The 72,089-nt window shown below is 41.1% G+C and overlaps 1 protein-coding gene across 1 annotated transcript; it reads left to right on the top strand.

Moving 5' to 3' along the window:
- Nucleotides 1–15,228: 15,228 nt before the first annotated feature.
- Nucleotides 15,229–49,287, top strand: LOC145398774 (glutamate receptor ionotropic, kainate 5-like). Its single transcript, XM_080271584.1, has 5 exons — nucleotides 15,229–15,306; nucleotides 20,015–20,315; nucleotides 20,426–20,649; nucleotides 25,109–25,289; nucleotides 49,184–49,287. The coding sequence occupies exons 1-5, from the start codon at nucleotides 15,229–15,231 to the stop codon at nucleotides 49,285–49,287; spliced, it is 888 nt and encodes a 295-aa protein (XP_080127710.1).
- Nucleotides 49,288–72,089: the final 22,802 nt, after the last annotated feature.

Raw genomic sequence — 72,089 nt, 5'->3', positions numbered from 1 at the left:
AACGTATATAATCCGACAATTCGCGTCAGAATAAGCTTGGTTCCGGCCTTGGTGTGGTGGCATCCAAACACCCAATGACTAGTACTCTTAAACAAGGCTTGCTACTTTCATAGGAACTTCATGGAATTATTTAATTTTCTCTTCCCCAATATTACGAAACATCTCGCCTAGACGTACTATATACAGAAAATTAAAAAGAGATCTTCCGTTAACAACAAAATAACTTCAGGTACTCCTACGTGAGGCCAGATGACAGAGAGTGGGGCTCGCGGTCGAAGGATGGCTCCTGGTCTGGTATGTCAGGCCAAATATTCAGAGAGGTTAGTGTGTCAACATATTGGTTTAAGCACAAACGAGAAAATAATCTTTTGGTATTATTTCCTTCAAGTGTTCCGCTCCTCCCCCTTCTGTTCAGTAACTCATTAATTCTTGAATGGTTTAAGTGAAATTGCATAAAGTCACCGCAGTTTGTCTGGTTTGCTCAACAGTTTGTTTTAATCAACAGTTAATTTTAATTACCCTAACTAATACAGTGTTATAAGTTACAGAAAGGCAGGAAGGGGAATGGAACTTTTGGAGGTAACAGCTTAGTAGTCTATGAGGCATGATGGGGTGAAAATGATTTCTTGTTCACATTCAAGTAGAATCCCTATGAGATGAAGAGCAGTATATCTAGTGTCACGTGAGATGTTAAAAATCTTGACTACAGTGACCTAGCCTCAGGACCCTTCACCTCTCAAAGTACCTGATGTATGGAACTGATTATTACTGTTTCACACCAAATATTGACATTCGCAGTCACCATAAAAATTCCTCCAAATTTAGTAATGTTCACCTCAGTAATAGTTAATCCATTGAAGAGTTACTGCGTTTTCACCTTGTCATGTAATTTTTCCTGATCTATAAATACCATACATAAGTTATTCAATAAACACCCATTTCCTTATTTACCAGTTAAGTGCGCTTTGTGAAAGTGTGACGAGCAAGCGAGCGCCGTGTTTTCACAATTTTCCTCTGATATATCATTTCTTCATTATGGTAGCTGAACAACGAAAATTATACTGGAACGAAAGACATTCAGATACACCCACACAGATGCAGGAACACACACACACACACACACACACACACACACACAGGAGCCACCAAGGAGAGCAGACGTGGGCCGACAGCACTCCATACCGAGCCAGCACGGCCAGTGTCATTACCTAAAGTAGTATCTTTATATGAGTCAAGCTGTGTACCAGGTTAGACTAAATGTTTTTTTATTAAAGAAATAAAATAAAATAATAAGAAGTTTAAACAAGACTTGATCAAACAGAAAAGAGAACTGAGTAGCGAAAGAAAGTGCTCAATCAGCTGATTGTTTGTTTAGACTACAACTGCCCCAGGGAATGTAAGTACTCTGTGCTTTTAGTATTGCAAAATGGCCACATACTTTAGTAAAGCAAATTTGGAAAAGAAAAGGGATAAAAGTAGAAAGCAAGATGATTTCTACCAAGAACTGGTTGAAATGGAGACTCACAATACAGTAAACTGGTAGAGCATGTACACAGACTGGAGATGGCTTTTCAAGATGAAATTGATGAAATAAAGAAGCAGATGCACTTGCAAAAGGAAGAAAAAGAAAAACTAGGAAGGGAGGTCAACAAGAAAGACACAACCATATGTGAACTAACAGTGGAAATGAGTACACTTAGGAGGAAAATGAGTGAAATGGCAAGTAAAAAGAATAATCCAAAACAATCCAAAATTAGTCAGAGATTCAGTAGATATCAACAAATCTATAGTAATCACTGGTATAGAAGAGGAAGAAGTAAAAAACAAGATCTCAAGAGACAAAACGTAGATGGCAGTAGTCAACCACAAGAGTATTATGGAAGAGTTCAAAAATGATACAGACACAGTTAGGCAAGTAAGTAGTCTGACAGACCAGAGCAGTGATACTGAGGAGATAACACAGGTGAATGAGGCTGTGCAAAGCTACAAAAATGATGTGGAAACCACGTATGCTGAAATGGTGAAAGTAAAGAAAGACTTAGAAACAAGGGTGAAAGAAAAAAACATAAAAAAAAAAATAATCCAAAACAATCCAAAGTTAGTCAGAGATTCAGTAGATATCAACAAATCTATACTAATCACTGGTATAGAAGAGGAAGAAGTAAAAAACAAGATCTCAAGAGACAAAAAGGAAATGGCAAATGTAATGAGCTTATTGAAAGAAGTATCAGAGGAAATCTGTAGTAAAGATATAGAGGAACACAAAAGGTTAGGGAAATACGAGAAAAGCAAATCAAGACTCTCTAAAGGTAACTTTCCAGAGTGTAAACACCGTGGAGGAGATACTAAAAAATGCAAAGAATCTTATGGAAAAAGAGTTCAAAAATGTATGAATAAAAAGATGCCTAACACAAGAGGAACTGGAATTACTGGAAGAGAAGAGGGAGGAAGCAAAAACAGAAAATGAGGGTAGATCAGAGGAGGAGAAGAACACATTTTTTTTTTACAAAGTAATAAGATTGCGGGTACGAAAGTGGTACTTAAACAGGATGGAATAAAAAGGAGGAAGGTAGTAGAACCAAGTCATGACAAGTATATAAACAAGATGATGTCAGGTGGGGTTGGTGGAGGATTAGTGCCCCTCCCTGTAAAACAATTAACTTTAAGCCCTTGGCCACCCCTGTTGGGCTACATGGCGTCTGGCAATGAATGAATGAAAAATAAAGTTGATGTATTCAAATGTGGATAGAATGGTATCTAAATTATTAGAGATGAATGATTGTCAGAGAAAATGAACCACATATATTATGCCTAACTGAAACAAAATTAACACCATGGATATCAAATGACATACTAAACTTTGAGGAATATAATATATGGAGTAGAGATAGAAACTTTAAAAAAGGAGGAGGAATTATAATATTAACTAAGAAAAATCTAAAAGTCAATGAAATAAAACTAGATATACCCTCACAAGTAGAACTGATTGCAGTAGAGATCAACACATCTGAAGGGAAAGTAATTGTAGCCAATTTGTACATGCCACACAGATCAAACACATTGGAAAGAGACGAATATGAGGAACTGGCAGGGAGTACAATTCAGAGTTTAAGAGCATTACTACATGAAATGGAAGAGAAATCGTAAAGAATTATAATTGAAGAGTTTAATACAAATATAAATCGGAATACTCTAGATATAATAAGCCAAGAAAGCTGTTGGGACCAAAAGCTCCTGGATCTCGTGCAAGAGTTTTTCCTAATGCAACATGTGAAGGAAACCACCAGAAAAAGAGGACTCGATGTACCTTCAATGCTAGATCTCATATTTAATAGGCAAGAAAATGATATTGACAGTTTAATATATCACCCCTCACTCGGCAAAAGCGACCACGCAGTACTAAACTGCAACTTCAGGATAGCATATGAAATAGATAACAGCAATGAATGTTACAAAAAGAGCCTAAACTATAAAAAGGGAAATTATCGTGACCTAAAGAAGTATTTCTTAGAAGTTGATTGGGAAAATGAGCTTAGATGACAAGAATTAAATGCTGGATATAAAAAATTCTGTGAATTTTATGAAATAGGAGTCCAGAAGTACATCCCACAGCACAAAGAAGCAGATAAGAAATTACAGAAATGGTTCAATACAGAATGTAAAAAATAAAAAGAAAGAAGAGATTTGTTGTGGAATAGATACAGAAGACACAATAGTGAAAGGGCATATAATAATTTCAAACAGGCAAGAAACGATTATACAAGAAGAGGGAGGGAAGCCCAAAAACAGTTTGAGAAGGATATCATAAATATAAGTAGTGATCAATCGAAGCTATTTTACAGCTACATCAGAAGCAAAACCAAAGTAAAAGATATAATACAATCCATTACGGACGAGGGAATCACATATACACAAGAGAAAGATATTTGTGAAGCGCTAAATGAGAATTTCCAATCTGTTTTTACAGAAGAAAAAATTTTGAGAGAGACTATGTGGAACGTGCATGCCCACACATACTCTACTACCCGATATACAAATATCAGAAAAAGTAATACAGGAGGAGTTAAGTAAAGTAGACAGAGAAAAAGCAAATGGTCCTGATGAAATTTCATGTTGGGTGCAACGAGAATGTGCAAAGGAGTTAAGTAAACTATTATTATAATTTTCAAGAAATCCTTGAGTCAAGATAAACTACCTGATATTTGGAAGAAAGCAAATATTGTCCCCTTATTCAAGAAAGGGAATAGACAAAATCCACTCAACTACTGACCAGTATTCTGACCAGTGTTGTAAGCAAGGTATTAGAAAAGCTTATAAGAAAAGCTTGAGTAAATCATCTTGAAGAACACAATATGATAACAGAAAGACAGTTTGGTTTCAGGAAAGGAAAATCATGTGTTACTAATCTTTTAAGCTACTATGACAGAGTAACAGACACAATACAGGAAAAAGAAGGATGGGTGGACAGTATCTATTTAGATTTCAAGAAAGCATTTGATACAGTACCACACCAAAGACTTTTATGGAAACTGTACCATCAAGGAGGAATTCGAGGCAAACTGTTTTGTTGGATGCAAAATTTTCTCATAAAAAGAGAAATGAGAACAGTACTAAGAGGAAAGTACTCATCATGGAAAGAAGTGACTGGTGGAGTACCACAGGGTTCAGTGCTGGCACCAATCATGTTTTTAGTGTATATAAATGATATAGACAGTAACACTGGAAATGAAAGCTATCTAAATATGTTTGCAGATGATGCAAAAATACAAAGGAGAATTACTAACACACTCTTGTAAAGAGCTACAAGAAGAATGAAATAAACTTCATGAATGGAGTAATACATGGCAAATGGAATTTAATGTGGACAAGTGTCATGTAATCAAGTTTGGTAAAAGTGGAAAAAGACCTGATTGGGATTATACATTAGGAAATAAAACCCTACACACATCAGAAAGAGAGAAGGACCTAGGTGTGATTATCAATAACAGACTATCTCCCGCTGACCACATCAGAGAAGATACGGAACATGTATACACTGCTTGCAAATATGAGAATAGCATTCACATACATAAATGAAGACATGCTAAGAAGGATAATAATATCATTCATCAGACCAACCCTGGAGTATGCATCAGTAGTCTGGAGTCCTCATCTCAAAAAACACATAGACAAGATTGAAAAAGTTCAAAGGGCCGCTACAAGATGGATACCAAGCTTAAGGGCTCTATGCTACGAAGAAAGACTAAATAAACTGAATCTACCAACACTACAGGAGAGAAGGAAAAGAGGTGACATGATAATGCTATATAAATGCATATCAGGGAAGGAGAAAATAGACATAAATGATTACTTAACATATGGGGAAGCATCAGCAAGAGGACACTGGAAAAAGCTGCATAAGAAGCGAGGTAATAAAGACGTGAGGAAATTCAGTTTCCCAAACAGAGCTATTGATCAGTGGAATGCACCACCGAATGAAATAGTGTGTGCCAAAACAATTCACAAATTTAAGGATATGTACGATAAATATGGTTTAAGACACGGGACGGTACGGGCTTGACTCATTCCTGTAAAGATACAATTAGGTAAGAAGGTAAGGTAAGAACACACACACACACAGACGTGCGCCGACAGCACTCCATACCGAGCCAGCACGGCCAGTGGCATTACCTAAATTAGTATCTTTATATGAGTCAAGCTCTGTACCAGGTTAGACTAAATGATTTTTTATTATTAAAAAAAAAAAAAAAAAGAAGTTTAAACAAGACTTGTTCAAACAGAAAAGAGAACCGAGTGGCGAAAGAATGCGCTCAGTCAGCGGAGGTTTGTTTAGACTACAACTGCACCAGGGAATGTAAGTAATCTGTGCTTTTAGTATTCCAAAATGGACACATACTTTAGTAAAGCAAATTTGGAAAAGAAAAGGGATAAAGGTAGAAAGAAAGATGATGATTTCTACCAAGAACTGGTTGAAATGGAGACACAATTGACTGCTTGAACGTGCACACAAACTGGAGATGGTTTTCAAGAATGAAATTGATGAAATAAAGAAGCAGATGCACTTGCAAAAGGAAGAAATAGAAAAGCTAGGAAGGGATGTCAACAAGAAAGACACAATCATCAGTGAACTAACAGTGGAAATGAGTACACTTAGGAAGAAAATGAGTGAAATGGCAAGTACAGTAGTCAATCACGAGAGTATTATGGAAGAGTTCAAAAATTATACAATTAGGTAAGTAAGTAGTCTGACAGACCAGGGCAGTGATATTGAGAAGATAACACAGGTAAATGAAGCTGCGCAAAGCTACAAAAATGATGTGGAAATCACGTATGCTGAAATGGTGAAAGTAAAGAAGGACTTAGAAACAAGGGTAGAGGAAAAAAGCATTAAAAAGGAAGTGAAAAGAATAATCCAAAACAACACAAAGTTAGTCAGAGATTCAGTAGATATCAACAAATGTATAGTAATCACTGGTATAGAAGAGGAAGAAGTAAAAAACAAGATCACAAGAGACAAAAAGGAGATGGCAAATGTAATTAGCTTACTGAAAGAAGTGTCAGAGGAAATCTGTAGTAAAGATATAGAGGAACACAAAAGGTTAGGTAAATACGAGAAAGGCAAGACAAGACCTCTAAAGGTAATTTTTCAAAGTGTAAACACTGTGGAGGAGATACTAAAAAATGCAAAGAATTTTATGGAAAAAGAGGAGTTCAAAAATGTATGGATAAAAAGATGCCTAACACAAGAGGAACTGGAATTACTGAAAGAGAACAGGGAGGAAGCAAAAACAAAAAATGAGGGAAGATCAGAAGAGGAGAACACATTTTTTTTTTTTACAAAGTGGTACGAAAGTGGTACACAAACAGGAGGGAATAAAAAGGAGGAAGGTAGTAGAACCATGTCATGAGAAGTATATAAACAAGATGATAAAGTTGATGTACTCAAATGTGGATGGAATGGTATCTAAATTACTAGAGATGAATGATTATATCAGAGAAAATGAACCACATATAATATGCCTAACTGAAACAAAATTAACACCAAGGATATCCAATGACATACTAGCCTTAGAGGAATACAATATATGGAGAAGAGACAGAAACTTAAAAAAAGGAGGAGGAATTATAATATTAACTAAGAAAAATCTAAAAGTCAAGGAAATAAAACTAGATATACCATCACAAGTAGAATTGATTGCAGTAGAGATCAACACATCTGAAGGGAAAGTAATTGTAGCCAATTTGTACATGCCACCCAGATCAAACACATGGGAAAGAGACGAATATGAGGACCTGGCAGATAGTACAATTCAGAGTTTAAGATCATTACTACATAAAATGGAAGAGAAATCGGAAAGAATTATACTAACTGGAGATTTTAATACAAATATAAATTGGAATACTCTAGATATAATTAGCCAAGAAAGCTGTTGGGACCAAAAGCTCCTGGATCTTGTGCAAGAGTTTTTCCTAACGCAACATGTGAGGGAAAACCACCAGAAAAAGAGGACTCGATGTACCTTCAATGCTAGATCTAATATTTACTAGGCAAAAAAATGATATTGACAGTTTAATATATCACCCTCCACTCGGCAAAAGCGATCATGGAGTACTAAATTACAACTTAAGGATAGCATATGACATAGTTAACAGCAATGAATGTTACAAAAAGAGCCTAAACTATAAAAAGGGAAATTATCAAGACCTAAAGAAGTATTTCTTAGAAGCTGATTGGGAAAATGAGCTTAGAGGACAAGATTTAAATGCTGTATATAAAAAATTCTGTGAATTTTATGAAATAGGAGTCCAGAAGTACATCCCACAGCACAAAGAAGCAGATAAGAAAATACAGAAATGGTTCAATACAGAAAGTAAAAAATCAAAAGAAAGAAAAGATTTGATGTGGAATAGATACAGAAGACACAATAGTGAAAGGACATATAATAATTACAAACAGGCAAGAAACGATTATACAAGAATAAGGAGGGAAGGCCAAAAACAGTTTGAGAAGAATATAATAAATAAAAGTAGTGATCAACCAATGCTATTTTACAGCTACATTAGAAGCAAAACCAAAGTAAAAGATATAACACAATCCATTACGGACGAGGGAATCACGTATACACAAGAGAAAGATATTTGTGAAGCGCTAAATAAGAATTTCCAATTAGTTTTTACAGAAGAAAAAAATTTTGAGAGGGACTATGTGGAACATGCATGTCCACACATACTACCAGATATACAAATACCAGAAAAAGTAATACGGGAAGAGTTAAGTAAATTAGACAGAGGAAAAGCAAGTGGTCCTGATGAAATGTCATGTTGAGTACTACGAGAATGTGCAAAGGAGTTAAGTAAACCATTATTTTTAATTTTCAAGAAATCCTTGAGTCAAGGTAAACTACCTGATATTTGGAAGAAAGCAAATATTGTCCCCTTATTCAAGAAAGGGAATAGACAAAATCCACTCAACTACCGACGAGTATCACTGACCAGTGTTGTAAGCAAGGTATTAGAAAAGCTTATAAGAAAAGCTTGGGTAAAACATCTAGAAGAACACAGTATGATAACAGAAAGACAGTTTGGTTTCAGAAAAGGAAAATCATGTGTTACTAATCTTTTAAGCTACTGAGTCTGGAATGTGGTGAAGATGATACCAGCACATCATCAGCAACTGGCATTGCAAATCCAAGGGGAGTACACCAGCATCCACCAACAAACTTGAAATCGGCGATAATCTGAATGCCCCAGTTACCAGACATACACCAGCGTGATGCACAGAATTTAACAACCGGAGACAGGTATCTGTTGCAGAGGAGTAGATCTCACACCCATATTTAAGTTTAGGAAGAATAAGAGACCTATGGAAGAGGAGCAGGGTCAGTCAGTACCCCAAGAGGTATGAGCCAAAACCCTCAAATGACTCAAAGCTTCTAGACAAGCCGCCTTAACCCGCCGCGTGCCAGTGCCATTTTAAAACGGTCTGACAAAAAGCTGCGGTCAGTGCCAGTGCCATTTTAAAATGGTTTGAAATTAACAAGTTCACTGTTACCGCATTTTTAAAGATTCGCGGGTAAAAATTGATAGGCATGTATGTTAACTGTTCCTCTACCATGTCCCAGGCTGTCAAGGCCATACACCCCCCTCTCCCCCCCTCACGCTCTCTCTGCCTAACTCTGCCTGTGTGCCTCACCCAGTGCTGTACGTAGTGAAGGCATGTTGTAAATACTTTCATGTAAGTGTATGTTGTAAATATTTTCTTGTAAGTGTAAGGACTAAATAGTGAAGTCAAGTTGTAAATACCTTCTTTTAAGTGCCAGGACTGTACATAATGAGGTCAGGTTGTACCTATCTTCAAGTAAGTGTAAGACAATGCATTCACAGTGAGAAAGCCACACAAATTGTGACATATGTTGAAGTAATAACTAATCAGAAAAGTGTACTGAGCATTGCTGTACCTTCCTAGCATAAGTACCTGAGTATACCTTACATACGGCTTTCTCTCACGTATGTGGTGAGCGAGAGAGAACGGGAATACCTGTATATGAGTATGCAGGATTCAATAAAACCCATTTCCGAGCATCGGTGAGCATTTTAATGGCGAAATTCGTTGTTTTCACATCAAAATCTATCATTTTAGCCTAAAAAAGGGCGAAAATTGGCCGGCACTGGGGTGACCCATAGGGCTAAAAATAGCTGGCACGTGGCAGGTTAGCAGAACGATTATGAGGAACCCAGGTTACTCGTCTATCAAACAGAAGAACCAAAAACCGTGTCTCTTCCACACAGGATAGTCTTCAACCATAGAGATACAAGTCAGGATCTGGGTGAAACCCTCAAAGATCACCAAAATGCATAGGCACTGTCATTGTTAATGAAAAATGGTAATAGCGAGACTCTGCCAAGTTAGAAACTCTGTTAAGAGCGAGCTGCGACTTCCTCTCTATCAGAGGCATTCTAGATGCGGTAAAGTAAATGGAGAGGTCATTGACATTTAGTAACCCTCGTACACCATCAGGAAGTACACTGATTATGCTGTTAATGGCTACAGCAAATAGAGTAACACTAAGGATACTCCCCTGTGGTACTCCATCTTCTAGTGCACAGGCATTAGAAAGCACTCCTCCCACTCCGGCCCTCAAAAAAAGATTAGATAAATATTGCTGGATAAAAATAGGCAAGCCCCACACAAAAACCAAACTCATGAAGAGAAGTAAAATACCATGATGCCATGCAGTCATATGCCTTCTCCAGATCGAAGAAGACTGTGACCTGGTGTTGATTCCAGGAGAACGCCTCATAGACAGAAGATTCCAAGGACAGTAGTGCATCAGAGATACTTCGCATTTTTCGAAAAAAAATACTAGGCAGAGGATAAGAAGTCACCTCTCTCCAAAAACCACACGAGTCTAACATTAACCATCTTTTCCAAAATGTTACACATACAAGATGTCAGGGAAATAGGCCGATAATTCATCGTCTGTAGGTGGTCCTTACCTGGTTTGGGGATGGGGATAACTACAGCAACACCCCAACAAGCTGGAAACTCACCAGAAGACCATATCTTATTAAACAGTGAAAGCAAAAACAAAAGGGACCCATCAGACAGGTGACATAAAAAGGCATAAGTATTATCATCATAACCAGGAGAAGAATCATGGCACTGCGACAGAGCTGCCTGAAGTTCAGAAAATGCAAAAGGAACATATAAGACTTTCCCCCAGAAGAGGCAAAACTGAGACCATGAGACTCTAGGCATCAACATTGACAAGTGAAAGTCGAATCTGCATTGTTCTGTGACATGCTCGCAAAATGATCAACAAAGAACTTTGCAAGAGCAAAAGGATCACCCACAGATCCACCTGCTGCATATAGAACAGGAGGGGAGGAAACAGAAAATTTTCTTGAAATTTTCCTTACCCAGTTTCACACCTGAGTGAGGGAAGCCCTCGAACTGATGGAGGAAGCATAACCTTTCCAGGATGAATGCCTAGCCTCCTTTAACCGGCCTCGTCCCGACTGATTTTCCACCACTGACTCCCCCCAGTCGCAAACAATTTTGGGAAAAAAAATTTTTGGATCAAACCTCCACTTTTGGTGAGAAAATTCATAGAGAAATCGCTCACCTGAGGTTTAAAACACTCGATACAGGTAGCAGTACCCCTTAGCTTACAGGGTTTTCTATCAGGCTGGCTCCAAAGAAAACGAGTTTTATGGGAGGGTAACTATTCCACACTACCCATAAATGGTATTTATTTATTTGGTATGAATTTATATGTAGTACGAGAGTATATTGGTTTTTGCACAGTAATATAGACAATATAAGGATTGTTTCACTCACCAAACACATCAACATACCTGACCTTTTTTAGCGACATTACCTGATCATCATTTCGGACTGTCTCTTCCTCTAATGCTGTGTAAACTTTGTCTTCCACATTGTCATCGATTGGGGAATCACTCTGGCCCTGAATTTCATACTGTGGCACGACATGTCTTTACTGGCCAGGTCACTTGTAACAGGTGAACTGCCGAGAAAATGGCATGCGGGGGGGGGGGAGGTCATGCGGGGTAAGGCATTGTCCCTGCCTGGCATCTTGTAGAGGAAGGTGTCCCATGTATACATACCAAAAATCACACACGAAAATTGAAAATTGTGCAAATGAGGGACCTTGCAATTGATGCGCATTTATATACGTCAGCGGGACTGACAGTGACAAAACGTGTGGACGTATGTATACATCAATGGGATGTGGTGGGTTAAACCCTGCCTCATATGAGCTCATGTCCTCTGATGCACCGCCAAATACTGAGGATCCCCACGGTGATCATGAAGTCGAGAATGCAACTCATTTGACTTTCACCACAGAATTGCAATCAGGCTTCCAGCAAGGAACCAAACATTTAGGAAACTGACCCTTTGTTCTTGGAGTAGATAATAGGACTGCAGAGTGCAACACGTCAGTGAAAAATTACACCGCCTCAGTAAGGCAGCCAAACTCATCTACATTAAGGGAAATATAACTTAATTCCCTGCAATGTGGCCAGTCAGCCTTAACCAGATGCCAGCGAGGAAGACGTGGCTGAGGCTGACCTGTACTAGCTGTTAAGAGTAACAGAAAACAGTTCCTGCCATACAGGTCTGGCAACATGTTCCAGGTAAAATCTACAACGGCATCAGCTGAACATAAGGACAGATCAGTGGCAGTAAAAGTTCCAGTCTGGTTATGGAAATAAGTCATCTTATTGGAGTTTAACCTGCCGCATCCAGTTGACATGAATGAACGTCCACATGTTTTGTCACTGCCAATCCCGTTGACGCACATAAATGCAAATCAGTTGCAAGGTCCCTAATTTGCACAATTTTCAATTTTCGTGAGTGATTTTTGGTACGTTTACATGGTGGACACCTACCTCTACAAGATGCCAGGCAGGGACAATGCCTTACCCAGCATAACCTCCCTCCCCCCCCCCTGCACGCCATTGTTTCGGCAATTCACCTGTTACCAGTGACCTGGCCAGTAAAGACATGTCATACCACGGTATGAAATTCAGGGCCAGAGTGATTCCCCAATCGGTGACAATGTGGAGGACAAACTTTACATAGCATTAGAGATGAAACAGTCAGATATGATGATCAGGTAAGGTCGCCAAAAAAGGTCAGGTATGTTGATGTGTTTTGTGAGTGAAACAATGCTTATATTGCCTATATTACTGTTTGAAAACCAATATACTCTCGTACTACATGTAAATTCGTACCAAATAAATAAATAAATACCGTTTATGAGTGGTGTGGAATGGTTACACTCCCATAGAACTCGTTTTCTTTGGAACCAACCTGATAGAAAACACAATAAGGTGAGGAGGTACTGCTACCTGTATCAAGTAAATAAACCTCAGGTGAGTGATTACTCTATGATTTTTCGATGTTTCTCACCAAAAGCGGAGGTTTGAGCCAAAAAAAAAAAAAAAATCCAAAAATGGTCGGGATCTGGGGGGAGTCAGTTGTGGAAAAGTGGTCAGGATAGGGCGGGTTAAGATGCCCAACTCCACATCCTACACTAAAGAGGCCATCATAATACCCTGAGGGTTATTTCACTGTTACCCCATGGTGGATGGTGACCATTCATATCTCCTAGTACCAGACAGGGAAATGAAGGCAATGAACAAGGCTTTCCAGATCCTCCTGTTAAACAGTAGCACTAGGAGTAAGATAAAGACTGCAAACTCTTTACTGCCTACATAAAAACATCAGGAGAGCTACAGCCTGCAGGGGATTGTAGATGTCCAGACGACTGTATGGAATATCCTGGCTAAGGAAGATAGCAGCACCTTCATGATAACGTTGGCCCAGGACAGGATCAGAATAAAATGCATGGTAACCAGGTGAACTGGAAGGAAGAGCATCACTAACCATGGTCTCCTGGATGCACATGCAAAGACGAGTGAACTGAGAAATAAGATGACAGAGTTCCTCATAGTTAACATGTAAACCCTGACAATTCCACTGGATAACAGAACCCATAGTGGAGGGATGATGTTGATTTAGTGCACAGGTGTACACCTGACAAGTGAGCGAGTTTGGACTGATGCTTATGAAAGCCCTTTGGAGGAGCCTGCCCAGCTCCAGAAACCCGAATCCTCTGTTGAACATCCGAAAGCAAACGTGAGGACAAAGAATTGGAAAGTCTTACAAAACTCTTCCTCTGAGGTGGAACAGCACTTGGCTTGGAGCTGTAATTTTGCACAGTGTGCAGCCCAGCTGAAGATAACCTGAACGAAGAAGAAGAGGGCTGGACAATGATCTGTGGTGGGGCAAGAAATAGCTTGGCAAGGGGACCGCAATCTCCCCTAGCTGGAGTAGGGCAGGCAGTGCCACCATGAGATGGAGCACGATCAGTAGCACACCCCACAGTATTGGAACCCTGAGAGGGCAAGGCATCATGCAGCTGAGCAGTTGCATCAACGACTTGGGTACCACCACTGTCTGTTTGGTGGCTGGGCCATGAGCGAAACGCCATCCTCAGCCTGCACTCGCTTTGACCCCTGAGCATCCTGAGTAGGAGGAGTAGTGGGCTGTACAGCAGAGATCTTTGGTAGCAATGCCTCTATTCTGAGCACTCTGAGAGCCACAGTGACGCTTACCATACATAGGAGGGACGTTGGGAGTTTTGGATGTATGAAGGTAGGGTGTAGTATCAACACGGATATTTGCCACAGGAGGAACCGGGATGGGGGAGGAACTTCCAGTTCCAGGAAGCACCACCTATGAGGAGACACTCTTTGAAACAGGATGAGCCTTCCTAGAGGAAGCACAGCCGCTTACAGGCTCCACCCCATCAATAGACTCCCCCCGGCTGAGAAGGCCGGAAGTAGAACCACGAGAGGTTAATGGGGTATTGTGTGATGGCAGGGGGACCTGCTGGGCAGCTTTAGGGTGAGACAAGACAGCAGCAAAGGTAACCCCAGTGAATGAACTTCTCCCTTACCCTGGCCTTTGACTCAGAAAAGGAAATTTTCTCCTTCATTCGGAAAGAAACAATCTCACACTCAAACTTGTACACACCGCAGTCCCTTGAGGAGGCCTCATGCGCTCCTCCACAGTTCAAACATTTAGAGGGTGCAGAACAATCAACCATACCATGGGAAACATCACCACAGTTTCCACAGACCTCAGAAAGGCCAGACGCTTCCCGCCGGCAGGAACGGTGAACATGACCAAACCTTTGACAATAATAGCACCTTCTAGGTCGGGGAACATGAGGTTTAACCCTAAGCTTCCACCATGCTGCAGTGACAACCTCTGGCAAAGTAAGGCAATCAAATGTCAAGATGAGAGTGGGCATGGGTGTTAAAACCCCATCAACTTTCTTCATAATTCTCTGTACTACTACAACTCCCTGAGGAGCCAGCCCATCCAGGAGGGAAGAATCAGAATAAGAGATCAAGTCTCGAGTATACACAGCCCCACGGGACAGATTTAAGGCCAAGTGACGAAAGGCATACATTGGATAATTGGCGACCATAGAAAGGGACTGGACGTGTGAACTCTCCTCTTCATTCCTGGCCTCTAGCAACAGAGAACCATTGCCCTGCAAGGAGACCTTAGGGGTAAATCCACATGCAGTAATTAAACCACTGTGAATCTGAAAACAGTTCAGTTTCCAGAAGGAAGCACCACCAGCCATTTTGAGTACTATGTATTTTGTATAAGAGTGTTTCACAAAGATGCCAGGTAACAGCTCAATGGAAGGGACATCTGGATTCGCAGTTTTGGCAGATGACCAGGAGGGTAAAGGGTCACTGGTCAGAGAGTGACCAGGTGATGGCGACTCGTGTGGCTGGTCACTGACCACATGAGTGGTTAAAGGAGTGTTTAATGTATCCATATGTACATTTGTGACAGGTAAAATGGCACCAGGAGCCAACAGATACTGCCCACCAGGGAGTGAGGGGACTGAGCGTGGTCTGATGGGAGCGGGGTACCTCGTCCCTCGAGGATGACCCAGAGGACACCCTGTGATGCGAAAGTTCGTTCCCACCAGTGCCCCCCCCAGCCCAGACACCTAACCAACCAGCTTAGGACAGCACTAAGGTGACTCCTCTGGAGGACGGCACCAATGATCCATGAGGGTAACCTACATTTCGGGTAGCGCCTAGTCAGTCCCCTCACCCACAACCCTACCCGAATGGGAGACCCTGCCAGGTGTCGTTACATCCGCGGTCAGGCTTGGGGGATGACAGGGGCATGCAAGCCCCTCCCACCACAACAAGGTGCCCACGGGGAGGAATTGGAACAAAAGGAAGTTCATTTCCATTATGGAGAAGGACTGCCTTCAGTGAATTCTTCCAACAGTCTATGAACAACTGCCATTCTCCTGTTTGATATGGATGGTACTTAGAAGTACCGATATGACATCATAACAGTGTCAAAGCATCAATCTTGAAGTACATTAAGAGCTCTCCATCTCTATGATGGAAGGTGGTGGTATAAACTCCATCTTGTAGCAGGCTTCATTGCTTGAGTCAAGATCTAAAGAGTTCAGTTTCTCTTTGTGCAGGTTAAGGTCTCTTAAAAGGTCATGCAGCTCCATCTGACTGAGAAAGTGCGGCTTCTTGCTCTCTAAATCTTCTTGAAAGTCGGCACCCATGCAACTATGCTCCTCCCTGTGCTCTGATTCACTTGTGTACTTAATGGAGGGTTTGGAAATGGAAGCTCAGGGTCAGGGAGAATTGGCCTAAGAAAAGAAGGTACGTTAGGATACTTGATCTTGGACCTGGTTTTCACTAAATACCCTTTGGTGTTAGTGAGACAAAAGTAACAGCCAGTACAGCGATCCTTGGTTCATGCCAAACCATTGGTGCGGCAAAAGACATACCTGATGGCACCCATTCATTCATGTGGTTTACACAGGGGCATGCTATATACGGTGCCCACTTCTTGTCTTGATCATGAAGAGGACATTTGAAGCAGTGTTTGTAAGCGGGTTTAACATTCTTTGTAATTGATTTCTTCAGGCTTTCAGGTGTAAAGAGCCAACAGATATAGCAGGAAGTGTCTGATGCACTCATACAGTTATGGCATTCAATTGCATACCAACACAGATCAAGGCACTTTGTTGCTGTAAAGAAAATCTGAAATGGAATAATAGCAAATATATGAATACCTATGCATGAATTGGCATCACCCCCCCCCCCCCCCCGAAAAAAAAGATCTGTTTGATCATGGGAAAATTTTACCCGACTCTGGCTGTGACTGATTCATTTACAGTTACTAAATATTTTGCGATTCAGGTACTTAACTGAAAATGATACAGCCACCACAAGATCTAGCTGAAGTGCGCCTTCATAAAGTATATCTATCTCTGTAATAGGAGTCGGGTCGGATTTTCCCACGTAAGGGCAGATTTTCCTATGGTATATTGGTTTTCGAAAACTGGTCGTGCTGGCAAAAACTGGATATCATATTCGAAATTTACAGGTTCATGTTGCTTAGAATCATCTCAGAATATACTAGAACCATAACACTTTTTAAATTTTGTCGACCAGTGATATTTACAAAGCTGAGAATAAACATTGCTCGCTTGCTCGTAACAACTGTTATGGTAAGCGACATCCTGACATACTCCTCCAGTCATAATTATCCTAAACACGTTACTAACTACAGTCCCAATACTTACTTTTCAATGAGTTTTTCACACTTTTCTACAGTTTTACAGAACGGTATGCAAGGTAATGGTCACAGCCTGGTTTCCCTTCCAGTAGAGCAAGTCCTCATACCTGGGTCAACTGGCAAAAATTTTCTCTTTTCGATGCTTTCCCTTCTTACTATTTTATTTATATTATAAATAGGCCAGTGCACCTTCATTAGAATATGTTATCATTTGTAAATATTTCTCTTCAACCCCTAAGAAATTCTCACTGTTCTTCTTACAGTATTTTTATTGTTCACCCGTGATTAAACTGGATGGTCACGCATCTTAAGGGGGCTTCACGGCACCAGGACAAAGTTGTTGTTATGACAGATAACACTACTGTACTTTGACCTTTACTTCATTATCGAATCTTGAATGAGAACTTCTAACTTTACTTGACTGAATGATTGATTGCTTATATAACCTTATATAAGTGGCGGGGTAACTGCCAGGGTCATATGTTGTCGACACCAAGTCAGAACACAACAGTGAGGAGGGAATAAAATCAAACAATAAAATATAGATTAATTAAAATAAGTAGAAATAAAAGGGCTAACTGCATTGCAATTATCAGAGATAGTCCTGAGTTAAAAAAAACAAAGTCTTCCATGCCCAAGTGACACCTGAGTTGCCTGGTCTCAGCTACAGCCAGGAATCCAGTATTGTTAAGTTTCGTGGGGACCCTTTTAGTAAAGTTAACCCTTCCCTGGTTGAGATTTAAGTTCGTTTTCCTCGATCAGCCCTCAGATGTCAAAGCTCAAGGTCGTCGGCAAGGTCAAAGTCTGGCCCGTGTGTGAGTTTGTTAGTAAAATAACTCAGACTCATCTGACATGAATTTAATCAGATTTACTGGAAGGGTTGATGGTTAGACAAGAGTCAACCCATTGCTTTTTTAGAACAATGAGTCAAAAGCCGAGGTCACAGGACAAGGCCAAATTAAACAGTTTTCTTCTGATTTCAATCACATATTGTAATGGGATTGACAATAAGACAAATATAAAAGGATTAGATTTTGATAAAGTTCAAGGTCACTGGAAAAGGTCAAATGCTAAGGTGACAGGACAAGGTCAGCTCAGACGTTATTGATATGATTTAACCAAATTTGGTGGAATGGTTAATGATAAGGCAAGAACGAAGGGTTTCAGTAACGATTATAATTAGTCAAGGGTTAGTCCCGCATGCAGAGTCAAAGTTCGATTCGTGTGTGTGTGTGTGTGTGTGTGTGTGTGTGTGTGTGTGTGTGTGTGAACAAAATAACCAAAGCAATTTTGATCTGTTTTGAATCAAAATTTGTAGATGGGTTCACAATCGCCCGAGACTTTTTTTTTTTTTTTTAGATCACTAGTTTTAAGGTCAGGATCACATGGCAAATTCAACTTACAGTTTTCATCTGATGTGCGCAAAACTTTGTGGAAGGGATGAGGTCACTGGGCAATATCAGCTCAAACAATCTTGCTCTGATTTGAACCAAAGTTATTGGAAGGGTTAAGGCTTTGGCAAGCATGAAGTTATTTGATTCTGAGAGTAATTTGTCGGAGGTTAAGATCACAGGGTGAAGTAATATTAGCGGCCCATAGACCAGCTGTTGGCCGTGTGTACTGCATTCTCTTAGTGTTCTTTCTTGTTTGATCGGTGTGTCTGGCAGGTTGTTCAAAGACTGACATGTACCTAAGAGAGTCCGTGTAACTCTCCCAACAACTATGTGTGGACAATGGGTATACTGAGGTCACACTTAGCTAAATGTTTCCTTGATGTACTTACAACAGAGTACCATCAACTAAAGACGTGTCATCTCTCCTGCTGTTCTGCCTATGGTCTTTGAAAATTAGTCTCCTGAATTTGAAGCAAATGACACAGATGACACTGATCTATGGCCAAATAAAGTAATCAGTGTCAGTTGCTGTAGAATCACCAGACTGAATTTTAAAGCCCATGGGGAGGGAAGTAGGAGAGGCGATAGGACTTTTGTTGTCAAGTGTACAGTGCAAAAAAAAAAAAAAAAAAAAAATCAGAACAGATTTGTGGTAAACAAACTGAAAAAACTAACAATGTGATCTGCAACACGACTGAGGCCTTGTGACACATGTTGGTAGCCCTGAAGATCCCAGTTGCCATGTGACATATCTTTGCTATCTGTTATCATAGGCAGTTCCTACAGTTGTGATGCTTCATTGTTGTATTTAATACTTGTGTATATTTATTACAGAGGTGAACGTATGATTTCACAGCTATTATCCTCCAAGTGAGGATACATTTTTAAGGCATTGCACATAATGAAAGAGGCTTTGTTTCCACTATCACTTTAACCCAATACTCAATTTTCTTTAGTTCAAAGGTAGATTTACTAAATTAACAAGAGTTTCTATATCAGTCAGTAGAACACACAAAAATATCAAGGTTTACACAGTACACTATACACAATATAATACTATGTGTTTTTTTTTGTTTCAGTTCCTGATAAACAGAGTAATTACTAATGATCATACTTTGACCTCTATGTTTGTTCACACCCGGGCGTTTTATTAAAGGAAATCAATGTTTCAATAAAAATAAAGGGGACCCTTAAATTGCGCTTCACGAACCTCACATGGCATTATTTACATGTTGCGAGAACGACTCAATCGACTAGTGTGCGTGTGGTTGTGGAAGTAGGAGTAGGAATTTAATAATTTATGCAGGGTAGATACTGAAAACGCTCACTAGGCCATCCCCATAACACACGAGATATCACCCCGCTGAGTGGAAGTGGAGTGTTATATATTGACGAGCCTGTAGGTTCAGCTAACTGCACTTTCTTCAATAACTCTCCTCTATTTCAGGAGGCTGATATCAGTGGTGGGCCACATGCCATCACAGACGACAGGAAAAAGTATTTGCACTGCAGTCCTGGTGTGTCTATGTCGCAGCATAAAATTTTCGCTGCCCGTGGGCGCCCTGAGGTGGACCCGTGGGGCTTCCTGCTGCCTCTGTCACCGGTAGTGTGGGTGGCTGTGGGGGTGGCACTGCTGGCTGTGATCACTGCTATGCTACTCCTTCCTTCTTGCCTTCCCCCACACACTAACCACCCACCCAGACAAGAGACCAACATATTCAACTGTATTCGCATCCTCCTCCAAGAAGGTAGCGTGAATGTCTCAGTTGAAACTTGCCTTTTTTTTTTTTTTTTTTTTTTTTTTTTTTAATATGCCTCCTTTAGACCTCATTAAATTAATCGCTTTTGTTTTAAACAGATGTGTCTAAGCCGCCTGGGTGGTGGTGGTGGTGGGAGCGTGTGGTGCAAGGAGTGTGGATGCTGATGATATTGGTGTTAACACAAAGCTACGTTGGTAACCTCATGTCCCTCCTGGCTGTCAGACACATCAGTCATCCCTACCAGACCCTCAGAGATGTCATTGACGATCCTAATATCAAAATACTTCTCATTGCTTACGTCCCAGAAATGCCATTTTTTACAGTAAGGACCACACCATTTTATTTACAGTCAACAGTTAAACTATAGATATTGACACTGCAATACTCCTTTTACCTTACCTTAGTTCATACAGTCCTCCTTTCTTCAGCTTATATCACACAGTTTAGTAGCAGAGAGAAGCAGGTCTAGTACATTCTGTCCCTTGCACTTCTTCGTTACCAGCATCATAATACAGCTTTAATATATTGTTACAATGAGGCACTGGAGATGGAGAAATGACAGTTTTAGGCCAATGTAGAGAAAAATTAATTCAGGCAATAGTTTTTTATAGGGCTCCTCCTCTTCGGCGGGTTTCCTCCTCATCATCAGCTTGTTTTTATCCTGTGTGGCATGATTTGATGCCGCTGATTGTCGGAAACGCGTTTTTATATACACTATTAAACTAACCCAATAAGTCCCTGCATATATAAAGGGGACGAAGTGTTTTTGGTGAGGGATGAGAGACTGTTGTGCAAAGAGTAGTAGTGCCAAATGAATACGCTATAATCCCACTGGTTTGTTTAGATGAGGCTAACTTAATATCTGACCAAAAAAAAAAAAAAAAAAAAAAAACGTTTTCAGCAACCTTCAACATTAAATCAACCATTCACGGGATAAAAACAATCTGGTGTAAAAGAGAAAACCACAACAACAGTGGAAAACGTAAAGCAAATACTGACCAGGACCTCTATCAATCTGTTCATCGATGCCAGCACACTGAAATCCAGGACAGGGATGGTAACCAATGAATCACCTCTATGTTATTCTGTCCTCTGCCACTCACACACCCCTCTCTCATATACTGTACCACTCCTCCTACTACTCTATCTCATCACAAAAATATGTATATATGTATGTATGTATATACTTTTTGTATGAACACGAGTCAGGGCACAGGCATAACAGCCCGTTCCGTGAGGCCCAGCAGTCCTCCCACGTATCATACACTTCCACGTCACCACTTCGGCGTTAAGCAATCATCGTCGATACTGGATACATAGTAGGGCTGTCTCTTGCAGGACTGGTGTATTGGTATTGTATTTTTTTTTTTATTGGCAAGTCTTAAGGTAGATCAGTAAAGTCTGCTTAGCGAGATTTAAATCCTTTAAACCGTTCCCTGTCCCAGCCAGGATTCGTACCCGCTTCCATTGGGACAGTAAACCACCTCTCTACCGACACAGCGACCATAAATATATGCACTCACATTAAAAAAAAAAAAAAAAAAAAAAAAAAAAAAGGCTAATATCGCAGACCTATTCACTGGACCTCTTCAACGTATAATTTATAGAATGGTAAGGTAATACTTCAGTGTTATAGTAAACCCTTCATAAGTCGAACTTTTAGAAGACGGAATCTTCGGTAAGCAGTACTCAGGCCGAGACCACGTATGTAAGTTGGCCGAGATCCGGAGGTAGAGGGACAAAGGTGGCGCCAGGCGCACATGTGGCCGCCAGTCTGCTGCTTGCCAGATTTTTCCGGCTTTGAAGTCTCAGATTATCTTGAAGTTAAGCAAAAAGTCGGTGAGAAGAATATTAATGAAGATGATGTCGTCCAGTGGCTTGAAATGGATGCAGGTGATCCTGGGTATCATCACCAAACAGAGGAAGAAATTGCTGAGTCCGTGGCTGGGAAGAAGATGATGATGATGATGATGACGATGAGGAAGAGGACAGTGATGTTGGACGCAAGAGTCCATACAAATTATCCCAGGTTCGTGAAGCAATGGTCTTTGTCATATCTTGGTTGGATTATGTTGATGATGCAGAAGCACAAATTTTTTATACGCATGTAAGGAAGGTGCGAGGCTTGGTTATTCGTCGCCAGTATCCACAGCATTAGCAGGTGAAGATTCATGACTTCTTTAAGCCTATGCCAAGGCGTCGGCCTATCCCTCCTCCTGATTCCAGCAATGATTCTGCTTCTACAGCTCTTCAGATAGCCAGCACTTCAAGTAGTGTTGGCACAGATACCGAATAGTGTGTGTGTGTGTGTGTGTGTGTGTGTGTGTGTGTGTGTGTGTGTGTGTGTGTGTGTGTGTGTGTGTGTTTATGGAAAATGTAATTTGATCAAATGGAAAAAAAAAAATGTGTGCGTGTGAGTTAGTGTTAAGTGATCATGATTAAAGTTCAGTATTAATTTTACTGCAAGTGTTACACTACAGTCTATTATAGTGATTACATTTAAGTTTAATTCTTACTGTTCAGTGAAATAGATACTGGTACTGTTTAGAATGTTACGTTAAATTGTAAACTCCACCACCTCCAACACCTCCGTCTCCAACACAAGCTGTACTACACCTAACGAAAGGTAAATGAGGTGCACTGATTTTTTTTTTTGTCTTTGTTCATGTATACACTGTAAATGATCCATTACTTTAGTATTGAAAAGGCAATAAGTATTGTCTTTGCAATTTGGGGGGGGGGGGATCCATCTCCAGCACAAGCTGCGGACAGGTCTGTACTGCCTGTATGAATGATTTTCTACCAATAAAAGGTATATGAAATGCACTGAAAGTTTTTTTTGTCATAACTTATTTATTTATATATGCTTCTTTAAATCAGTGTTGAAAGGACAAGTAATAGGTATTGTCCTTGCAATTTTCGGGGGTGAAAATTCGGTAAGACGGAAAATTCGGTAATTCGAACTAGGGTAGAGCCCCATATAGTTCGACTTGTGAAGGGTTTATAGTATTTATTTTATTTGTTTATTAGGACTTGGTTTTCATATCCAATGCCCTCCCTGTCTCCCTCCCCCCTTCCCTCCCTCTCAGTAGGCAAAATAAGCATCTGCCGACTTAATGAACAAAATGCCATTTGTGATCTTCCAGCTTTTTCTTGCGGTTCCATAATGTTTGAACCCTCTACGAAAGAAGGCCTTGCGAAAACCCAGTTCTTATGTATGGAGTCTGTGGTCCTTTATCTTATCCTGGTCAATAGTTCTGTCCTTTTACAGTTTATTCCAAGTAGCTTAGTGACAGAATAAAACAATATTTCGCCTTTAAATCCGTTTCATGCACTTTTTTGTGACTAGCATCATATTCAAATATTAATCTATTGTCAAAAGTCAGTATTCAAGATGGAGAGGTTTCAGTTTTAGCCCAAGTTAGAGTAAAAAAGGTAAAGTGGAAGGTTTCTTGAAGTCCACATTTAATTTACGTCCAAGGCTTAGATACTCGAGCATATTCACGACCGATATGGTGTCGGAACTTTTATTTCTTTTTCTAGGAAGAGTTAGAGATATGATAAGACTGTTCCTTTCCGTGTGCATCCTGAAGAAACAATTAAAACCTACGGCAGTTGTGCCTCTAGTAACTAAGATTTGCTATTTTGTAGGATTAATTCGAGACTTCAAAACATTCTGCACACTTTTTTCCTTAACTTTCTTGCGAAATCAAATATAAAACACGACAGGGAGGCGATAGCAAGCTCGTTCGAAGATCCCACACCGTATGAGGATGGGACTGCAAGAGCAACAGCAGTAACAAATATATTCATTTTACTTTTACTTGGCCTAAAATACCTCTTTTCCTACCTTAATTGTTGAGTTGCAACAATTGATTAACATTAAGATATGATGCTAGTCATGAAGAACTGCAAAGGAAATATCGCAGAACCATACTCGTTTTGTCTCAATCTGTCACTGAGCCATATGAAAGAGGCTGCAAAAGTAAGAAAATCTGGGCCTCGTCAAGATGAAAGATATATAGTTCGGTAAGTACAGGAAAAGAACGAAATTAAACTAAGAAAAATAAAAATTCCTTTAGGCGCTCCCTTAAGCATGCTAATATTTACCCAAAATTGCGTTTGAGCATTTTATCTTATATGCTTAGTCCAGCATGGCAGCTATTTTCATTAACTTCTCACGGGATGGGATAAGTAAGTAAAATCTAGCAGGCTTGTTGTTCTACTGAATTTTATGCAGCATATTTCAGAGACAAACACTTGGAGGGAAATACACACAGCACAATAAACGTATCAACAAATGTGTTTGCCGACTGAGTGACCTGCATGGTACTACAGACGTTTTCGGAGTGGCGATGATAAAATGACTGTGGGAATTAGAGATATATATGGGATCAAGTGAGCATTTGGTGGACGGTGGAACTGAGACAGGAGAGTTCTTGGGCACTGTCAGCCTTATTTTCACATGAAATTTTTGTTTCAATCTCGATTTGTGATAAAACTACCAAATTTATTAGTGTCGACATTTTCAACTACCTTGTAGTCCCCAAACTTGCAAGTGGTCAACTGACTGGATTTGTTGAGTTACTTTAGCTCTGTCAGTGTAAACAGTGCTCTGCTTAGCAAAATAGTTCGTCAGATAATCATTACACAAAAAGCTTAAGTGTAGTAAAGCGTAACATCTTGTACGATAAATTGGAATTATAGACAACAATGACACGAATGGTTTCATTACTAAACAGTCTAATTTCTGTTCTGATCTGAGGTTTATTTCTCTTCAGACTGTGGAATCTGGGGTGTACCGTGAGTTTGCTGACCTGTTTGACACAGAGCGAGTGACCATCTCCACGTATAGCAGCTTAATGGCAGACATGAACAGGTTGACGAGGCCTGGTACTCATGTCGTCTTTGATGTCGATATAAACTTCTGGAATTTCATGGCTGCAGATTTCTCTCTGACAGGTTTGGACTCACTGTACCCACGTTCATGGTGTGAGAGAGGGTGTCATGACTTTAATGGTGTGTGTGTGTGTGTGTGTGTGTGTGTGTGTGTGTGTGTGTGTGTGTGTGTGTGTGTGTGTGTGTGCAAAGAATACATATCAGACAGTTTTTATACAGTTTAAACCAAACTTTGTAGAAGCGTTGAGGAACAGCCCTCGAGGACACCTGTATTTAATTTTTTATATGTTCAGTATATTAGATCAAATGTCAAGGACACAGGGCTGTCAAATGTTGTCAAAATCACCTTAGCCAGTTTTCATCCATTCCAGACCGAACTTGGAGGAGGGATTGGGGTAATTCAAGAATGAAATGGTTTACCTATGATAACAATCAGTCAAAGGCCAAGGTCACAGAGCAAACTCAACATAATCAGCGTATTATCGAATATTTGGGGAATACTTGAGGTTAGGAGGAAAAAATCAATAGAACAATAATCTGTCTCGGTTGCAGGAAAAGGGCGAGTGCCAAGGTTACAAGTAAAGGCCAGCTAGAACATTTCTGACCTGATTTAAACTAAACACAACCGAAGTATTAAGGGTCAGGTAAGAACGAAAGGATTCAGTTTTGAGAACAATCAGTCAGAAGTCAAGGTCGCAGGTCAAAGTTCGATATGTATGACTGTGCATGAACAAATAAACTACTACTGTGAACGTTTGAAAGCATTATAGTTCTGAACTTACGTCTCTCTCTCTCTCTCTCTCTCTCTCTCTCTCTCTCTCTCTCTCTCTCTCTCTCTCTGTTTTTGCTAACTCCAAAACAATATATTTACTTTTCCATGATCCTGTTGGAGTGAAGGGCTGAAATGCGATCTTTATTAAAAACTTTCACTATGAAAAACCATTCCAATCTAAATCTGTTTTTAAGAAGCAGGACTGCTAGGTAGGTGACACTGGAAAGTTCCCGATGGTTCTTGCGTTTTGAGTCGCCAGGCAGAGATGCCAAATAGCCTGCTGTTGCAAGCAGAGCTATTTTATTAGGTTATGCATTATTTTTTTTTCTCTATAATGTTGTATGTCGATGGTTGTTTGTTAAATTATGTCATTTAATTTCAGTTTGTATGATGAAGTGTTTAGAGTGCTATGTAAAATAAGAAGGCTCTGAAATATTTTGGATGTCTCCGACTTGGAACTGTTGCCGCTTGGAGACCTAGAACAATCGAGTAGTGAAGGTTATAAAAGGATGGGGGAGAGAATAATGGAATTTAAGTCAGTTTTGTCTGTGTTCTTGTGAAGTTAATGTAGCTCTGCAACTGTGAAGCAGACAGTGTAATTACTTGGTAAATGAAAGAAAAGCATGCGGGAGCCGAATGCTAATCTCCCGCCAGAAAATGCCGTTCGCTAAGCCTAAGATTTTGGCCATATCTTGATACCCTGAAGGTTTTATGCTGATAGCTCAAGCCGTTCAAGAGATATAATGGTGCTAATGACAGGTGATAAAAACTAGCTGACCTTTGGCAGCCATTTTAGTGACCATGGCATTGACCCCGAGTGCCCATTTTCGAACTTGTCCAAGATTTTGGCCATATCTTGATACCCTGAAGGTTTCGTGTTGACAGCTTGAAGTTATAATGGGAACACACACACACACACACACACACACACACACACACACACACACACACACACACACACACACACAGGTGGACAAAAACATTATCGCTCCATCCTGTAAAGGCAGAAGATAATAAAGACAATGAATGCCAGAAGCCTGTGTTATTTCGAAGCCTGGGTTTATTTTGTGTATATTGAAAGGCTAACCCTACAAAGAACGATTCACTGAGTGATGTCCTTCCTATACTGAACTACTGCTGTTGGAGCCTGTGGCAATGTCGGACGAGGACGTAACAAGTGGTGTCAGGAGATGGATTGGAAAAGTGTTGCAGAGAGTCAGATCTTCGACATGGAGCCGGAAGGTGTACAGACAACAAGCCATGCTAGGCAGGAGGAGGCATCTCTGGCTGCGGTCTTGAAGTTACTACAAACACAAATTAGGAAAGAAAGAACTCTGTGAACAACTACAAGCACAATGTGAACAGCTACAGACAGAAGTGAGGAACAGATAGAGCTCAAGAAAGTACTCTGAGAACAACTACATGCTCAACGTGAAGAACAGATAGAACGATATGAAAGGCTTCAGGAGGCCTTACAGGAGCAACAGGAGGAGTTACAACAGAGGATGCAGGGACAGTATGATGCTTTCATGAGGGAAGTGAAGGAAAAACAGCAACAGATGAAGGAGGAAGTATACAGTAAGTTACAGCAGCAAAAGCGTGAGGTAAGCAACAATGGAGTGGTAACAGCTTTTAGACGACCAGTTAAAGATAATTTGTGAGAGAAATGAAGCCGTAGAAATCTTGTGCTGCGGAGCCTCAGAATAGTGTACAGGAAGGAAAAAAAAAATGGACAGTGTATGGTGAATCTTGACGAATCCCAAACATCTAAAAGTAGCATTACAGGGTTAAATGATTAGAATGTAGTTTTGAGTCCTGGACTTAATTATGAGGCCTCAGCTTTTAAGCCCCAAACCAGTGAAATGCAAGACCATAATGGGGGTCCAATTAAAAAGAAACCTCAGGAATGTGATGTCGAAGTATCTTGGGAAGCTTACCGTGTGCAGTTTAAGTTACTTGTGGATCTGAATGGTTGAGATGATAGGCAGAGGGCAGTGCAGCTTCCAACAAGCCTCAAGGGTGCCACAATGGAGATTCTTGGCCAGATATCAGTAGAGGAGAGGAACAGATATCAGTCCCAATTAGAAGTGTTGGAGCACAGATACAGGACCATGCACAAGACTGAGGTATACGGAATAAGATTTTGGACCCATGGAAGGGTTCGAGGCGAGTCCCTTCAGCAGCTTGCTCATGATCTGGAAAGTATGGCACACAAGGCGTACCCTGGAACAGCGCCTGACCTAGTGGCTATTCTTCTGAGGGACCAGTTCATCGATGTTCTGGATTGTGCAGAGTTCAAAGTGCAAGTGAAGCAAGCCCAACCAAGAAGCATGCAAGAAGCACTAGCCAGGGCTCTAGAATCTGAGTCCTACATTAGGTCCAGTACACCCATTTTACAGGCAGGACGTAGTGCACGATGCAAGGCAAGAAAGGGGCAGGTATGTGAAGTGAAGAAATTTGATGGAAGTTGCTGGTATTGCAAGAAGCCAGAACATAGAAAAGAGGACTGCTACAAGTGGAGGAGGGAAGAGGAGAAGATCAGAGGAGGTTGCTGGTTCTGTGAAAAGTCAGGACATAGGAAGGAGGTTTCTTACAGACCGAAGAAGGACCAAGAACAGTTACAGAACAGTGCAAAGAAATATGCAGTTGTAACAAAGGTGTTGGGCAATAGGTGAGGTGGGACACTTCAGTTCTGAATGTCCAGAGAAGAAAAAGAAGGATAAGAAGAAGGCTACAGGAGGACAACTGGCAAATTAGCTCGGGAAACTGGACCAGCACAATTATGAATTGTAGCACCATCCTGGATGAGTACATGGCAAAGCTAACAGCCTGAGTCATTGGCCTTGTGACCCAGTTTGCAAGCAGTGTAGTAGGAATGCAGATCTTAGCAAGAAATGCAGCCATACTGCAGTGACAGAGCCAGTGTCAGCTGAAGAAGACCTGAATAGGATGCAGATGAAGGATACAGATTTACAGCCAGTGCTAGAGTGGCTGCAACGCAGTACAGTGTGGCCATCTCGGGAAGAGGTTTCCGGGCTCAGCTGTGTGACTAAAACCTACTGGAGTCAGTGGGACCTTCTTCATTTGAACAATAGATTACTGGAGTGACAGTGTGAGCAAGTATTGGCAACTGATCATACCAAAAAAAATGAGGTCTGAAGTCTTAGAAGGGTCTCATAACCAGATCACTAGTGGGCACCTGGGAGTGAAGAAAACTCTAAGTCAGGTGCGACAGAGGTTCTACTGATCTGGCATGTCAGGATGTTGACGTGTGGTGTTGGGTCTGTGCTGCATGATGATCCATGAAGGGGCCCAAGAAACGTGGTTTCGTCCCTCTTCAGCTGTACCAAATGGGTGCACCAATGGAAAGTCACATTGGACATTGCTGGACCTTTGCCACTCACTGAAAGAGGAAACTGGTATGTATGCGTTGCTATAGACAGTAATCCCTCCACTATCCGATGTAATAGCGCCAAAGGCATGTCCGGAAAGTGGTCCTGTCTGTATAGTGGGCCCCATCCTCCTGGACTTGTACTTATGGACCCTAACTCAGAAAAACACCTATACAACACCCTCTGGACATGCATAGCATCTATTTAAGACTAAAATCACACCAATAAGGGACATAAAAGACTGAAATAAATGCAAAAGAACCACAAAACGAGGTTTTAGAGGTGAGTTTATACAATATTAAACATTCTGGGTACTTACAACAAGTCCCTGGCTCCTGGACTGGTACTTATGGACCCTAACCCAGCCTAATTTTGAAAGCCACCTAAATAACTTCCTACCGGACATGCATAGCACATATTTAAACCTATTTAAGACCTTATTCACACCAATAATGGACATAAAGTTTGAAATAAATGAAAAGGAACCAAAGAATGAGGAATTAGGAGTGGCACTACCTCATCCAGGGTACTTACAGCACCTCTGTGGCTGCCTTTTGTAAGGTTTTGGCACTAGTGAAAATGCTCTTGAAGCACGTACAATAATCCAGTGTTGTGCTGCACTTACAGTAATTCTTTGCACTGTGAGTTATAACTGTTTAACATTGCACATTGTTAATTGCACCAGGCCAGTTCCAACCGCCATTTGCACTCCACAGTTAATGCTTTGCACTCTAAATTCTAATTTCTTAACTGCACAACATCGTAAATTCCCGTGTGGTCTAGTGGCAAGGTATTGCAGTTTATTCACTGTTTGTTCACAAAAGAAAAAAAAGAGCAAGTGTGGCTCCCATTACAACATGTTACCACTCGCGATTGAAGTTAGGCAAATACTGCTTGGGTGTTGGTGTGTGAAGGGGAAACAGAGTTGCCAGATCGCAACGGCCACATTACCAAACTCCTCAATTTTCATTACCAAATTTGACTTTACCAAATTCGTAATGCTAGCATTTATTCTTCACTAATTATATATACAAGTGGAAATACATGTCATCACTCTTTGTATAATTAACAGCATGATGGTTATGTTCACGCTATGTACGTTAGGAGATTAATCAGAGAGAGCAAACAATCCACCATCTCCATCCTGTGTATCCCCATACATGTGAAAAATCCGTTTGGTAATGCATTACTCTGATTCATTACCAAACGAATTTTTCATGACCAAATTGGCCCACATTTGGTAATGAAAATTATCAAATGGCAACCCTGACAGGGGAGGGGGGAGGAAGGAAGGGGGGAGGGACTGTGGTGTAACAGCTGTTCGGCTCCATGCTGCAATTTCAAATTACAGGTGGGAAAAAATTCGGATTTTGGGGGGATTTTTTTCTTTATTTGGCCATTTTTGGGTTCCGAAGGTCCAGGCCCACAATGTCTGGTAAGTGGAGATGTCCGGAAAGTGGGCGTCCTGATAATAGGGGGATTACTGTACTTCAAAAAGTGGCCAGAAGCCTATGCCATTCCCGATCAGGAGGCCACAACTGTTGCTCAGGTGTTGGTTGACCTGTTCTTCTATTGTTGGGGATATCACAAGGGCTACATTCAGACCAGGGTAGAAACTTTGAGTCTGCTGTGTTCCGTGAGTGCTGCAAGTTACTGGGAACATGAGGACCATGAGGACTCCATTAGGGCCACAGTCATGTGGAATGGGAGAAATTCAACTGAACCCTGGGACAAAAACTGGCTAAACTCATTGAAGAAGGACATATGGATTGGGACCAGAAATTACCTGCATTGCTGATGGCATATCGGTCTGCATCCCACGAGCCTACCAGTTACAGCCCCGCAAAACTGATGCTGGGCCACGAGCTATGATTACCAGTTGATCTGTTAATGAGAAGACCACCTGGTGAACAGCTGCCTACATACACCTCCAGCTATGCGAAGAATCTTCAGGAAAACTGGCTGAGGTACATCATCAACTTCGAGGAGCTCTAATGTTTTCAGATCAAGTGATGAAGTGCAAGTATGATGCCAGGGAAAGTGATGTGAGCTTCAAGGACGGTGACAAAGTTTGGCTATACAATCCTCGTTGGAAAAAAGGGCAGTCACCGATTCTGCAGAACCCGTGAGATGGGCCCTACACTGTGATGGATTGCCTGTCATATGTAATATACCAGATTGAGGGAGACATGAAGTCTTGGCCAAAGGTGGTACACGTGAATCGTCTGTAGCAGTATCATGGACCAAGACAGTACAGATAGGACGTCTTCAAGGAATTGTGCACACCAACAACCGATGATGTTGAGGAGGACCAAAGGGCTGAAGCAAAAGAGGAGGGTGACAGTTTCCCAAGAGAAGTCTTGAATCAGGAAGAGGACCAAGTCATTCCAGGAAGAGTGGACCGTGCGGAGGTGCAGGGATGTCGTCAGAAATGTCATAGAAGAGAACCAGGTAAGTTGAAGGACTATTTTGTATATGATTAAATGTTTAGTTTGGATTTCAGATTATGTTTGTAAATATTGTGTACTTTTGTCGGCATGACAAAAGGACTAGGGAGGGGGTAGTGCTAAGAAGCACGGGTGCTAGCCGGGAGGCACCGGAAAATTCCCTATGGTTCGCGCATTTTCAGTTCCCAGAGTTGCCGGGTAGCCTGCTGTTGTGAGCGGGGGTATGTTGTAAAGTAATGCGTTAATTTTTATTTTTATTTTCTATAATTTACCTCTATGATTGTTAAATTATGTAATTTAATTTTGGATGTCTCCAACTTGGAACTGTTGTTGCTAAGAGCACCTAAAACAATCGATTTGTGAGGAAGGTTTTAAATCGTCCGTGAGCCATGTACCCCAATTTAGGGCGATCGGTACCATTCAAGGGAGCCAATTCTAATATGCATATTCTGAAAGAAAAGTATCTGGTGATCATATTTTTGCATGATAGCAATTTGGAATCGGTAGCTTACCTTCTACAAAGCCCATCAAAAGAGATGTCCCTAATGACCGAATTATGCCAAAAAATCTGAAAATTTTTACTACAGTCTGAAGAACTGACACATTTGTGATAGAAAATAAAACAAAATATACGGTTTTTATTTTCTTTATGATGCAAACATATTCTCTTGAAAATGAAGACATAAATCCTGTTAAAATTATTATTGTTTTCTGGGAGTACACTCACTGCTGGAAAGACTAATGTCTGGAGAATGTTGATGATCAACGGGTTTTTTTCTAGCCATGCTCATCTTCATAATCATCATCATCATCATAAGCATCATCATCATCATCTTTTCTGTCAACACCTTCATCAATTGGCTGATTCTCACATGTTGACAGACTGCAGAGTTCCGAACACTCCAACCCAATGACAATACGACTACATATAGGTGCTGTGCAAGACTTGACACAGTTACATGCCAGGAGTTCCATTATTGATTCTAGGGTAGCGATATCAATCCAGTCAACTGTGAGTTTTTCTTATCCTCCGATTATTTTCACCTCCAAACCATATGCACTGAGTGTTGGTACTTGTGGGTATTGTTCGAGACATCTCCAGATAGCTGTCTGAAAATTTGCACGAAGAATGTGTTTTTGCAAAGCATTACTGCAGAACTGTATGTGGTGTGGCTCGATATGTCCTTTTTTGGATGCAAACATCCCATAGTGCAGTTCATTAACTTTTTCCCTAGCAGTTTTTGATATAGCCTACAGGTGAATGATTCTAGCATGTCTCTCAGAGACTGCGATACAGTTCATTCTTTCCCAAGATCACAGAATATTTTCTTAAGATGAATATCATCTTTCAACATTTTAAGGGCGCTCAGCTTCCCACCTCCAGCAATTGTGCTGACTGTGTCACATCTGATAAAACTGTGCATTCCAATAATTGCCTTGCAAACAGATTCACCTAGAATCCTAGCGGTTTTCTGTACCTTTGTATATTTCACTCTAGCCCGGGTTCCACTTTTCCAATAAAGTGAGGTAGGAATGTCATTATCGAAGGCTAGCAAGGAAGACATCTGTATAATCTGAAACGATGACAAGTGTCTTGAAACCACGGGTCGCTGCATGAGCTGAGTGTAAATGGATACGTGTGTCAGCCACTTTTTGGGTTGTCTTTAGCTCTGCCACAATGTCACAAGTGAGTAGTAGCGGTATGCAACCCCGCCCAGGGAAGTACTGCCGCCAAGGTTACGGTAGACTTAAGGAATAGCCTGGATTCCATTTTCTCTCCTAGGCCTTGGTAGCTGGTTACACATCTTTTTGCCTCACACACCGGAGGCCATCAGTCTGCCCTCTTTACACAACACACACATCCACATTATATTACGTTACCTTAAACCAGCTATCCTCTCTCCAAAAAACACCGATCTTGTCATTACATATCATACCCATTCCACAGCACATCCCTGTTCTCCCCCCCCCCCATAAAAAGAACCATGGCTGCTGCTGTACTGGGAATCTGCGTGGTGGTTTCTCGGGTGATCACCACAGGCGGGGCTGGGTTGTTTGCACAAGGCCCTCCCGATCGTCATCAAGCAACTGTGCCACCTCCAGTGTTGCAGCGCCCTAAATCTGCTCGTCAGTGCAGTAAAATTGTCTTTTGCAATATTAGGGGACTTCACTCCAACATCAACTCTGTTCAAAATTTCCTCCAGTTTGAATCCCCTGATCTGCTATTTCTGACAGAGACAAACGTAAGCTCCACCTCTGATTTAGCTAGATTTAATTTTCCTGGTTATATCTTGATTCAAAATTTCAGACCCAAAGGAGGCGTATGTTGCCCTGCTAAATAAAAAATTGCCCCGGAGGAGATTACTAAATTTAATTGTCCTTTTTTCGACTATTCCATATACAAATTAAATTCTTTTGGTAAAATTAAGTATTTCTGTTGTGTTTATCGTTCCCCTAATGCCCCTTCAGAGGCAAGTTTATTTGACTCTCTGTCTTCACAACTAATACTGCATCAGAAATTACTATTCTGGGTGAATTTAATGTCCATAATGTCGAACGGCTCACTTATTCACCCAGAACTGATGACTCTGGTCTTGAATGTGAGTTATTTGCAGACTCATTTAATCTCACCCAGTTAGTCAGTCAACCCACCCATGTACCAGACAACCCCAGTCAAAATCCCCACCATTTGGACTTGTTTCTAACAACCAATTCAGATAATTATAATGTCGAAGTGATGTCACCCCTCGGATCATTGTCTGATCCAAACCACCAGTGTAACACCTACCACACCCTCCTGCTCTGAACCTATCATGATGACTAAGTGGCACTACGACAGGGCAGACTGGGAGGGACTTCAAAATTTTCTCCTGGATGTTCCTTGGACCTCCTTTTTCTCCCTCGACACAAATTCCACATTGGGCCACATACAGGATTTCATTACAGTCGGCATGGAAACATTCATTCCCCATCATAGTTACAGAAAAAGATGTAATTCTCCTAAATGGTTTGACCACAATTTGCTAGAGTAACAGAACATAAAACAATAGCGTATAACACTCATACAAGGACCAAAACCAAAGAAGCCTTTAACTATTATAAAAATATCAGAAACCATGCCAAAACTATTATCAATCTTTCTAAATCAAACTTTCTGCATAGACGAGCTAACAAACTACTAAACAGTCCAAATGATAACACAATATTCTGGTCAATCCTTAATTCACTCAAAATTAACTTCACTACTACCTCTTCCATTCCATCGTTACAGTTCCCCAGTGGAAATATAGTAAGTGACCCACACGGAAAAGTCAACCTTCTTGTTGACATTTTTTCAACAAACTTAACCCTAAATTCAGAAAATGATAATATTTCTGTACTTGATTTTGATTCCCCTCAAATACATCTTTTCATGATTCACACCAGACCTGTACAAGCCGTCTTACAGAATCTATCAGCAGACGAAGCCACTGGTCCAGATGAAATTCCTACAATAGTACTTAAAAATTGCTCCTCAGTGTTGGCTCTTGTATTAGCAAAATTTTTCCACTTATGTATCTGTACCTCAATTTTTCCAGCCCCTTGGAAAGAGCAAATATCCATCCTGTTCCTAAAAAGGGAGCAACTTCTGATCCATCAAACTATAGACCAATTGCAATAACTTCCGTCCTTGGTAAAGTTTTTGAGACACTAATTAACAAACACATAGTCAAGCATCTAGAAATCAATAAATTGATCAATGATCGGCAGTATGGATTCAGACAGGAACGTTCACCTGTAGACATTCTTTGCCTTCTTACCCATCAGATTAACAAAACAATAGACCAACATGGTGAAACATACACAGTAGAACTTGATATTTCAAAAGCATTTAACAGAGTATGACACCAGGCCTTATTGTCTAAGATGTCACACTATGGCCTTGCATCACTGGTTCCTCTAATTTCTTCTTACCTTCATTGTAGAAAAATACAGATCATGGTAGATGGAATTTATTCTCAATTTCATTCCATAAATGCTGGCGTACCTCAGGGATCAGTTTTGGCGCCAACTGTCTTTCTCATACATATAAATGACCTGCTATCTGTCACGCACAACCCAATACACTCTTATGCTGATGACTTGGCCCTTCACAGTTCTTTCACATTTAGTACCTCCTTTACACAATTTGATATTAAAAAATTCCCAAATAAACACAGCAATTTCTCTGAACCAGGACCTTTCTAAAATTAATCAGTGGGGACAAAAAAATCTGGTCTCATTTAATCCTCAGAAAACTAAATACATCAATTTCTCCAATAGAAAGAATCCCTCAGACTCTCACATAATTTTAAATGATGCCAGTGTTCCCATATCCACTACAACTGATATCCTAGGTGTTACTCTAAACCCCAACCTAAGATGGACAGCTTATGTTAAATCCCTTGGTAAAAATGCTTCTAAAAAACTGGGACTTATGTACAGAGTTCGTGAGTTCTTCACTGACGAGCAGATGGCCACAGTATACGAAAGTCATGTGCGTTCTCAGATCGAATACTGTTCACCACAATAGAGTGGATGTGGAGCGGTTGCATTGAGGCAGTTGGACAAAATTCAAAATAAAGCCATTATATTAATCAATAATCATGCCACAACGCAGGACATTCCTCCGTTATCAGTACGTAGAGATGTTGCTTCTTTAGCACAATTTTATCGATATTTTTGCCGTAAGTGCTCTAACAAACTGGCTTCAATTGTGCCTCCCCTTCACATTTTCTCCCGAAATACTCGGGCAGCTGGGAGCGCCCATAAACTCACACCCTCACCCCCACAATGCAGAACCTCTGCTTATCAAAATTCATTCATCTACTCTGGAATTCACTTCCTGGGAGTGGCTTCGCACATACATTTAATCCTCTCAATTTTAAATCCAATTGTTATACGTATTTTATGAATGGAGGATGCCTTTAGGTACATGGACTTATTTTTTTTCCTTTGTTTTTCCTTCCTCCATTCATTATCAAAAAAAAAAAAAAAAAAAAAATGGGGTGCTTATCCGATGACAGATATCGTTGCATGTGACGATAAATTCTTGCCATTTAGTCTGTTGACCTTCTCCTGCTCCCATTCATGGGCATGGAACTAAATAAGAGAAGTCTTATAGCTTGTGGAGGTAAGATATTTTCTCCACTGTATCACAAGCTGCTTGGATTCAATGTTTTTGTATTCTGTGCTACTGGATGTAGGTTGTCGTAACTGTCTCTAACCATTTTTGATAGACTTTTCATTATAAACATCAGAGACAGTGTCTAATCTGTCACTGTTTGATGCTTCATGAAGGGTCTTTGACAAAACCAAAGATGCAGTGTCTCCAAAGGTTTTCTTCTCTCCGTTTATCTTGTGAACAGTAGCCATTCCATCTACTATGCAAGCAGATGATGGAGAAATTACTTCTGATGTAGATACATTTTTTGTAACTCCTTCGAAAGTACAGACTTGGCCATTTTCCACGGCAGGCCATCAGCTATGGCAAGCGACCATGGCAAGGGACCTAGTGCGAATTTTAAAACCTCCTTCATGCCAAGTTCCTGTGCCTGAGTCTGTGCCATCATTAGCATATTGCCAAAGAGTCAAGTGGTTGCCCTCAGAATGACATGTCTGCCATTGGTTTTCACTCTCTTGGTTTTACAGGTTTCACTGAATGTCTTGAGCTTCATTTTGGGAAGATGATCATGGAATTTGATCAGTGAAGGACTGGTCTCCAATCGCTTCACTTCACGTAAGCATTTTCTCTACGATTATGTGCTTCTTTTAGATCTGCTGCAACACCATCTGGAGCTACAGTGGCATTTACAATGTTGACATGCTCGCTTGATTCTATGAAAGGATTCACCAAGTCACCTACGACACCAATCACTGAACAAACAGCAGTCTCTTCTTTCTGCATTCGTGACTTGTGCAGATCTGCATGCTGCATGTCTGGTTTGTTTAGGTGCACTGTCTCACGCAGCATCCTGACGTAAGTACTTCTGTAACTCTGCAGTTAGATAGTATTGTATGAAGCACCAGTATTCAAACTAAAGCGACAAGATTCACCTGCGGTTTTTGTGTCTTTGTTGACTGTTTCTTCTGTTGCCTGGTCAAAAGGGATGCTGGATGCGGCCAAGTGTACTTGAGTCTCCCATCTGAACAGAAAACCAGCCTTCTTTGAAACTGTCATAGAGATCTGGATTTGAGTCTGACAACATTTCAGCAAAATACACACTGAGTTAGCGTGCATAATTGACTTCGTCATACGGAAAGCACCATGGAATCAATGAATGGATGCATTCCATGTGGAGCTCCCAATTTCCCTCCCTTGTAGCCCGCAGCAGACCAAGCAACTCAATGAATGTCATTGTAGTTCATACAGAATTCTGACAAGGTACTATTGCCATGTCAAAGGACATCCATGTATGATGCAAAGTAATGAAGCAAACATCAAGTTCCACATTTGACATCGTCTCTTCATACATCTCTAGGCAGAGATTTCTCATGAAGGTCATGAATAATTTATATTCCTTTTTTCAATGCACCCTGTGTGTGGTGAAAGATTTTGTTCCAAGCATGGGGCGAATTCCTTGAAGACAATGCAGAGTAAAGCTTCCCATATACATTTGTGGGTTCTCACTGCTCTCTTGTACTGGTGGCCTTCAATGACACCAGCGACCGATCCTTCTGCAACAATACGAGCTTCTTTTATAATTCCTTTCAAATCGCCATCTTGAAACCGTTTTCCAATAATGGAAAGCAGATTCCACATAGTATGGAATGCTCCCATCTGCAAGATTACATTCTTGAATCTGTCAGCATGTTTCCACACAATCTCTACAGCCTTAGCATAGATTGCCTGATCAAACACAATTACAATTTTGGAAAGCTTGAAGGTGTCCCTGATCTGCAATGACTTCTTTAATATTTCATGTATGGTTGCCATATCAGCTGCTGGGGCATTTATAATTGGAAGATATCCTATATCTTTCGTCACTGTCAGGTCTTTTCTCATGACAATATTGACACCTGTCCACCCAATTACTTGTTGGTTGTCTCCTTCGAGCTGTCTTGTTAGCATCCATACAAGATTCTTCTTGGGTGCCTCAGCAATCACATTAATTCTATCACTTTTGAGGTTAGAACGACCGACTTGCTTCCCTGGTATGTAGACAGTCAAGAGGTCCTCGTGTAATATCAGGCTTCTCTTCTTGTTTTTCTGAATAGTTGGATGAAGAGGTTTGCATGACTTTGGTCCAAATATCTGTGGCTGTACAATATTGCCATTAACTCTGTGAGACGTCCCCTCTTCTGTCAGGGTCTCTTCAAATTGATCAATGTTTTCCCATGCAGAAGTTGTAAATACATGATATCGTATATTTTCTGGCAGGATAATGTTACGAGTATCTGTAGCACCAGCGAGCTTTAGCAGGCACAGTTTCATTTTCTTCTACAGTAGTATATGACACTCCATGACCAAGCCTGTTATAAATCCGGATAAACTCAACATTAGCAAACAGTGCCTTTACAGCAGATGGCAGAAGTACATGTTTAGGTGAAACTTGAGATTCCCCACTCAGTGCATATATAAGATCCTGAGCAAGTGAGTCTACTAGCAGTGAACTTAGTTTTCAGGGTTGTTTGGGAGACACATCTCCACTGATCAGTGCAAAAGGAACTTTGTTACATCTTCTGGCATTTTCGCACTGCTAGTTAGGGTTGAGTGTAGAAATGGCCATTGTCTATTTTCATCCTGGTATTTTATAACATATCTTAGATGTAACGCTCCTCTCTCCAATGTTTGCTGAACATTAGTAGAGGTTTCCTGAAGTATTTTCTGCTTGCCCTTCAGCTGCTGATTTTCACGTTCCAGGTCATAGGCAGTTAAGCTGTGTGAAAATACCAAGAGCTTTCCCTTTTCATCGATAACTTTATGAAGCAAGTGTCCAAGATTAGCTTCAAGTTTCCCTCGAAAGTGTTTCATAGTGGACTCTTGCCTTTCCACTCCAAGGGACAACATGCGGTCCTGTAACACATTTGTAAGCTCTGCTAGTTTCATAACTCTGGGTGATTTAAACAGTTCTCATAGGATATACTGTAACAAGTGGTCATAGCAATCCCTTTCAGTCTCCGTGTCTTGTAATCAGGGTCTTCGGACAGTATTGCATATAGCAGTACTGTCCTCTCTGCCTTTAAAGTTGGTATAAGGTCTGCAGAAGGAAATATGATACTATGCATCTGCTGCAACAAGCTCTCTTGAGGCAAGAGCTAGAATTCTGGTGTCGCTACGCTTTGTTGCCACTTCTCGTATATTGGCGTCTGCTTGTATTTCAACACACTTAACCTGCCACGTCCCGTCGACATATGGGTACGTTGCAACATTTTGCATTTGCCAGTCCTGGCGACGTACTGGTACATCGCGCAATTGCAAGGTGCATAATTTGCACAATTTTCAAATTTTGTGCTTGATTTTTGGTATGTATGGTCGCTCGACCTTCCCCTACCTGCCGCCAGGCGAGGACACTCGGCGACCCCGTGCGACCTGCGCTCACCTGCGGCTCGATCACTCACCTGTTAGCAACGGTCCTGCTCAGACATAGCGAAGAAAGGTCTCTCACAGGACGAAATTCAAGCCGCCCTGGACGCCTTTACAGGTGAGTGATTCCCCACTGGACGACGAGGTTGTTGACAAAGATTATGTGCAGCCAGAGGAGGAGGAAACCACCAGCAGTAATGAAGAAGTCCCCTCCCCCAGGAAGCAGCAGTACGTGACTTACCGTGCTGCTAGAGAGGGGCAGCCAGCCAAAAACAACGTGGAACATCCTCTGCCCAGCCCCAACGTGATGTGAAACCCAAATTTGATGACGAGGACAAGGACGGAGCTGTGGGACGTGCTGCCACGTGGTACAGACGTGAGGTAACTACTCATCGTGGCCCTGAGCACACACTACGTCAGACGAGCATGTATGGGCCTAGTCTTTTGTTTGGGGAGGTAGGAAGTGCCGTGGAGGGAGTGGGGAGTGAAAGGGAAAGTGCAGGGAGGAGTATGGAAAGTGAGAGTGGTGGGAGAGAGTCATCACTCTCCCTAGGTGGTGTGAGGCGGCGGGGTGTATCACGTGGGCGAGTGAAGGTGCGTCCTGAATCACATGGGGTTGTAATGGAGGGGGAAGGTGGGGAGGAACCACTCCCCAGCACGTCTTACGCTCCCAAATATCTCCAAACACGTGGGCGAGTGAGGGTGTGTGAAAAATCACATGGTGTTGTGATGGAGGGGGAAGGTGGGGAGGAACCACTCCCCAGCACGTCTTATGCTCCCCAATATTTCCGAACTTCATCCCCACAGCCCCCTAATGTTCCTCAAGGCCGTAAGGGTAAGGGAAAGGGAAATGGTAAAGGCAGAGGGAAGAGGAGTGCGAGTGGGGAAGCCCTCAGCACTCCTTCCCCCCAACCTCCCCCACCAGCATCTCCTCCCCAGCCAGAGGAAGGTGCTGATGGGGATGATGGGGATGAGGGATTTGTGGGATGGAACTGGGAGGATGGGAGTGATTTTTCTCCCCTCATTCACCCCTTCCCTGAGCAGGGGCGCGCTGGCTGCATTGCTCCCGGAATTCACCGTAATTCCACCAGGCTGGATTTTTTCCACCTGTTTTTTAGTGAGGCTTTCGTGGAGCAGATTCTTGACCAAACCAACCGTTTTGCAAGCAGCCAGCGCCGTGAGAATGAAAGATTGGGAACAAGGAGTAGGCATTCTATCATATATGATTACCCTGTCCCCCTTTCAGAAATGTTCTTATTTTTTGCCCTGGTCCTTTTGATGGGTATTATACGGAAGAACAGAATTCCGGTCTACTGGACAAGGGACCCTGTTATGCTGACATCAATATTTGGCCAAGTCATGAGCCGTAATCGCTTCCAACAAATTCTAAGTCGCCTCCATTTTTATGATGCTGATGATCCTGCAAATGCGAACGACACAGATAAGATGAGGTGAATTAGGTTGGTCTTTGATCACCTGAGGCAAACCTTTCGTTCGTCATTTTATCCCTATAGAGACCTCGTCATAGACGAGAGTCTCGTGTTGTGGAGAGGCAATATTTCATTTAGGCAGTATATACCCAGCAAAAGGCACCGTTTTGGGTTCAAGATCTTTGTAATGTGTGACTGTAGGACTGGTTATGTACAAGACATAGTCTTGTACACTGGTGCACAGACAGACATAATAGAAGATCGGAGTATTGGACTGTCGGGAGCAGTGGTAAAGACAATGATAAAAGACTACCTTCATCATAGTCACGTCCTCTACCTGGACAATTGGTACACTAGCCCTCTTCTCGCTCGTTATCTACACATGTATGAAACGGGAATCTGTGGAACCGTGAAGGTGAACCGGCATCACATGGTCAAGGTAGGGCAGAAACATGACAGGAATGAGGTTGTCTTCTTCAAAGCCAACAACATACTTGCAACTGTGTGGAACCATAATGGAGAAGTAAGCCTCTTGTCCACGGTTCACCGCCTGTTGATGCACCGTACTGATTCCGTGGATTACCGGATCGAGAACAGGCGTCACATATGGAAACCTGAGTGTGTCCTGGATTATAACATAAACATGCGCCTGGTGGACCAGTCAGACTCCATGATATCAACGGTAGAGTGTGCCAGGACCACGATGAAGTGGTGTAAGAAACTGTTCTTTCACTTGCTTGATATTGCTGCTCTGAATTGCCACCACCTTCACGCCATGACAACAGGAGTTCAGGAAAACTTTGAAGGGTTTGTGAGGGAGCTCACAAGAGAGATGTTTGCACGGTATGCTGTTGAAAGGCCCCAACATCGCATCCGCACTGCCCCTATTGCCCAAACTCCACTGAGAATATCCGGCCGCCATTTCCCCACTCCTATCCCTCCCCAGCCAAATAGACCTAGGCCCCAAAGCAGGTGTCACGTGTGTAGCAATTCCCGGGTGAGATTCACCACACAGAGGAAGGACACCCGCTATGAGTGCGTCGAGTGCGACGTGGGTCTCTGTATTCACCCATGTTTCAACGAGTATCACACCTTGATGCATTTCTAATATGGTGTGAATGAGATAGGACGCTGTAACTCTGAAGTAAATGGAACAAACAGACGCTCAGTGAAATTATAAGTCCTGTTGATCTGAAAATATTGGTATAAAGTGCATATGGGTATAACATAAGTGCAAAAATAGTACGTAAGTGTATAAATATGATGTAAGTGGAAACATACCTAGCGAGGGTATTTTGATGTGATAGTCTGTCACTCAATGCAATAAATAAGGCCCGTAAATATGTAAACATTATTACGGGAAATGCAGACGGGTATAATATAAGTTCAAATTATTGTAAGTGCTGAAATATATTCTAAGTCAAAATATTCCTAGCAAGTGTATATAGATGCGATTTCCTGACGCTCAGTGGAATGAATAAGGCCCGTAATTATGAAAACAGAAGTCAACAAGTGGGAAAGTGTGTAATGTAAGTGAAAAATTTGTATGTAAGTGTTTGAGTGTTATGTTTGTCGAAAAATTGATTGTGAGGATATTTTCATGCGATATTCTGACGCTCACTAGAATAAATAATGCCAGTAACTATGTATAGTGCAGTATAGGGGTGTAAACGTGTGTAATGTAAGTGGGAAAGTATAATTGGAGTGAAAAAATAAAGTAGAAGATGAAACACGAGTGTTTGAGATTGTGCTTGCTACGTGAATATGCGCTAGCATTTCATTAAATGCCCTCGTAATGAATGTAAATAACTGAAAACATTTACAGTGGTGGAGGAAAGGTTCTATGTAAAGAAAAAAATAATAGGAAAGTGATAAAACAATTGGGTATGTTGAAATACAAGTCATAGTGAGTGCGCTTAGTAAGCAGATGTGCGCTATACTTATGCTGCATGTCATCGTAATGAATGAAAACAGCTGAAAACACTTACAAACAGTAAAAATTGGTAAAATGTCAATGAAGCAGAAGTATACAAGTAGAAAAAATGATATGTTGACTGATACAAGAAACTTAACACATAGCATGTTACCACTCAGACCTAACTCGCTATGCTCGCGTGAAGGTACAATGCTTATTTTTCAAATATATGTGTTTGAAATTCATTTTATTGTTACTCTTATTGTTTATCAGTTCAAATTCAATAAATGTAGAGGTGTTGTTTGTTGTTTCTCCCAATATTTCCTACCATAGAAAACGTGAGCGCATCACATGTCAATGATAGAATACGATACCTGGCACAGGGGACCTCATCTGTTCCGACCACTAATGGACCACGGTAAGGCCTTTTTTGGTGATTTTCCTTTGTTTCTCAACAAAAGCGGAAGTTTTAGCCAAAAAAAAAAAAAATTCCAAAATAGTTCGAGAATGGGGGGTGTCGGAGGTGCGAAAAACCTCAGGACGTGACGAGTTAAAGGGTCTCTGGTTCTTGTTCCTTTTATGTATTTTGTTGTCTTTTCTGGTGGGCAAAATATACTAGTTTTATCTAAAACTCTTGAGGCTGAGGTCTATTGCCTTATGGAACGTCTTTTCACCTGTGAAAGGGAGCCGTCATTTTTGCCTTCAAGTTGATCCAAATCATGCTTCGTAGTGAACATCTGGCGATATTTTCTGTGATAAAATAACTCTGGCACATGAGAAGGCAAAGGAAGGAGTGTGTACTGTTGTGAGTAACAGATGGAAGGAGAATGTAAGAGAGTATGGATCAGTTAGCTCAAGGATTGTGTGGATAAGAGTGAAAGTGTGACTACAAATGTGGGCAATTGTGTGCGTGTATGCGCCAACGCAAGATCGTGCAAGCAGAGAGGACTTCTTGATAAAAATGTGAAAGCGTGCTTGGAAAAGTTTGAAAGGAATGAGAGAGTGTTTTTGATTGGAGATATGAATGGAAAATAGGGAATGTGAAGGTAGATGGAGTAGTTGGTGAGTAGAGTGTGCCTGCAGAGATGGATGAGAATGGCAGTGATTTTGTGGAAATTTGTGCCGGGAGGGGGTTGGTGATAACTAATACCCTCATCAGGCACAAAATGATCCATGGGTATATGTAGCAAGTGATGAGAAGGGTGGATGGCGAACTAAATGAATGGAAGGCAATGACTAATTATGTGTAAGTGGATGAAAGGATGACAAGGTGTGTAATAGATGCAAGAGTATATAGAGGTTGGGGGAGTGGACTTTCGGACCACCACTTGATGGTGGTCAGAATCAAAGTCCAAACAAACTGGAGAAATAGAGGAAGGGAAGGACAGGAGAAAGTAGTTCTTACAAGGAGGGTAGAAAAGTTACAAGATGATGGAAAAAAGGCAGAATATAAGAAGGAAGTGGAGGAGCGACCGGGTAAATATAGAATGGAGGAAATGGGGACGTGGAAGATGTGTGCAAGATACTCAGAGAAGAAATCTGTGCAGCATGTGGGGTGGTGCATGGGATGAGAAGATGAAGTTGGATGCAGGGAACAGCATGGTAGACAGAAGAGGTGAGAGAATCTGTAGCACAAAAGAAGAAAGCATATACTGAGTGGATGAGAAACAGGGGCGTCGAAGAAGTTATGAAACGGAAGAGAGATTTATATGTAGAGCACACGAGAGAGAAGAAAAGATTAGTAAGAGAGAGTAAGAAGAGAGTGGATGAGGAATTTGGAAGGAATTTGAGTGTAAAGTGGAGGGAATGTAAGAAAATGTTCTGGAAAGAGGTAGTTAGACAGAATGCCAAAAAAGTTAGTTGGGGAGTGAGAGATAAAAATGGTACATTACTAGTGGAGAAGGGAGAAAAAGTGAACAGATGGAGAGAACTCTTTAATGAAATGTTGAACACAGAGAATGAAAGTAATGCAAGTATAAGTGGCTGGGGAATGGCTGGGAGAAGGAGGGATGTGAGAAGAGAGGAAGAAATTAGTAGGATGGAAGTTGTGGAAGCAATGAAGAAACTTAAAATGGGGAAAACCATAGGAATTGATGGAGTGTGTGGTGAAATGCCGAAGTATGGGGGAGAGATAGTAATAGAATGGATGTGGAAGATGTGCAGATTGGTATGGGAGGAAGGTAGAGTCCGAGAGGACTGGAAGTCAGGTATTATTCCCCTGTACACAGGAAAAGGGGAAAAAGAAGTATGTGGTAATCATAGAGGTATTTGTCTTCTTAGTATAATAGGTAAAGTAAATTGTAGGATACTTATCAACAGAGTTAGGGAAATAACACAGGGATTAGTTGGAGAAGAACAGGGAGGTTTTAGGAAGGGAAGAGGTTGTGTAGATCAGATATTCATTCTTAGATCTTTAGTGGAAAAGTTTCTAGAGAAGAGAAGTTATATGTAGCCTTCATGGATTTGAAGAAAGCATATGACAGGGCGGATAGACAAGGATTGTGGAAAACATTAAGAATATATGGAGTAGATGGGAAGTTGTTGAAGACCATGAAGAGTATGTATGAGGGTGCTGAGACTCCAGTGCGTGTGAATAGTGAACTGAGTGAATTTTTCTGTTTGAAAGTTGAATTGAAACAAGGATCTCATGTCTCCATGGTTGTTCAATCTGTATATGGATGGGGTAATAAAAGAGATACATGGTAGGGCAGTGGATGTTGGTGGGGCCCTAGTGAGAGAGGATAGTGTCTGGAAACTCCCTGTACTGTTGTTTGTTTGCAGATGATACTGTGTTGTTCAGTGAAGACGAAGGGGAGCTGCAAGGTTTGGTCGATGAGTTTGGGAGAGTGTATAAGAAACGGAATCTAAAAGTGAATGTAGGGAAGAATAAAGTGATGGTCTTCGAGATAAGTGAAGTCAGTGAAGGTACAGTGATCAAGGATGGGGAGGAAATGGAATATGTGAGTGCATTTAAATACTTGGGTAGTGTGATGAGTAAGGACGGAAGTTTTGACGGTGAAGTGCTTAAAAGGGTGCAGCAGGGAAGGAACGTTGCTGGTTCCTTGAAAGCAGTGATAAGAAACAGGGAAATGAGCATGGAAGTGAAAAAGTTACTACATGACAGTATTGTGATAACAAATTTAACGTATGTTAGTGAAGCTTGGACCTTGTTGGAGGGACAGAAGTCAAGGGTGAGAGCAGTGGAAATGAGTTATTTGAGAGGAGCATGTGGAGTCACATGGAGAGACAGACTGACAAATGAGGAAGTGAAGGAGTGTTGTGGTGTGGATGTGTATGTGATAGGAATCGTTAGGAGAAACACATTAAGGTGGTTTGACCATGTGGAGAGGACGAAGGGTGTGAGACTGACGAGGAGAGTGTGAGCGAGGTGGAGGGGGGAGGGAGAGGGAGCCCAAGGATGAAACGGAAGGATGGAATGTAGAGGTATATGAGGGAGGGGTGTGTGAGCTGGGAGCAGGGCAGTGAAATGGCGGGGGACAGAGCGACATGGAGGCGATTTGTTTGTGGCCACCCCTTACGGGATTAAGGCGTCTGGCAATAGATAGAGAGATAGACATCTCCCTCTCCTACAGTTGCAGCAATGTCCAGTAGCGGTGTGTGCTGATTTATTTCGGCAGCTCTGAGAAGAGTGTTCCAGGATTCATAGTCTCTTGGTGATATGAGATCACTGTGTGAAGCACCGTCGCCAGAATGGATTATGCATGCCACCTCTGTATGCTGATCCATCTTCAGGGTGCAGAGTAACGTTCTCTTATGCACCTGGTATGACACAATGAAAGAAATGAGACAAGAATGAAATTAGCATATGCTGAGGTAAGCACAGGTAAGCCGAGTAAGTATGTCACGGTTTTTTATAATTATATCACATTCCTGGGAGGTATATTTATTTAAGGCTTATGAGAATGCCAGGCGCCACCTGGCAGTATACTGCAGGGGCTAAAACTTGGCGCCGTTTTTCATGACAACTATCATTTGGATTCTAATGATACTTGACAAGCTTATCTAGTATATAATCCTTGATATTAAACTGTTTGGCGTTTTGTGAACGGAATGACTGTGACAGCGAGAAAGCATTACGAAACCACCAACCTTTGGTTATGACAGGCTCATTTATTTTTCAATGGATTTTGATAAAATTTTGCATTAGGTCTTACTATAACCAACACTCCTCTCAGCAAAACATGAATTACAAACAACACAATGATCATTAAAAGTGAGTTTAAAAGCATTTAAAGAACCCACATGTGCACACACCCCAGCAATAGCCGTATTTTCCGAATCGTCGGAAAACATTGCCGACACAAATTTGCGGCTGTCTAGTCAGTGTAAGCTACCTATTTGGGATTGCTATCATGCAGATTCTCAGTGCCTATGGATATATCTTTGAAATGAAACAAATAATCCTTGTCACCTTTTGTGTACTGACCACCCCAGGTACCTCCCAGACTCAATAGAATGGGAGAAGGAATAGAGGAGGTTCAGTTTTACATGTGGCCTCGTGGAGTTAGTGTAGCTCTGGAGTAGTGAAATAGACAGTCAGAAGCATGTGTTATGACGACGCCTGATTTGATCTTGTGAACGTGAAAGGCTGACCCAGTGAAGAATTATTCACTGGGCAATGTCCTTCCCTTACTGAATTACCTGTTGGGGCCTGAGGCGGTGTGGGACGAAGACTTAAGAATCTAAGTATGAAAAAAAAAAAAAAAAATCACTTTCCTGTATAAATGAAAAAAAATCACAATATATACAAAAAGTCCAAAGCTGAAAAAAACAACTTCAGTCTAAATGTATGAAAAATTTGTAAAATCTAAAAATGTGAACGATAAAAAAATTAAGTATATGAAAAAATCTGCAGATTTAAATTAATAAAAAATCACCTATATCTAAATATATAAATGACTATAATGTCAAAATCTATGAAAAAATAACTTCAAATCTAAATCTATTAAACTCGCCCATAAGGCATAAGATCATCAGTAACTCTAGCTCGGTTACTGTTTCAATTTGGACCCATATTAATAAAGAATTTTTTGTTAAAGAGACTACCAAACTAACATAACGTGGTGCTCAGGAAACAAGCCTATCCTCACCTAGACTTTCCTGCATACGAAATAGTGCAAAAATGGGACACAGAAGGGAAAACATTCACCTGGAACACCTAGGCCGGTATTCTAATTGGCTAAGAAAGCTCCCTAACGCCATTTCCTCAACGACTTATTTTGCTTTTTACACCTTACTGTCCTTGTCTGTGTAATATAATTATATGATCACCATACTCTTCATAAATAACTTACAAAGGATTGTGACTACCAATATTAAATAATAAATAGCTAAGACGTTAGGGAACTTCTTTAACCGACGAGAATACAAACCCGTTTGTATTTCTGGATCCCTTTATAAAGTGTCATAATACTCACGGAACTCTTTGTGAGCAGGTCAGTGCGATTTCTACGTTGGCCGGAGCACCTACTTACCACTACCACTGTCGATACTGGCGCAGAAAAACAGTCCTGTTTCGCCTGCTGTGGATAGGGGGTAAGTATGCTGAAGAGAATGATCAAAACAAGATGAAAGACACTCTTTACACCCAGATATGTGTGGCCAAATAGGCTTCATTAACGCTAAATCAGCGACTTGAGTTTTTAAAGTGAAATATTTATATGAGTAGAGTGACACTTAATATAGGAGTCTGAAGATAGGAAACATGGAGGACTATGAAGAAGAATTATGGTTAATGGAAGTAGCTAGTAGTAGTAGCCTAGTAGAGGTAATAATAGTAACAGTGGTGATGGTAGTAACAGCAGCAGTAGTAACAATGGTGGTGGTAACAAGAGTACCATTGGTGAAGATAGGAAACGTGGAGGACTAAGAATTATTTTGGTTTATGGAAGTACAGTAGTTAGTAGTAGCAGAGGTAATAATAGTAACAGCGGTGGTGCAAGTAATAGTAGTAGTAGTAGCACTGGTGATGGTAACAAGAGTAGTAGTACTGATGGCAGTAACAGGAGGAGGAGCACTAGTAGAATATTCATTTATTGCATTTTATTTCGTAATATAATTACATAGTTTGAGAACATTCTGTATGTAACAAAGTATATCATTCACAGTATATCATTCCTTGTCTACAAAGACATGTAACCCATATATGCACAAGAGAAGTTAACTGACAATTGCTAAATATTCAGTAAAAAATAACATTAAAAGATAAAGAAAAATAAGAATACAAATGCCCAATAATAAGACTGATTTTTAAAAATCACTCCTCACATAAAAATAATACTAAAAATGTTTAATTATAAAAAATAATCCCCAAACCATATACGCAAAAGCGAAAGTTGACTGACAATTGTTAAAAATATTCAGTGAAAAATAATATTAAAAGGAAAACAGAAATAAGAATATAAATGCTTGGGCTACGGTGCGAGTGGATGGTGAGCTGAGTGAGTTCTTTGATCTCAATGTGGGACTGAAACAGGGTTGTGTGATGTCTCCATGGCTGTTTAATATATACATGGATGGGGTTGTAAAGGAGGTGCAAGGTAGGGCAGTGGATGTGGGGGTGGCTCTAATGAATGAGGATGAGATTTGGAAGATTCCGGTGTTGCTGTTTGCTGATGATACAGTATTGTTGAGTGAAGATGAATGGGAGTTGCAAGGTTTGGTGAAAGAATTTGGGACAGTGTGTAGGAGGAGGAATCTGAAAGTTAATGTAAACAAAAGTAAAGTTATGGTGTTTGATAGGAATGAAGTCACAGAGTGTGCAGAGAGGTTGGATGGTGAGGATATGGAGAATGAGAGTGCATTCAAGTACCTGGGTAGTGTGATGGGTAAGGATGGAACTTCGGGGGATGAAGTGCGTGAAAGGGTACAGCAGAGAAGGAAGGTTGTTGGTATACTGAAAGCAGTGATGAGAAATAGGGAGGTGAGTATGGAAGTTATGAAGTCACTGCATGATAATAATGTGATCCCTACCCTGATGTATGGAAGCAAAGTGTGGACCTTGCAATAGGAGAACATGTCAAGAGTGAGAGCAGTGGAAATGAGTTACTTGAGAAGAGTATGTGGAGTGACGTGGAGGGACAGGTTGACGAATGAAGAAGTGAAGGAACGTTGTGGGGTGGATGTGGATGTGGTTGAGAAGATTAGGAGAAATACACTGAGGTGGTTTGAACATGTGAAGAGAATGGAGAATGAAAGACTGACTAAGAGGGTGTATGTAGGTGAGGTGGAGAGAGGACCGAGGATGAGGTGGAGGGATGGAGTTGAGAGGTATATGAGGGAAGGGGGGTTAGTTGGGGGGAGGGTAGTCAAATGGTGGGCGACAGAGCGACTTGGAGGCGTTTTGTCTGCGGCCACCCTTTGCGGGATTAGGGCGTCGGGCTACAGATAGATAGATAGATAGATAGATAGATTTTTAAAATCACTCCACATAATAAAAATAATACTAAAAATTTTTAATTGTAAAAAAATAATCCCCCAAATCAATATTTTAAAAATATATATGCCAATTCATTAAAATTTTGCTTAAAACAAAAAAGATTTTTTTAACTAAGTCATGTAATAAAAAGTAATAAAATAATAAAAGATGATAAAATTAATAAAAAGCAAAATGATAAAAGTTCACTGTCAGGTAAAATGTATAAAAAAAAAAACTTAAAAAAATATATGGTTAAAATATTTTTTAAATGTCTCTAATAAATAAAAACTCAATTTAAAAAAGATAAGTAAATTAAAATCTACATCAATCCCACACCCATATGACAAGTGCACTAAAATCCATGAAATTACATTGCCCCCTCGTATCCTCATGTCTTTGTACCCACGTTATGTGAGAGGTTATGACATCCAAACTTTCTCCAAGAACATCCACTTCATATTCATTTCTGAACAGGGAAACAACACCATTAATAAGTACTCCATTCTATAAACATGGAATGTTAAATATGATAAGGGGGTTATGATTTTTCTTTAGTCTCTCGATGTACCTGGCTTCGGTCAGAGCTGTGTGGTGTTTAAGTAGCAACTGATTGCGGTTATTAGCTGTTATATGGCTACTATTTTTTTTTTTTTTTAATAGATGATGAATGGAGGCAGGAGGAACAAAGAAAAAAAAATGTCCATGTGCTACAGCCATCCTCCATTCACAAAATATTTGTAAAAACTGGATTTAAATTGAAGTGGATTAAATGTTTGTGGGAAACAACTCCCAGAAAGTGAATTCCAGAGAGTAATAGTTCTGAGGATAAATGAATTTTGATAAGCAGAGGCTCTGCATTGTGGGGGAGAGATTGTGAGTTCCTGGCGCTTCCAGCTGCCCGAGTATTTTGGGAGAAAATGTGAAGGGGAGGGACAATTGAAGCCAGTTCGTCACTTACGGTAAAAATATCGATAAAATAATGCTAAAGAAACAACATCTCTATGTTCTGATAATGCAGGAAGGTCCTGTGTAATGGCAGGATTATTGATTAATTTAATGGCTTTATTTTGCATTTTCTCCAACTGCCCCAATGCAACCGCTCCACATCCACACCACAATGGTGAACAGTATTCGATCTGAGAACGCACATGACTTTTGTACATTGTTCCCATCTGCTCGTCAGTAAATAACTCACGAACTGCGTACATAAGTCCCAATTCTGGGGCAGCATTTTTAGCAACGGATTTAACATAAGCCGTCCAGCTTAGGCTGGGATTTAAAATAACACCTAGGATATAAAATGTAGTGGATATAGGAATAGTGACATCATTTAAAATTATGTGAGAGTCTGAGGGATTCTTTCTATTAGAGAAATTAATGTATTTAGTTTTCTGAGCATTAAATGAGACCAGATGTGTTTGTCCCCATTGATTAATTTTAGAAGGGTCCTGGTTCAGAGAAATTGCTGTGTTTATTTGGGAATTTATAATATCAAATTGTGTAAAGGAGGTACTAAATGTGAAAGAACTGTGAAGGGTCGAGTCATCAGCATAAGTGTGTATTGGGTTATGAGTGACAGACAGGAGGTCATTTATATGAATATAAAGTGGGTTGGCACCAAAACTGATCCCTGAGGTACGCCAGCATTTAAGGAATGACAATGATAAAAATTCCATCTACAATGACTCGTATTTTTGTATTACGAAGGTAAGATGAAATTAGAGGAACCAGTGATGCAAGACCATAGTGTTAAATCTTAGACAATAGGGCCCGGTGCCATACTCTGTCAAATGCTTTTGATATGTAATGCCACAAGAGTCAAAACATAGAAGTGTCATGTAAGTTAAGGCTTTAGTACGTAAGCTATACACATTTGAAAGTCATGTAAGTTAAGACTTTAGTACATAAGCTATACATTTGTATTTACCCTAATCCATTCTAGGCTTAAGGTATAGAAACATGCTTGTACCTAGTATTTAATACATGTTCTTTTATTATTATTTCTGTAGCTGTAAGATCATAAATCTCATTTATGCTGTGCTAGGCCTTAAGAATATTTGTACATGTTGTAGGTGAAATTTTGCTGGGAGCATACGTGGGGTATTTGAGTGGCGTACCATCTGTACTCATTTTCTATTAAATCAGATCTGATGTAATCATAGTAAAATCATAATGTTGTCGATTAACATGCTTATAGAAGAAATAATATCGTATAGAGGGAGAAAGCCGTTAAAAATTTTAGTTAGCTAGTACCCGAGGACATGACGTAATAGTTGGATAATGTATTCCTCCACGGAGAGGATGCTAGCGACCGCTGTTGATTCAATTTACGACTCTTTGTGTGGGATAATTAGAGTAACTAAATTTTCCCTGTCAGATTGAGAGTAAAGAAAATTAATATCTGTATCCGTTCAGAATCAGAAGTTTAGAGTTGTGACCCTCATATGGGGGTAAAGTAAAAAGTACCCTACACGTCATCCAAGTCGCTTAGTTTCCCGCATTTTGTAAAGTAATAGAGGGGGGGGGGGTGTTAGCCAGCTCCTGTCTCACTCTCAGATTTGACCCCGCACCACGTGCAGGTGAGTTTCATTACTCTGTTTACTTCCCTTCCGCCTTGTTCATACTGGCGTTGTGAAAGTTCAGTGATATTGTGTGTGCCGTTGTGACTAAGTTGTAATGAAACTGACTCTCAGATTTGCCCCCGCACCATGTACAGATGCTGTGAAAACGCCACCTCAAAAACTCCCCTCTAACCGCCATATTGTAACTGCCCTAGCAAAGTTCGTTAGGATTAAAAACTGTACATTCACCATTTACACAAAACAGTGAATAGTTCTTTGATTATGTAATTGTTTAGTGAAGTTAGCTTGTGAGTGAAGAATAGTTGTGATTTTCTTTTCTTTTGGTATATAGTGTATTAGGTGAGCTCGGAGAGTACCCTAAGTCCCCAAGGCTAACTCCCTCGCCTGATGTGCTCGGAGAAAGCCTACATGCCCACGAGTGTACTGAATGTGGCGAACCGTTTATGTTAAGTTTCACTGATGTTGGGGAGGAGTGAGATCTAAAGAGTAATAACATTTGTTGGCTAACTGAGGTATAAGTGCCTATATAAAATTCGTTGTGGAGAAAATTCTGTGTACTGTGAATAAATAATAATGTTAAATGATTGAAAAATCTAGAGTTCTATCAAAAGGTAGTTTCATTTTTTAGAGAAACACCAATTTAAGTTGTCATGTATTAGTAAACTGAATAGTATAATGTAATGTGATTTAAAGAAAGGAGAGATATTAGTAAATTCAGCATTTTTTGAAAAGTTTATTGAGTTTCACTGTCATTCCTCTCTCATATCTCTCAAATCCTGTATAACTTCTTCTCATAACCCTCGTGCCTTGGTGGGAATTGTTTTCGACCCCTGTGCTGAATCGGTTTTGGGAGTATAAAGTTCTGTTATTGCAGTCACGCTACCCAAAGTTGCTATTGTTACGCTACCTAAAAATTCTCTTGTTGTCACGCTACTCACGATCAAACTACCAAATTTCGTTCCTATTACTAATTATTCAGAACGACCAATTTTCCTTGTGTGTGATATTTGATAGAATTAAATTAATTTTGAACAATCTCTGATCCCAACCGATTCCACAGTTAGTCCAACAATATCAGGATAAGGGTCGAACGAACCCTAGGGATACAGTTGTGGAGCTCGTTGTAAGTCAGCCTCAGACAACATCCACTAAAAGGGATCGGGCATCACAGATATATCAAGTGCTATTGTGTGTGCTTCACCGTGTTGGTTTTGTTAATCTGATGGGTAAGAAGGCAAAGAATGTCTACAGGTGAACGTTCTTGTTTAAAGCCATACTGCTGATCATTGATTAATTTATTGACTTGTAGATGCTTGATTATATGTTTGTTAATTAGTGTCTCAAAAACTTTACCGAGAATGGAAGTTATTGCAATTGGTCTGTAGTTTGATGGATCAAAAGATGCCCCTTTTTTAGGAACAGGATGGATATTTGCTTCTTTCCAAGAGGCTGGAAAACTTGAGGTACGGATGCATAAGCGGAAAAATTTTGCCAATACAGGAGCCAACAATGAGGAGCAATATGTAAGTACTATTGAAGGAATTTCATCTGGACCAGTGACTTTGCTGAGAGATTCTGTAATTCAGCTTGTACGTATCTGGTGTGAATCATGAAAGGAAGTATTTGAGGGGAATCAAAATCAAGTACAGGAATATTGTGATTTTCTGTATTTAGGGATGAGTTTGTTGAAAAAATGTCAGCAAGAAGTTTGGCCTTTCCACGTAGGTCACTTATTAGATTTCCATTGGGGGACTATGAAGGTGGAATGGAAGAGGTGGTAGTGAAGTTAATTTTGAATGAATTAAGGGTTGACCAGAATATTTTGTTACCATTTGGGTAGTTTAGTAGTTTGTCAGCCTATGTAAAAAGTTTGATTTAGAGAGATTGATAATAGCTTTGGCATGGTTTCTGATAATTCTGTACTAGTTAAAGGCTTCTTTGGTTTTGGTCCTAGTATAAGTGTTATAGGCTATTGTTTTATGTTTTGTTACTCAAGCACAATTGTGGTCAAACCATTTAGGAGAATTACATCTTTTTCTGTAACTGTGATGGGGAATGAATGTTTCCATGCCGACTTCAATGAAATCATGTATATGGCCCAATGTGGAATATGCAGTTTGGGAGAAAAAAGAGGTCCCAGGAACACCCATGAAAAAATTATGGAGTCCCTCCCAGTCTGCCCTGCCATAGTGCCATTTAGTCACCACGGCAGGTTCAGAGCAGGACGGTGTGATAGGTATTAAACTGGTGGCTTGAATCAAACAATGATCCGAGGGGGGACTTCACTTCGACATTATTATTATCTGCATTGGTTGTTAGAAACGATGTCCAGTAGGTGGGGATTTTGATCGAGGTTGTCTGGTACATGGGTGGGTTGAATGACTAACTGGGTGAGATTAAGTGAGTCTGCAAATAACTCACATTCAAGACCAGAGTCATCAGTTCTAGGTGAATAAGTGAGCCATTCAACATTATGGATATTAAAATCACCCAAATAGTAATTTCTGATGCAGGATTAATGTTGAGGACACTTAGGGCCGTACTATAAAAACCAAGAGTTCAGGCGGGCCAACGGCGACATTCAGTCGTCAGACGTTCCTGAGCATTGGTCATCCTTACTATAAAAAATCTGGACTGTCAGTCTTGGCGAAATGCAGTTCAGGTGTTTGAATGCCACGACAGTCGCTAGATTGGGCAAGAATGCGCTGCATGAGCACTAAATACGCGCAAATTTTTTAATGTTTCTTTTTAATAAAGCAGACACTTCGCTAGCCCATTCTAAACTGTTATTTTTATGTAGGAAATAAATATATTTGCGGTAGAACTGGTATCAAATGATGGTCGAATGCATAAAGAGGATGCATTTACAAGCATGATAGTGCCTAGACTAAGAATTATGAAAATTTATCCTTTTGCAGTTATTTGCATGAAGATGATCATTGAGATTATCCAGATTTGAATTCATACGAGCAGAGAGAATGTATTATTGCATACTTCATAGATTTCCATGTTGTTTCCGGCCAGCTCACCAGTCATGAATTATACAGAAGTATATCCAGGTTATGTGCACCTCTGCTCATGCAGCAGTACATCATGTGTTCCTAAATTATGTAGCAAGATGTAAATACAGAGGTACTGGAAAATTATTTTTAGCATGGAGACTAATTTAATTCTTCATAAAGCTGGTTGAATGGTGACATTCATTGCAGCACCAGCACAAGAGGGTTGCAGTAACACTACTCCATTCTTTTTGAGCAGTTTCTTTCCACACCTATCATCTAGCCATGACCACCAGACCATATTGGAAAATACAGGTTATCAGATGTGTGTACTGTAACAGTTGTTCATTTTCTATATAGCTAGTTTTTCCCTACATTATTGTCTCCTTCCCTGTTTCAGGTATTACAGTACTAGTAAATTTCCAGTTTAGCTCAGTAATTATACTACTCTGAGATTCCATCCATCCATTGCCAGACGCCATGTATCCCAAATGGGGTGGCCAAGGGCTTAGAGTTAATTGTTTTACAGGGAGGGGCACTAATCCTCCACCAACCCCACTTGACACGTAGGGATGCCAACAGCATCTGGTGTTCCCAGGCGGTCACCCATCCAAGTACTAACCAGACCCAACGTTGCTTAACATCGCTGATCAGACGGGAAGCGGAGTCTCTATTATTACATTTCTCTTCAAGCAGCATGCAATGATTTCCTAAGTTACATTGTACAGTAATTATTTCTGTCCCAGTTGCTAGATAATCTTTCCTTTTATCCCAGAAATCATTCCACCTCTGTAGTACTTTCATCCACTTCTGTTTTATTCATTTTCAGACGGTTTACTCTTGTTTTCTTAGCTTTCTCCTAAACTGGTTATATGGTTGATATTTGTCTCCTTCACTAAATATTTATCTCATTACTTCTTGTTTGTCAGTCATTGTTTAACTGCACCTTTTCTGCTTTTTTATAACCCATCCACCTTACCAATATTTCATGCCACTCCTACATCCACTACTCCCCCATTACAAAAACTGTTATTTGTTTTTAATTTTTTTTTTATAAATGCATGGTACAGGCCATTTAATTAGGCCTGTAGCTATTTACAAGTAAAAGAAAGCTCATGGGATAGAGAGATGCCTCCGGACGTTTTTTGTTGTAAATCTCATGAAATAATTTGCATTTACTAACAAATTTTGCGTTAAAGGCAACACACCTATGCTCGAATCTGAGTGCTTGATTGAAACAGGTAAATATTTCAGCCAGCATCCTAACCCACCCACTCACTCATATCTGGTAACCTTACCTAACCATCTTAACTACATCAGCTTATCAGTTTATTCTGATGTAAAAACGAATTGTATTTTTCAATAAAGGACTTAAGTGACTGCACATACTTGATACTGATTTTTTTTTTTTTTTCATATTTCTGTAACTCAGCTGTGTAAGAGAACAGTAAAGCTAGTGAAAAAGAAACATATCTAACCATTTACCAACACTGACACAACTGTGTGTAATTTCTACCATGTAATATAATATTTTATGTACACTTTTTCTTATTCGTCATTTCATGATTTTTCATGGGCAACACAAGGATGTTGGTTAGAGGCAGCTTACTGGCTTGCCCTCAAACGTGGTAACTACAGCGCTGAACTGGCTAGCACACAAACTTTCAAAGAGATGCCGTTTAAAAAATCTATTAAGTACGCAAGTAGAAAGAAACCAGGAAGCACTATTCTCTTATCTCCAATATTACACGCCACGCCGCACCCACGGAAGTTTTTGTTTACCCGTATTCGTTTCGGAATCCTTTAGTCTTGTAAAATTTTATGAACAGCCTTGTATTTCTCATATATTTTAGCCTGCTAAGGAAAATTTCATGCCTGAATTGTTCAGTGTTTATAAACTGTAAAACCGGCTATCGTATTTAAGAATATTTAAGTTTGTTGCACAAAAGGGGGGTCTCTTGTGGCGTTTATCCTTCTGTCACATGCCATACCAAGCAGACGAACGTCTGGCGTGAACAGGAAATTTATTTATGGTACGAAACATGGGAACGTCAGACGCTCACATTCGGCAATACTGGCGTTTAGTTTTTATAGTACGGCTCTTAGCTGTGAAGACAGAGAGTCAAATATACTCGGTTCTGGAGGGGCATTAGGGGGACGATAAACATAACAGAAATACTTAACTTTACCAAAATTGTATATGGAATAGTCGATATAAGGACAATTAAATTTAGCAATCTCCAAGGCAATTTCTGATTTAGCAAGGCAACATACACCTTTAGGTGTGAAAATTTAGAATCACGATATAACCAGGAAAATTAAATCTAGCAAAATCAGAGGTGGAGCTTGTGTCTCTGTCAAAAATAGCAGATCAGAGGTTTCAAACTGTAGGAAATTTTGAACCGAGTTGACGTTGGAGAGAAGTCCTCTAATAAAAAAAAAAAAAAAAAAAAAAACACTGACTAGCAGATTTTGGGCGCCGCAACACTGGAGGTGGCACAGTTGCTTGATGACGACCGGGAGGGGCCCTGTGCAGATGACCCGGCCTCGCCAGTGGTGGTCACCCGAGAAACAACTGCACTAATTCCCAGTATAGCAGCAGCCATGGTTCTTTTTATGGAGGGGAGAGCAGGGATGTGTTGTGGAATGTGTATGATATATAATGACAAGATCGTTTTATGGAGAGAGGATAGCTGGTTTAAAGCAATGTGATATGATGTGCATGTGTGTGTTGTGTAAAGAGGGCAGCCTGATGCCGTCTGATGTTTGAGGCAGAAAAATGTGTAACCAGGTACCATGGCCTAGGAGAGAAAATGGAATCCAGGCTATTCCCTGAGTCTCCTGTTACCTTGGCGGTAATACTTCCCTGGGCGGGGATGCCTACCCCTACACATTTTTCACAGTCTTATTTTATGCCCTTTCCAAACTGTAAAAAATATATTTTTTTTTTAACTTTTTGCATTCCATAAAGGAAGACCATACTGTGGAACAGAAGAAGAATTAAATATGAATTAAAAGGTATCAATATTTACATGACTAAAATCCCTAAAAATAGTGTTAAGAGGCATAAAAGCTATTCAGCCTAAACTCTATATCATTAAAATCACTAAAATTATATAAAATATGATGTCCCAAATATATTAGTTTACCACTTCAATGTGGTCACTGTTCAAGTTTAAAGTATCACTTATAAAATCTGAATTTTGTTTAAAACAAATACATTTAGTTTTTTATTTATTAACTAATTTGTGGTCTATTCAGGAACACAAAGTGGCATACAAAATCTCCATATCTGCCACTGACCCAGCAAGAAGCACTAAATCATCTGCATATGCCATTACATTAAGCGTAAATATACCATGAGTACATCCTTCATTACAAATTGAGATATTGATAAAATCGTTAATGTAATAATTATATAAAAATGGTGAAAGAATCCCTCCTTGTCTCACACCTTGATCTATATAGCAGTTCTTCTGCTGCCCTGCCAGTTAATATATGCCATCTGGCTTCTCATATAATGCATTATAATGAAGGTTATATCAATTGGAACATTAGAATTAAGTAGTTTATTTCCAAGCATCGTGTGGTTAATTTTATTAAATGCTTTGCTTAGATCAACAAAAAGAGCTGTAGGGGAGCTCTTAGATACGTATGATGCCATTACCTGCTTTAATAAATAGCATGCATCAGTGGTTGATGATCCTCTTGTAGAGCCAAATTGCTTAAAATTCAAATTTACCTTTTGCATTAAAATATCAAAAATCAAAAGCTCAAAAATTTTCAAAAGACATGAGGACTGCATTACAGGCTTATAATTCTTGGACTCAGTGGTATTTTTGTCCTTCGGAATGGGACTTCACTTCAGTAATGTACTAGGGAGATAGCAGTGGGTAAAACATTGTGAAAATCAGCTAGGGTGCATAAAAAAATTTCTGAAGCATGTTTTATAAATACTGAGTGCATACCATAATGGCCAACACCTTTATTTAGCTTAGAAATTACTTTTTTGAGTGATTGTGCTGAAGTTCTTAAGTGCTACCTATTTCTTCCAGGCCACTGATTTATTTAGGTCTGTAATATAGTTATTCTCACTCATTTCATCCACTGAAGATTGATTTGATAAAAATCTTTCCAAAAATATATTTGCAATTTCTGATTTATCACTGCAGCCATCTATCACATCAGCTGACTTTCTGCTTCCCCTGATCTTTCCAAAACTGAGTTTTATTCCTAAAAGTAAATTTCTGTATAAGTGACTGGCATATCTCCTTGTGCTTGTTTAATTTACAATCATTTAGGGCTCGTTTAAAAATCTCTTCTACTATTTAGCATTGCTTCGTGATGTGGAGTATGCAATTCTCTGCCACCTCCCACCCAGGCCAAGTAGTTATGTCTGGCAACATTATGTAAATGCTTAACATTTCTATTCCAATGAGGAATTACCTTATATTTTTTTTTTCACAAATTTGTACCTAAAGCCATCAATTGCGTTGTAGATAGTATTAGCTATAGCATTGTACATTTCATCAATGTCATTCAAGTGATCAATACATTTCATCAATGTCATTCAAGTGATCAAGACGGCGACTTCCTGTTACATGGCAGCTATGTACAGTAAAATTATTAATTGCATATATGTGACTATCCACAATGACATATTACTCAGGTATTCCACATTTAACTTATTCCAATTCACAAATGCCTGTTTTTCCACATCATATGTTGCTTATGTATTTTTCTTGAGGTGCATTGGCAAACAGAAATTCTAATACTACCTCTATTGGTAGGTGGTCTGAACCATTCATATAGTTTATAATATTAACGTCTATTAATTTAATATGGACTTTTCCTATAATTTGGTCTAACCATTTACTAGCGGTATTGCCATAACCTGTGAATGTAACTGAGTCCTGATCTAAAGCATCAACATCAAAACATACAAGAGAGTTCCTAGTCATAAAATTATTTAAGTTTCTCCATGCCCTACCATAAAAATGATCTGCATTAAATCACCAGTAAAACATATTGAGCAATAGTTAAAATCGTTGATAAAGTTCCGCAAAACTGAATGACTCCATATACTTATTTAATGTACAGATTTGCCAGAGATCACTATTCAAGTAAACATTTACAAATATATCTTCAGGGTGAGAAGTGGTTGGAAGAAGTTCAGGGAGCTGTTGCCATTCCTGACATTGAGAGGACTCTTCCTACATGCTAAGGGGTCCTTGTATGCAGCATGTGTTAGCAGTGTAATGCTGTATAGTAGTGAGACCTGGGCAGTAAAGGAGGAGTATTTTTGCAGGCTCAGACGTACAGAAATGAACAATAATTAGGTGGATGTGCAGTGCGTCCCTGCGTGCAAGGTCTGGGGGGACTGGGTTTACGATGGAAGGGATGAGAGGTAGGATGGGATTGGAGTGTTATTGGTGTTGTGATGAGGAGAGGTAGATTGAGATGGTTTGGGCATGTGGAGAGGATGGATGATGATAATTGGGTGCAGAAGATTAGAAGTGTTAATGTTGCAGGTGGGATTATGAGGGGTAGACTGAGAAAGACATGGGACGAGGTCATTAAGTGTGACCTCAGGGTTAAAGGACTGAACAGGGAGGCTGCAATAGACCGTGCAGCATGGAGAGCTGCCATTAGGTGATCAAGGCCAATGGATGCAAGCATGTTGGAGCCTTCAAAAAGGAAAATGAAAACGACATACATTAATGTTAAATAACATAATGTATTTCTCAATACAAATACAGTAGCTTCGCACAGTGCGCGTCATCACAGTGCACGATTCGCATTGTACGCGAGTGACCAAAAACCTTAACCAAAAACCCTTGAATGCGCGAGTTTACCGCACAGAACACGAGGCAGAGGCAAGGAGTGGCTCAAAAATGCCATTTTCTATTAGTGCGCGACCACCCCTCACACAGCGTGTCATGTGTCGTCATGTTGATGTGCAGAAATTCCCGGGCATTCTACTGCGCAGCTTGGGGTACAAGGGAGCAGGCGCGCCATAACAGTCCTGGCTCGTGCACTGTGCAGATCCACTCTCTACAGCTAACCTGTCGTGTACAGTGTGTGGTGTTTTTTGTGCTGCTCCATCTTTGCCTGTACTTCGCACCATAGCTCCAACCCCGAGTTAAGAAACTTCTGATGCACGCCACCAAGTTAAAGATCATTAAGATGAAGGAGGAGGGTCAAGGAAACACTGCCATCGGGAGAGCCCTGGGACTGGCTGAATCTACAGTGAGAACTGTGTGGAAGAACCGTGAAGCCATAAAGGCTTTAGTGAAGACTTATGGTGCCTCTGACCTAGACAGCCGTTCGCGGGTGGGAAATCGTGCTATGATACTAATGGAGGGCTGTCTTGCCACCTTCATAATGAGGAAGGAAAAGGAAGGTGTTCCACTGAGTGGATGATTTATTGAGAACCAAGCCCAGCTCTTTTACAAGGCAGCATCTCGCAGGTTAAAAGTGGAAAAACCTTTCAGGGCATCAGTTGGATGGCTGGACCGTTTTCTCAAGCGCAAAGAACTCCGTTACGTGAAAGTGTCTGGTGAACGTGCCTCTGCCGACGAGCTGGCTGCGGGAGACTGTCCTGCGATATTTAGAGAGATTATTGAAGAGGGACAGTACACCAAGGACCAGATTTACAACATCGATGAAACGTCGTTATATTACAAGGCCATGCCCAAATCAACTTACATCGCTAAAAGATAGAAACAAGCCCCTGGTCGCAAGCTCCAAAAGTGTAAGATGACGGTAATGTTCGCTGTAAACCTGTCTGGGAGCCACAAGATGAGGCCAGTTGTTGTACACACAGCTTCACACCCAAGGTGCTACAAAAACCTCACGGACATGGATGCAAGTGGCGTGTAATGGTACAAGTCTGCAAATGGCTGGATGACTGGGAAAATTATGGCAGACTGGTTAACGAGGCGGTTTGTCCCTGATGCCAGGGCCAAGTGTCGGGATCTGGGCATTCCATTTAAGATGCTCCTTGTGCTTGATAATGCACCAAGTCACCCTCCATACCTTGAAGATCTGCATAAGGATTGTTGTGTTGTGTTTCTGCCGCCCTGCACGACGTCACTAGTGGAGCCACTGGATCAAGAATTAATCGCCACTGTGAAGCACTTCCACCATAAGTGTACGACTACCTATGCAGGAAGACCGACACACAAGAGGAGCTTCATGCCCTACAAGAAGATCATGACGAAGACCTTGATGAGGCATCTGCTCCCGTTCCATCTCCACCAGCACCTGTATCCCGACCTGCCACAGATGCCATGACTGTTGAGGCATTTTGGCATAATTTTACAGTGAAGGACGCAATTGAATTTCTCTTACAAGCCTGGCACCAGATTACACCAACGGTGAACCATGCGTGGCGAATGCTCGTGCCTCACTTACGCATGACCCAGGAGACGGCCATTCAACTACTGGCTGAGGCTGAGGCAGCAACACTGACAGCAGCACAAGCTGTACCAGGTTTCGAGGACGTTACTTTGGCGGACATACAAGAAGTGCACACTGCTACTGAGGAACAGCCTCCCGAGGAAGTGTTGCAACGTATAGACGAGGCTGATGCAGAGCCTGATGCCAGGCAGAGTCAAGTTGAGCAGCCTAGCATGATGGAAGGCAGGACTGAGCTGTGTATGTCAAACATTAGCAAGATCCTTGCTGCCGTGGATAAGCTCAAGGAATAGGTGAAGGAACAGGAAGTGAGCAACCTAAGAACGGAGGAACTTCTGGTTGGTATCGACAAACTCTTCCGTTTCTACACAGACAGGCACAGGGAAGAAATAAACAGAAGACAGATGCTCATAACAAGCTACACACAGCGGGCTCAAGTTGGTGAAACTGCGGAACCAGCAACATCGTCTGCTCCTGTTCCTGTTGAGAAAGAAGAGGATGCAATGTCAGAAGTGTCAGCATTGGACTTTGAAGGGTTTATGACCGAAATGAGTGACTTTGATGCTCCTGGGGAAGGTGCTCAAGAGGAGTCTGTGGAGGGAAGTGTTGGTGCGGTGGGGAGTGCGGCACTGCAAGTGTTGCTGCGCCCCGGAATCCCTGTTATTTAAGGTCATCAGGCCTGTTGTCTACTGTTGTTAAGGTGACTGTCCATATTTTTGTTATTGTAGCTATAGGTTTAGTACAATGTCTGAAAAATATGACCTGTATTATGTATCTAAGGGCCAAAAAAATGTCCAGGTATGAGGGGGTACTGCCCATATGTAATTATTCCCATAAGATTATGTATTCCCAGTACACGAATTCCCAGTGCGCGAGGTCGTGGACTGCCCAATCTCTCGCGCACTGTGCAAACCTACTGTATTTTGAACTTTAAAGAATGAATCTTTCTTCCACAGTATTGCCATTCCTCCTTCTGGCCTGCCTGCCATGGCAGTTAGGACTTTATCTGAATAAGTTGCTCCAACCCCAATACAGTAATAATGTTCGTCAATATAATCAAGAATTCCAAGTTTACCTTCTACAGCAAAAGTTTCTTGTAAAAATATTATATCATACAAAGAAGCCGTAAAGTCCCTAATCAAGTTTATATTTTTCTTCAGTGAGCAACACTTAAAAGAACAAATTTTAAGTAGACTGGCAGTCATTATGGACATTTAAGTCACAAAATTATTTCTTAAACAGCAGAAAAAAAAAAAAAATCAAAACAAGTAGGCTATATGAAATGAAAAAAAGTTACAATGTCTTGGAATTAAAAAGATCACAAAAAAGTAAATAAAAAGATGGTAATGATTAAAAAAAAGGAAATAGATGATAATGATTAAAAAAATAACTTCAACAAATAACACCAATGTAAAATAGAAATAAAAAGGAATAAATGATTAAAAAAAAAAAATACTCATCACAGATAAAAAAAAAATGACTAAAAAATAAAAGCAGTAAATAAGACAATAAATTAAAAGCCCGTGTGTTCAGTCTAATAAAACTGCTTATACCACAAAGAAAAATTAATATCAGCAATAGTCTTATCATTTTTCTTCCCAGTTCTGTTATAAAACTTGTCAACTATGATATCCTCAGGCCATAATTCTGGCTTAAATAACTTATCCCTGTCTGCAATATTCAAATTAACTTTATATGCTCTGAATTCATTAGATCTTATTTCTAGCTCAGACTGAATTTATAATTACCGTACTGTATTTCAAACACATCACCGATATATGTCTGAATATCATTACTCTTTACCTCTTTATACACTCTGCCAATGAAAACAACCAATTTAGTGGCTGCCTTAAAAGATGTACCATCATACTTATACCCTTAACCCGCGGCGTCCCGTCGACATGAATTAACATCCACACGTTTTGTCACTGCCAATCCCGTCAACGTCCATAAACGTGAAACAATTGCAAGGTCCCTAATTTGCACAATTTTCAATTTTCGCGAGTGATTTTTGGCACGTATACATGGGACACCTTCCTCTACAAGATGCCAGGCAGGGACAATGCCTTACCCAGCTTGACCTCCCCCCCCTGCATGCCCTTTTCTCGGCAATTCACCTGTTATCAGTGACCTGGCCAGTAAAGCCATGTCATGCAACGGTACGAAATTCAGGGCCAGAGTGATTCCCCAATCGATGACAATGTGGAAGACAGAGGAAGAAACAGTCAGAAATGATCAGGTAATGTGGCAAAAAATGGTCAGGTATAGTGATGAGTTAGTGAGTGAACCAATGCTTATAATGCCTATATTACTGTTTGAAAACAAATATACTCTCGTACTACATATAAATTTGTACCAAATAAATAAATAACCGTTTATGAGTGGTGTGGAATAGTTATCCTCTCATAGAACTCGTTTTCTTTGCAGCCAGCCTGATAGAAAACCCTGTAAGGTAAGGAGGTACTACCTGGATCGAGTATTTTAAACCTCACGTGAGCGATTTCTCTATGAATTTTCGATGTTTCTCACCAAAAGCGGAGGTTTGAGCCAAAAAAAATTTTTTCCAAAAATGGTCGGGATTGGGGGGAGTCAGTGGTGGAAAAGTGGTCGGGATGGGGCGGGTTAATGACGGGCTGACTTCTGTTAAAAGCTCTTTTATCCTCCTTCCTTGACTGTACCAAAGTCCATTTTTCCTCTTGAGAGTGTGACGCTATCCTGCCTCACCTGGGTCGTCTGACGCACACCTTGGTGTTGTGGGGTGTGGTGCACACCCTTGCTGATGGCCCCAGTGCTGCAGTCTGTAACACTGAGTGCTGGGCTGCTGCACACCATTGCATCACCATTCCTAGTACCCAAACTTTTTGTATTCATTTTGGCTGTATTTTCCATTATCATATCCACATTTCTGATGCCTCTGACATCATCTCATACCCTTTCATTAATAGCACTTCCCGTTCCTTCCACCATCCTCCCCAGCAGCTTGTAACTTGCAATACTTTGGTGATAGAAACTCCGTGTACAAACAGCTAGATAAGGATTTTATTACAAGCTCACAGTAAAATAGTCTGCCCGTGTCGGCTGTCTGCTAAGAACTGATGCAATAACGCCGTCTTCAGGCGTGGGAAAGCTTGCTGACCTAGCAAATTTAGTGGGGGCATGTATGCATTGGGGGGGGACATATATACATCGGGGGTAGACATATTGTGGAGGGGGTACACTACTCCCCCGGGTAGCTGAGATGGTGTCTCCTGACACCAGGAGTTAAATGGTGAGTGATTATAGTAGTAAGGCAGGACCGGGGAGGTTTGTACAAGGGATAAGTATGATACAGGGGCAGTAGGGGAGACATGGCCATGTTGAGCGGAGGGAATTAGAAGGATATAGACAGATAAAATATACAAGGATTAATAGGTACAAATCCAGTAAGGGTCGAAGGTATATAGAAACATAATGGGACTTACACAATAATAGGTTGATACATGATAAACAAGTAGATATGAGAGTTCTATTGTTGTTCTTCCTTCATTTTTTTTTTTGTATTTTCTGTAGGATACACTGTCACTCAGTAATGCATGAAATACCATCATTTTCTAGTAGGCAGAGTGCTGTTCACAGTTCAGTTAAATGTTAGATGGCAATGGTAGTCACGGAATGCGAGGGCACTAAGTACGGGGAGTTTCTACGTCGTGTGTAGGGCGTACTATGCCGGTAGCGACTCTGATTTCCTGGAGTCGACATTCCATTTTTCTGACACAACAATGCACTGCACAGATGATGAGTAGAAAACCTATGAAAGCGATAACCACAGGGGGAAACACAACTGTTGGATGAACCCATGAACGGCTGAAGGCCAGAGAAAATTGATCCATAATGAAATCACTGGCATTGAGGAAGGTGAGCATGCTCAAGTGAGGGGAGGTGATGATAATGTTGGCAGAAGGTAGGGTTGAAGGCATGTCAATTGGTTGAAAGATGTCATAGGAGTGTTTACGAACAGCTTGGTGATAGCGAGTGGCGTAAGTGATGACGGACTCTGATTTGATGGTACAATAGTCAGGTGCTTTGTAGAGACCACTCGCGGGGACGGAGCGAATGTAAGAACCAGGACACATGATTGTGACAGAGATGGGAACAGCAAAGAAGTACTGGACATGGTTGAGGTGAGCATGGTGGACCGGGAGGTCAGGAGCTGGGACAAAAGAACAGGCCGAGTAGATGGAATGGTTGCGAACTAAAGCAGAGTCACAGGGTGTAGCACCGCTAGGGAAGATAGTGAAAAGGTGGGCAGCACAGAGACGAGAGGTCGGAGTAAGGGAGGAACATTGCTGGAGGTCTGTGGAAGAAAGGAAGGCAATGGAAAGATGATCATGGGAGAGGAGGAAATATTCTGATGGAACAGATACCTGTAGCAAGGAGTTGTTGAGGCGGAAAGGGAAGGGAATGATGTGGAAAAGGTTAAAGGTTACGGCAGAATGGAGAGGAATATGGACGACGACGTATGTAGTGAGAAGAGTGGCTTCGAGAACAGGATAATAATATTCAAGGGAGGAGTAAGGGAGGACTGGGGAGAGACCGAAGGTGGAGTGAGCCCATTCCAGGACAGAACGGAGAGCTGAGACAGGTACTAAGTCGGCAGTGACACGTCCATTGATAGCATCGACCAGGACACGAACCAAGGTAGAGACTTGAGACAGGAGAGAGTCAACGGCCAGTTGGAGATTATCCATGTTGAGTTTGAGGTAGAAGAACTGAGAGATAACGTTGAGATCTGAAAGGTGGCGTTGTTAGATATCGGTGAAATTGTTTAGAGTGGACGTGACTTCATTAAGTTGGGTTGTGAGCTTCTGTAACATAGTGTGTTGGATTTTAATAACTCGGCATTGTGATTCTAGGGCTGAAGCTAAATGAGTGAGATCAGATTTGAAGCCAGAAATGTCACGGGCTGTAGCAACGCCAAACAAGCCACTCAGAATCTCACCGCCGAAGTCGAAGAGACATCGTTTCACACGAGAACGACCCACGGTTGTCTGAATGGAAAATGTGTCATTGAGCTCAGTGAATCCGTTACTTATGTATTGCAACTGCCAGAAGAGTGGGAGGAAAGGGTTATAAAGATACTCATTCGGGTTGTGTGTCCCCATGAGGGCCGTGAGATGGTTCCTGATTCCGTGGAGCTGGTGCGCGTAGGCAGGTAGGGCAATGGCTACGTCGGCCAGGGGCGCAAGATCGTAATGCAAAGAGGCGATGTCGTCGATAAGCATTACCTCACCTCCCGAGCCGACCAAGGCCCTGGGACGTACTCCACCATCGTCCTGACCTGACCCAGACCCCAGGAGGGTCAGCACTGCCAGCAGGGAGATTGCTAACATCGTACCTAGAAAATCAGGGTAGTGTTAATGGGGGAGGTCGTGAAGAGGTTGATGGGCAGAGCGCAGGTTGGACCGATATTGATTGATGAATGAGCAGGTGGAGATGGAGATGAAGGAGACTGAGGGATAGGTGGAGACAAAGTAGACTGAGGGATGGGAGGAGGGGAAGAGGGGGCAGGAGGTTGTGGAAGTGACTCTTCCAACACGAGGCCACGGGGTGCGCGCTTTAAGTCATCGACGTGGACCCATCTGGTATCCCTAGTGGACAGGTCCTGGAGGTGAAATTTGTTGCCTTGTTGAGTGAGGACGCGGTGGGGCCCTGTAAATTTGTCATCCAACTTAGAGGAACGCGTATGGGAATGAGCAAAGACAAGATCGCCTACATTGATAGTGATAGGAGAGGCGGACTTATGTTGGCGCTGCAGCATGTCCTCCTGAGAGGAAGCCAAAGTGGATTGGACATACTGGTGGATTGTCTGGAAGTTGGCCAATTTTAGTTTAACATAATCATCCATGTTGTAGATGGGTTCTGGCTTTGAGGATAAGAGAGAGTATGGGAGGTCCTTGTCAAAACCAAAGAGGACGAAGAAGGGAGATTCAGCAATGGATGCATTGATGGAACTATTGATGAAGGATGCCACTTGGGGTATCCAGTCATCCCAGGACGAACTATGGGAGCCTAGATGTCTGAGGCACTCTAAGATTTTTCGGTTGTGGCGTTCTACAAGGCCATTGGAAGCCAGATGGTTAGGCACGACATTGCACTTACTGATATGAAAGTGGCGACAGATCTCATCTAGAAGGCTATTGTTGAATTCTGTACCGTTGTCAGTAAGAATGGTATGAGGGGTACTGAATGGGCAAATTACGTGATCTACAAAGGCACGGGCAACGCTCTTCGTGGTCTTGTCGGAGAGGGGAGAAGTGGTCGACCGCTACGAACAAGTATTCAGCGCCAGATTCTGTGAGAGGTAGTTTTAAGAGATCGATTGAGACAGTTTCCCATGGGCGTGATGGGATTGGGTATTGTAAGAGAGGTGCTGGTAAGCCGGTTGTTCCTTTGTGGTGGTGGCAGGAGAGGCAAGAGTCACAGTGGGCATTGATATTGCGGCGCATGGTTGGCCAATAGTATTTGAGACGTGTTTGGCGCAAGCATCGGTCTTTACCTGGATGGGAAGCTTGAGGAGTATTATGAACAATATGAAGAACCTTTGGTACCAGGGCAGTGGGGACAACAAGTTGGCGTACTTCGCGATTGGGCATATCTTTGCCCATTAGCAGTGTTTTCCTGTACAAGAGATCATCATCTAGCATGAACTCATCTAGTGATACTGGCAGAGTAGGTAAGGTCGAGGCATCGCCAGATTCTAGGAAATAAATGACTTTGGACCACATGGGGTCTTGGCGTTGAAAGTTTCGAACAACTTCTGACGTTAGTGTAGTATTTTCAGTTACTTCAGGCTGCAGTGGTGTTATAACTGCTGCTACGTGACGTGAGAGTGCGTCTGTGACTACATTCAACTTGCCTGGTACATATTGAAAAGTGGGATTAAAGTCCTGGATGATGACAGACCATCTAGCTAACTTACCTGTTAGGTTGCGATTCTTGAACAAATCACATAGTGGAAGGTGGTCTGTTTGGATATGCACTGGATAACCATAGACGATATCTCTGAAATGTTTCAAGGACCAGATTACCGCTAGCGCTTCGAGATCTGTGACACTGTAGTTACATTCAGCGGTTGTAAGGGTGCGACTAGCATACGCTATTACGCGCTTCCTTGATGCTTCATCGAGTTGCATCAAAAGGCACCAAGTCCAGTGCCTGAGGCGTCTGTGCAGAGAAGGAAGGGTGTGGTATAATCAGGGAACGCTAGAATAGGGGCATTTACAAGAGCTGTCTTTAGCTTTTGGAAAGCCTGTGACTGGTCGTTAGTCCAAATAAAGGGCACATTCTGCTTGAGTAAGTGGGTCAGAGGAGCGGCGATCTGCGCATAATTCCGGATGTAGCGACGATAATAGCCACTGAGGCCCAGGAAACTTCGTACAGCGTCGGTAGTGGTAGGTTCTGGGAAGTTAATGATCGCCTTAGTTTTATCCTCATTAGTATGAATGCCTTGTGCATCTATGACATGGCCTAGGAATTTGATTTTCTTTTGCAGGAAGTCACATTTACTGAGATTGATTTTCAGGCCTGCGAGCTGGAGGCGTTCAAAGACTTGCTGGAGTTTGGTAAAATGATCAGGGATGGATTTACTCACAACAATGATATCATCTAGGTAAGCAAAAAGAGAGTGTCCCATCATACCGCTGAAGACTGAATGGATAAGTCGCATGAACACAGAAGGAGCATTTCTCAGACCAAAAGGGAGTCTCTTAAACTGAAAATGTCCGGAAGGGGTGCTAAAGGCTGTAACTGGGCGAGAGGACTCTTCCATTTCGACCTGCCAGTACCCGCTGAGGAGGTCTAAAGATGAAAAGACTACGTTATTGTCACCAAGGGATTCTAGCAAATCAGTGAGGACAGGTAACGGGAAACGGTCTGGAACGGTGAC

Source organism: Coenobita brevimanus, chromosome 46 (genome assembly GCF_032717465.1).
Source record: "Coenobita brevimanus isolate Jiangsu-jjx chromosome 46, ASM3271746v2, whole genome shotgun sequence".
NCBI lineage: Eukaryota > Metazoa > Arthropoda > Malacostraca > Decapoda > Coenobitidae > Coenobita > Coenobita brevimanus.
This window is presented reverse-complemented; position numbering and strand designations above follow the sequence as displayed.

Excerpts from the sequence above, each read along its gene's own strand:
- LOC145398774 (XM_080271584.1), top strand. The coding sequence starts at position 15,229 with ATGCCAGGTAACAGCTCAATGGAAGGGACATCTGGATTCGCAGTTTTG. Across the intron at positions 20,316-20,425 it reads TCGCATCCTCCTCCAAGAAG|ATGTGTCTAAGCCGCCTGGG; the intron begins GTAGCGTGAATG and ends TGTTTTAAACAG. Across the intron at positions 25,290-49,183 it reads TGCAGATTTCTCTCTGACAG|GTCAGTGCGATTTCTACGTT; the intron begins GTTTGGACTCAC and ends CTTTGTGAGCAG.